This window comes from Atractosteus spatula, chromosome 7, assembly GCF_055471065.1.
Source record: "Atractosteus spatula isolate fAtrSpa1 chromosome 7, fAtrSpa1.hap1, whole genome shotgun sequence".
NCBI classification, from domain to species: Eukaryota; Metazoa; Chordata; class Actinopteri; order Semionotiformes; family Lepisosteidae; genus Atractosteus; species Atractosteus spatula.
In genome coordinates, this window is record NC_142712.1 from 39,208,631 (window position 1) to 39,271,253 (window position 62,623).

The 62,623-nt window shown below is 39.8% G+C and overlaps 5 protein-coding genes across 6 annotated transcripts; 4 read left to right on the forward strand and 1 right to left on the reverse strand.

Annotated features, from left to right (window-relative positions):
* Positions 1-735: 735 nt before the first annotated feature.
* Positions 736-4,586, reverse strand: LOC148830934 (transmembrane protein 263). The gene is made up of 3 exons (XM_088921107.1): positions 4,208-4,586; positions 2,076-2,154; positions 736-1,766 (listed from the first exon to the last, which is right to left on the reverse strand). Exons 1-3 carry the CDS (start codon positions 4,214-4,216, stop codon positions 1,480-1,482), a joined length of 375 nt encoding a protein of 124 aa, XP_088777233.1. The 5' UTR covers positions 4,217-4,586; the 3' UTR covers positions 736-1,479.
* A 1,019-nt stretch (positions 4,587-5,605) lies between these two features.
* LOC148830935 (26S proteasome non-ATPase regulatory subunit 13-like) lies at positions 5,606-14,998 on the forward strand. Its single transcript, XM_088921106.1, has 13 exons — positions 5,606-6,097; positions 6,716-6,794; positions 7,652-7,686; positions 7,822-7,877; positions 8,154-8,197; positions 10,023-10,109; positions 10,591-10,762; positions 11,261-11,340; positions 11,615-11,740; positions 13,234-13,296; positions 13,554-13,634; positions 13,968-14,084; positions 14,678-14,998. The coding sequence occupies exons 1-13, from the start codon at positions 5,994-5,996 to the stop codon at positions 14,771-14,773; spliced, it is 1,140 nt and encodes a 379-aa protein (XP_088777232.1). The 5' UTR covers positions 5,606-5,993; the 3' UTR covers positions 14,774-14,998.
* Positions 14,999-17,354: 2,356 nt separating this feature from the next.
* Positions 17,355-25,141, forward strand: lrif1 (ligand dependent nuclear receptor interacting factor 1). The gene is made up of 5 exons (XM_088921108.1): positions 17,355-17,436; positions 17,703-18,172; positions 20,075-21,563; positions 22,116-22,376; positions 22,954-25,141. Exons 2-5 carry the CDS (start codon positions 18,093-18,095, stop codon positions 23,836-23,838), a joined length of 2,715 nt encoding a protein of 904 aa, XP_088777234.1. The 5' UTR covers positions 17,355-17,436; positions 17,703-18,092; the 3' UTR covers positions 23,839-25,141.
* Positions 25,142-34,513: 9,372 nt separating this feature from the next.
* On the forward strand, positions 34,514-41,783 carry LOC148830937 (uncharacterized). Of its 2 annotated transcripts, XM_088921371.1 has the most exons (6): positions 34,532-34,601; positions 35,498-35,555; positions 36,532-37,503; positions 38,099-38,305; positions 39,684-40,122; positions 41,746-41,783. In XM_088921371.1, the coding sequence occupies exons 3-5, from the start codon at positions 36,763-36,765 to the stop codon at positions 40,083-40,085; spliced, it is 1,350 nt and encodes a 449-aa protein (XP_088777497.1). In that variant the 5' UTR covers positions 34,532-34,601; positions 35,498-35,555; positions 36,532-36,762; the 3' UTR covers positions 40,086-40,122; positions 41,746-41,783. The 2 variants fall into 2 exon arrangements, with proteins under 2 accessions (XP_088777496.1, XP_088777497.1); XM_088921370.1 differs by lacking the exon at positions 41,746-41,783 and having other exon boundaries at positions 34,514-34,601; positions 39,684-40,701.
* Positions 41,784-45,061: 3,278 nt separating this feature from the next.
* On the forward strand, positions 45,062-51,729 carry igf3 (insulin-like growth factor 3). Its single transcript, XM_088921109.1, has 4 exons — positions 45,062-45,178; positions 49,658-49,805; positions 50,794-50,993; positions 51,285-51,729. The coding sequence occupies exons 1-4, from the start codon at positions 45,107-45,109 to the stop codon at positions 51,483-51,485; spliced, it is 621 nt and encodes a 206-aa protein (XP_088777235.1). The 5' UTR covers positions 45,062-45,106; the 3' UTR covers positions 51,486-51,729.
* Positions 51,730-62,623: the final 10,894 nt, after the last annotated feature.

The following is a 62,623-nucleotide window of genomic DNA, read 5'->3' on the forward strand; positions in this document are numbered from 1 at the left end:
AACCTGATCCTAGAAGGCTGGTGTGTTTGCAGGCTTTCTAGCTCTTTTCAAAACGCCAACATGCGAAGAGCTGTGACAACTTCATGAGTCCCCACCGAGCCAATAAACGAGTTAATTTGGGTCAGTGGTCCCCAATTCGGGTACTGGGGACCCGCATAGCTGCTGATTTCCACTGCAGAGGAAGTCTGAAATGAATCCTTAATTGAACCAACAAATTGCTTGATGAGAACTTTTTATCCTCAAATGTTAAGTTAGCCTGCATGGACTTTGTATGTTCTCCCCATGTTTTCACAGGTGGGACAGCACCTTTACAATGAGCATCTCAAAGCACTTGCAGGTGAATTGGCATCAAGGAAAACTGGCCGTGCGTGCGTGCGTGTGTGCGTGCGTGCGTGCCTTTCTGCCATGTCGTCCAGGGAGTACCCTGCCTTGTGTCCGCTGCTTGCCGGGACAGGCTAGAAGAATTAATTAGAAAGAAGCGTTAAATTACATTAAGGCGTTAAATTAAGACGTGTTAAATTACTTACGAAGCACTCTAGTTAAAAAGCAAACTCCTTCATGTTTAGGAACTGAAAACAAAGAGATCAAATCAAACCTATTATGTCCATTAAGGGTTTAATTATTTGAGTGGTCAGGTGGGGGGAAAAAACCAACATATTCATTATATGCGGGATCTCAGAAATAACTGAAGTATGAATCTCAATCCCCTACCCAAAATAAAATCAACAAGCACAATTTTCTTCAAACATAATTCTTTATTATATCGACAGTAAACAAATGCTCACACTACTGTTTTAAACCTCCAGTATACACAATTGAAGATGGCTTGGCTTAAACAGTGTGCTCCTGCTGGAGACACGCAACATACAGTCTTTTCTGCATTCTGATAGTATATCAAAGGACACTTGCTACCAATGAAACCCGCGGACAACACATACTCAACAAAATGGCAGTCTGTAAGAAAATGAAGACTAAACAACTTAACACTGAGATGCAGTCTTTAAATAGAAAAAAATGCACAAAAAACAGAGACAACAGTAAAGTGTTAGCCCTTCACAACCTTCAAATATATATTTTTTTCTCTCTCAGAAATGTATTTTAAAACCCAATACATGTTTAGTACACCACTCATTGATGTGCAACCACTGGCACCAGGTGGTGATGAAGGTCCTTTGCCTAACTTAAAACCCACACATCTGTGATTGAGCCTCGTTCACATCTCTAGAGAGGATGATAAACAACTGGTGCATTGTTTGTGCTTCTGAATTCCCAGTGCATCCAAGCCTGGAGTGACTGTACCGCAAAACAATTTCAGTCTCATTCCCACAATCATCCTAACACTGGAAAAACACAAAAAAGAAAACTAAATGACACTATCCTATACATGCTCAAAAGAAACAGTTTACCTTCTATCTGTATTAATGTCGCAATGTCTTCAGTCTTTAAGGTAATGCTCTTTGGTGTCCAGATTTTTGTTCTTCACTCTGCTTTGTCTTTCCTCTTGCTTGTGAATGGTACTTTGCTGGCCACTGTCGAGCCCACTGTGGACACGCCCCCGGCCACAGCAGACACGCCCCCCTTCACAAGGCCAACGCCCACTGCAGGTGCGGAGGTGACTGCCGATTTGGTGATCTCCAGGCCCTTCCCCCCCAGCCATGCCACGCCTCCCACTGTGGCACCCACGACGCCCTTGGTGGCGCTAAAAAGCCCGCCGGTGACTCTCCATATCATCCCTGGCTGTGGGGCTTGGTGCCCCTTCTCATCATCTACACAGAAACAATCACACAATATGAGCCTACACATTTGACTTCCAGATCTTACATCTTCTCTTCGCTGATCTTACAATGAATAGGGATGTCTTTTTCCGCAAAGTCATTATACTAATATAACAAGGATATTAAAATATTTGATGTAAAAAACAGGAAAATCACGTTTTCACTGTACGTAAAGCTAGTAAGCACCAGAGGGCGCTCTTAATTACTACCTAATACCTAGGGATCATCTTGCATAACAGCATAACAGAAAATGTACCAACAAACAAGGTGAAATGAACAAATAAAGGCACATTTTCTTACCTCCCACAGGTTCATTAGCAATGTACTCTGTGATGCTATCCTCATAGCTGGGTCCCCGCTGGGTCTCTGAGCTCACAATCTAACAAAAAATAAAGAGCCACATTCACAATGAGGGACGATCCTGTTAAATTACAGACACAATGTCTTGGAGACAGGAAATTTCAGTTCGCATTTAATTAGACGACTGAAGAAAACAAGTGGAGGCCTTCCAGTTTATCTGGTCAAGAAGCAGCTTCCATGTCCACATCCCCAAACTGTCCGAATGAGCCACACACCATGCATAAGAAGAAGAATGAGTCAATGAAATCTACCTCTAGCCTTCAATACAATACAACAATGAAACAGCAGGTGCATTCATTCCTATTCCTGGAGAGCTACTGTGACTATAGGCTTTCAAGGTCTGTTTAGAATTCCAGCACCTGAAGACCCAAGGGGAGCTGTTAGATCAGTCCAATTAAGCCAACAACGAGCTGGTGCTGGTTTAGAATCCTAACCTTCAAGGAACAGGACTGGAGACCCCTGGACTACTGGAATTCTTTTCTTATGAGACAGCAGCCAGTATCCTGGACCTGGAAGGTGTCTCTCTACAGGTTTCCATTCCACCCAGAAGGGCTCTTAACATCCAAAATTAATTACTGATTTCACTGGACCAGTTTGCTAGCTTTCCCCAGCTCTCTGGGAGCTGTTGTTTTCAACAGACGCCAGCCCTCCAAGTCCAGAATAGGGGACCCCTGATCTGAGACCTTCAATGACTCCAGTGCAGGACTGTGTGCAAAATGTTGGCAGTGAGGAAGAAAGAGGGCAGTTGGTTTCAATCTTAAAACATTATCTTACATTTTCAGCAATTAATCCATGTGTTTGAGAACATTGTATTTTTAACATCAGTCTGACGGTCCTACATTCTCTTAAAATGATATTGCATTTTCTTTAAATACTGTAAACTCTTGTAGAGTGGCTGAAGTTATACGTATCTTCTGCTTTGTTCGTCGTTCACTGCTATTGAGGCTGTGCTTAACTGAGCTTCTGTCTCAGGCTATTTTTAACTGGTGTATTCTAACTGCTCTGCGCTGGTGCTCGGTCTCCATAGAAATAAGTTAAAGCGCAGCCCTCTTTCTGTTCATCCCAGGAGGCGCATTTCCGACGAGAAAAGATATCTGGGATGAAAATGGAGATTGTGTAAGGCAGACGTCAATTGCAGGCTGGCGTCGTTAATGCACTTGCAATGTTATGCTAAAAAGTTCACTTCTTGGCGCAAATTTTGCATTGCGATTGTGCAACCTACAGCGAGTGAAACTTGGTACTCTTAATTGAACTACTGTGCAATTTAAAAGTAATAATGTAATGTCGCACGTTTAATTAAACCATTGCTTCAGCTGCACTGCAAAATCCACGTCTACACGTTTTTTATTCGAATTTTTGGTTGCGTTTTTATGGTGTACCCTACAAGTCCCGTTTAGCACACGAAAACGCGAGGCTGCCCAGCCAATGTAGGTACGTTAATAAACAAGATACTCAACAAAAACTCTATACACTAAAATACAACATTGGGAATATTCGATATAGTGAACATATGTACTAACGTAAAGAGCATTTTATCAGTGCTGAAAATGCTTTGTCACAGAAATTTTATCTTCTTATCGATAAATTACTGCCGAGTGATTCGTGGCGGCGATGTACAAAAAATATCCTGGTTAAACCGGTTCAGAGCTGCCTTTATTTTAAGAGACAGCAAAACTTTGTCAGAGGGATACAGCTCATATTCATCATTAAGCAGAATATGAGCTGTGGCAAATGGCATTTAAACACTGCTGTCATTCTGGAATCTAGATTGTTCCTCGTAACTCCAGGAAGATCACCCTTTAATCCCGGTTAAAAAGAACTGCTGTAATTAGAATGCGAACGTCGTGCTCCCCTCTTGGTAAAAAGCTTCGAGATTTTATTGCTACTATGACTAAAATCAAAATGTACAATGGCTGTAAATCCAGCTCCTTGCAGAGCAATGCCTTACATGAGCAAACAAAGTAAACTACATAGATCTCGTTAAAAAAAAACCTGACCACGCGTCAAACCATTAACTTAGAGCAGTAGTGCTAACCATTTTTAAACGAAGTAGGTGATCAAGCAACCCCTACCTTTACCATTGTTCCCAGAAATTTCACGATGCCTTCTCTCCCAACTCCTTAGTATCGCTGGCAGATCCGCTAGGACCCTTCGCAGACAGATGTGTTACGTGCAGCAACAGTCCCAGGTGAATCCCGCTGGCAATTTAAACCCAGCAGGGCTCGGGTACAGACAAACGCGACAAAGTCCTTTATATATACTTAAGAAAACAGCAGTAAAACAAAAGCGTTCAATTCAGCGAAACAGTTCTAGTCATTCGCATTTGCGCTGGTATAAATGTGCCAGCGGACGCCTGCAACTCCGATTGCGCCTAAGTTTATAGTTTTTAGCCCCCTTTCTGCCAACGTGGCGCTGCTGCTCCGATTCTTCTCTCCGGATCTTGCGTCACCTGGAGCAGTTTTCTTGGCAGCGGCGAAGAGCACAGCTTCGCAGTTTTGTTTTTTACCAAAAATTGATCCCGTATTCCACCCCAACTCCGACATGCGTCATTCCAATTCATCCAAAAATAATTCTGTACCTAACCAACCAATGTTGCTACTGGCAACATGTTTTGATTATCTTTTAAACTAACACGCACAAGACGAGTTCTGATTAACGATCAATATTGTTAAACCAAGATATTTCCTTTCCAAGAAATCATCATGCACTAGAGCATATTAGTCCTTTCAAATGAATAACAATGGTAAGCTTTCAAAATGCAATAGCAGTTGAATCCCCTTGTATTTTGTTAACCGTGTTCCCCTTCATAACGCCTAAATTGTATTGCTGTCTTCCAAAACGGAGGTTTATTCAAATAATGACACGGGAATTTAAGGAACCTAAAACTATAAATGTATACAATGGCCAAATCTAAACCAGTTTTATAAAAACATGTCCGGTAATAGCAAATTTTAATAATTTGACAATTTTTCTAAAAAAAATTCTGTTAATACGAGCAAAAAATATTCTGCATTTTGAAGTTTTTCAGCCTTTACATCCTATTTAAACGAAGCCTCGCTCCCATGTGTCATCGCGGTAAAACAGCTAGGCGGGTAGTTCCACCGTTCAGCACCAGGGGGAGATTTCTTCGGGTGGAGCAACGTGTAGTGGTAAAGTATTTTTTTACTCTTAAAACACGTAAATGTATCGGTGTTTAGAAGTGATTATTTTGAGGAGTTGGCGTATGTTGCGAGATTTACCGCTTTGTTTTATAGAAACAAGAAAATAAATACCTAGGCTTGCTTATCCTGATTAGCTTCAGGGAGTTACAGTATATTTTAATTGTACGTGCACTTTTCAGACGATTTGTACTCACCGTAGAGAAAACCGGGCCGATGTTCCCGTCTGTACACTTGAGCTGTTGACTAGCCGTTAAACGCGAAAAACAGACAAAAATAACAGAATTACGATCACAATCAAAGACCGGAAGTAACCTAAAGTAAAAAATAAATAACTAATAATATGTAAAGACAACTTACGTATTTTACTGCGTACCTTTACCTCACGAGTTCAAATCAATTAGTTTTTTGTAACCGTTTCGTAGCCCGCAGCTCAGGTGAAATGCTGCCACCTACAGTATATATAGTACAGTACACAGTAAATACTAATACATTAAATTAGGCCTAAACTGCACTTTCACGGCATGTGCGATATTGTACAATTTTTTTTCAATGTCCAAGACATTCAGTCACAATTGTGTCTGAATCTCTATAATTCAGACACAAGCAGACAAGTAGAGGTCAAAGCTGAGTCAATATAGTAGTCATAAACACCATTTGTTTTCTCTTCTCTTTTTTGCAAGCTGTGTAGGCTGTGGCCATGTCTGGGAAGGATGTTACTGGTTACCTTCAGCAGCAGCAGGAGGAATTTGGAAATACTGAAGGCGAAAGATGGAAGAAACTGGAAACTATGTACAATAAGAAGTAAGAATCTCAACTGAAACAATTTCTTTGTGTTTTCTGGTTTGTAGTTAATTTCTGTTGCCTTGTACAAGGGCAGTCACTCACGTTGAAAGAAGTCATCAATACATCACCCAGTGCTGAATAAAATGGGGGAAAAAAATTCGCCAAGTATTTTCATGTATATCGATTTTCTCGTACAGCAAAGAATGCCAACAACTGTTTCTAAATGTGTACTAGCCCTTTGCAAATGAGCTATTCCAGTGACGCTTGTAGTTAGTATTTATGTTAATGTCTCCCACATCTCGTTGGTCTAGCAAGCACTGTTTGTCAGTCAATATATTTATCTGTCGACAGTAGCTTGCGTTAGTTTATTGCTCACCTTGTCTACATTAGCCGAAATGATCAAAGTGGACAGAAGCACGAAAAAGATGAAATGATGTCGGACCAATTGTTAATGTTGGACAGGGAAAGAAAAGAGAGGAAGTGAAAGAAGGAGAAAAATGACAGAATTTAAGAGTGCTAAACACTACACCATTGTGGGTAAGCTCTTGGGCTTTTAGGTATCAGTACAGCCAATACTGTTTCCAAGAACTTGTGTACAACAGTCCTATATTAAAAACTCTCATTTCTTTTTCACAGATTTTGGCATCAGCTCACTATGGAATTGCTAGATTTTGTACAGAGTCCAGCATTCGCCACTGGTGACAGGATCATCAAGGTATGAAAAAGTATTTTACATAATGGTAATCAGGTCACAGTCGAGCCCCAATCACTACCAATACTGGACAGCTAAGTCACACTTTGTTCCACTATAATACTAGGGTTGTTCTGACATGCTTGTCTGCCATGAAGCCCAAAGAGACACTTGACAAACATTTGGTGGTGGAGAGATATGAGAAATTGTGCCAGTTACTGGATATTAGATGTGAGATACCCACGTTGATCACTTTTCTCTTATTGTCCAACCACAACAGCCCAGTTACGAAGTCAGAGCTTGGACCATTGTGCAGACCTATTAATTTGTGTGCAAACCAAACCATGAGGAAGATATTCCTTGGACAAAGAGAACACCCCTCAGTACATATTTATGACTAATTTCCAGCATAGCGTCCACTGTGTTCCCAATGTATAAATAACTGCATTTTTGTCGCACTTTTCATTCCAATGGATGTCAAAGGTCTTCACGTATGGAAGGGGCACACCATCATCCACCACTGTAGTACAGCCCCCAACTGGCTAGTAACTTGATTAAGTTTTTTTTATAACGAATGGATATATTCATATGTACAGTTCTCGACAGAAATAGGCATTCTTTGTTTGAAGTGGTTATTCCCTAAATTATTTGCTAAAGCTTTGCAAATTAAATTATAGTCCAACACATTTATGCTTTTGAATGTTTTTTTTTAACTGGTTAGTAAATATTTCAGATGATTTGGTCTTAGCTAAGACATGCTGACAAATAAGTCTAATCTGTCTTGCCATTTATAATAGTTTACAATTGTGCTGTTCTGCCTTGAAACTGCATCCTTACAGTATTCATTTTCTAGTTTCTGAGTTTCCTTATTTCTCTTTCAGCTGTATGAGAATTTCGTTAGCGACTTTGAACACAGGTTAGAATTTTTATTCACTTAATCAGTTATGTTCAGACAGTTATGAACTTCCTTCCTCATTGATCATTGGTTTCCTAACAACAAAACCGCTTTTGTCTTCCTTCTTTTAATTTCCACTTCTTTGGTTTATTCTAGAATCAATCCGCTGTCACTGGTAGAGATCATTTTGCTGGTGGTGCGTCAGATTTCTGGTAAATTCTAGCATTGTGCAAAATCGGGCTTTATAGGCATTTCTTTTTTATTCTTCTGCTTAATTAATGATAGCACTACAGGCAACTAAAATTCAAACTTAAACGTGTTTTAATATCACCTGAAATTATTTTAATTTACTTATTCATTACTCTGTTAAGGAGCCCATCAGCCTCAAGTTTGGCCTTATATTAATAGACTGTGTGTTGAAATAATTATGAAACATGTTGTGGCTCTAAGTAAAAGAACCTTATATTTATCTTTCTTTTGTAAAATAGAATCTGAAAATGCATTGGTTCTACTGGAAAAAACCAAAGAGAAGGTAAGATTTAAAATAAAAATCTTAATACAAAATGTTAGTCTTCCTGTATTTTTGTCCAGCAGATGTACAGACTCTCCCTGAAAAACATTCCAATGCAACAATACCAGTGCCTGCTTCTAGTTTTATAACACAGTAATCACTAACACACTGCAGTAATTCAGACAAATTAACTCATTAGAAGTTTGGGGGAAACAAAAAAACAGAAACTGTGGCTCTCCAGGAACAGGTGTAAGTATGTCATAGTTCTAGTAACACAATCTTAGTGACATAATTTTAATAATACATCCTGATTCCTATGTAGAGCTTTTTCTGGACACAACGCTTTATAGGTAATGGGGACTTTCCTCTATCACCAACAATATGTATCACCCACCTTCATGATGAAATGGCAGCCACACATCAGCTATCAGTGGGGAGGAGAACAGAGTAATGAAGCCAATTCTTAGATGGGAATTATTAGGAGACCATGAGTGGTAAAGGCCAGGGGAAGATTTGTCTAGGACACTGGTGTTACACCTGTACTCTTTTTGAGAGACGCCCTGGGATTTTTAATTACCACGGGAGTCAGGACCTCGGTTTTATGTCTTAACTGAAGGACGGCACCTATATTACAATATAGTGTCCCCAACACTATACTGGAGCATTATGACCCACATACATGGTGGGGTGAGTGCTCCCTGCTGGTCCACTAACACCTCTTCCAGCAGCAACCTAGCTTTCCCAAGAGGTCTCCCATGCAAGTACTGGCCAGGCTTACATAGGCTTAGTGGGTTGTCAGTTTTGAGTTGCAGGGTGATATATTGATAGTATGTAGAATGTTGCATGCGAAGAGATTAAGCCAATAAAATGTATTTAACAGCCAAAGCCATCAATAAATTGTGATAATATAGAATGGATAAATAATTATAAATAAGTAAAGATATTGGAATTTAAGGCAGCAATATGATAAGCACGATTCAAGAATCTCTTGAAGTAAGTTAGTGACATCTAGTGGCCAATGTTGGAAAATCTTTTTTATGACGTATGTTGCTTGAAGGTAATTTTAGTCCTTGACAGTTGCATTATTTTAATTTGCAACAGCAAGTTAAACCTCTTTTTAACCTCTATATCTAACCCAGATGTTTGCATTTTCAGTAAAAGTTTAAAAAAGTCTATAGTCAAGCTTAGAGACTCATCTGTCCAACACTTATTCCAGTTTCGATGGTGTTAAGTGTACTGTCCTAGATGGCACAGTTGTTCACTGCTGAGTTATCCCCAAACCTGATACCCATTTGTCAACTGAGTATACTGGAGCAATAAAGGCAAAGTAACTTGCTCAAGGGTGTAACAGCAGTTTCTACAAGGGGTAGTGAGCCTTAACCACTACTACAATTCCCTTTAATATATACTTACGGACTGCACTGTATTTGGACAGTGATACAATTTTCATTGTTTTGGCTCTGTACTCCTGCACATTGGATCAGAAATTTGAAATTACTTTTGGTCCCCTAAAATAGGAGGACTATGTATAAAAAAGGCAGTGATTCCTATATGGTTCACCCAATATAGACATAAATACCCTCAAATTAAAGCTGACATTCTGCACTTTAACTTCATAATCATTGTTTCATTTCAAATCCAGTGTTCTGGAGTACAGAACCAAAACAGCACAAATTATGTCACTGGTCAAAACATTAAGGACTGCACTGTGTTTAATGGCACAATGTTATTAAATATTTCTAAAAGAATTATGTAAAGAAACATTTCTAATTTCCTTCCATGAGAATTAATCTCACTAAGAACCTATGACTGCAGTTTTTTTCACTAAAATCTCACTCTCTCATAGGTCAAAAATAACACTGAAGCTGTCATTCTGTGCTTCACGGCAATAGCAGCTATCAAGTTAAAAACCGGAGATCTGCCAGCAACCAAAGTAGGTTCAACAACTCCCATGTGTTATGTGTGACCCTGTCTTCTTGCTTCCTGTAGCATATACATCAGGATTCTGGGTTTTAGTTTAGTTTAGTCAAGCGATTAATTTACTTATGTCAGTGTTCAATGAAATGTTTGTGCAAATGCTACAAAAAGATTCATTTTCTTGATGAAAACATTGTACAGTAAATTTGTTGCAGTAATAAGTGATCGTTTTTTTATGCTCAGTGCTGTATATATGCAATAATGTATAACAGTGTTGTACGTTGGTTTAAGAAAATGTATATAAGTAATCATACATAAGGAAAGAATATTAATTTAATGATATGTTTGTGCTTCAATTTTTTTTTAATACCAATGCATGGTATTGCATTCAGACTTTGCTAAGTGCAGGTACCGTAGTAGTAGTAAGATCTGCTTTGATTGAAGGTGTGAAGGTAGTAGTAAGATCTGCTTTGATTAAACTGTTTTTTTTATATTAGAAAATCCTGAATGAAGTTGAGGAAATGTTGGATAAACTGCCTGGAGTCACCTCCCTTCACAGCCGTTTCTATGACACCTCCAGCAGTTACTACCAAGTCATGGGAGAACATGCTGCTTACTACAGAGAGGCCTTGCGCTACCTAGGCTGTATTGACCTACAGGAGCTTTCAGGTAAAATCTGTGAGCCTAGTTATTCATGGGCTGCAGGGCTATCTGGTTTTCTGCCCATCAAACAAGTACTTTCCAGTTGGACTTGTGACTTTCAGCTGTGTATATCTAATTTTTTTGTCAGATCAATTGAAGACAGTTTAAGTGGTATTTAAGGGATACCTGCAAGTGGTTTTGAGACCCCGCTGAGACAATATTTAATGTGTGACTTGATTGTGAAGTGTGTGACCTGGGAGCTCAACTGAGAATGGAAGTAAAATTAAAGTGCCGTGCACTGGGGGTATTTTCTATTCATGGTGAAATTTTGCTGCTCTTTTTCTACTTCCAAATTAAAACCAGATCTAATTATGAACCAAAAAAAAAATAAAACTGAATTTTAGCAAATGAGTAATAGAAGAAAAGTGTGAACATGGATGGCGGATCTTTACTACCTACTTTGCAATGTTATTCCATATTTAGGTGAAAAAAATCCTCTTTAATTTCCATGATCATGTTTTTCAGTGGATGCACAGCAACAGAAGGCCTTCACTCTTGGTCTGGCGGCACTTCTTGGTGATGGAGTATATAATTTTGGGGAACTGGTGAGGCTTGATTAGCTGCTTCAAGCTAGACACAGATACAGTTAATTACCAAGGTCTAAAATAGGGTAGAAAACAATAATTGATAACAGATAGTGCTGCTTTATGGCCACTGGAAGCTTTTTATAGACTGGGCACTTCATTAAATATTGCCTTGGTTGTTATTTTGAAAGAGTTTTGAAAATTGAGAACTTTAAGACAGCCGTAAAAAAGGCAGTCAGTAAGGCAAATATAAGATATGATCACATTCAAAGATAAAATTGTGCTGTTTTTTAAGCTGATGCACCCCATCTTGGAGTCACTGCGAAGCGGGGATAAAAAGTGGCTCATTGACACACTGTACGCATTCAACAGTGGGAATGTGGAGGACTTCTGTGACCTTAAAAGCTTTTGGGGCAATCAGGTAGGAGTTTATTTAAGTTAATAGCAAACATTGCGTAGCACTTAGAGCATCCTGATATGTTCAGTTGCCAACTCAAATTGTGTCTGAAAGACAGAAGCCGAGACAGATTTCAACTGTTTGGTAGGGACCTCTTTGTGGCATTTGTGTTGTAGATGCAAGTGAATGCCTTCGGCAAAGAGTGAAATGATGCTTGAACTCCTGTATATCGGTGGAAATAGTAGATATTTTGTGTAACATTCCGATTTTCCAGTAAAATTGACATGGTCTGCACAAAAGTGGTGAGACTGTCTGTCTGGCGAACTTAATTAAGCAGTTGCCTGTAAATCCTATAATCACCAATAATAAAAAGAAACATGCTGACCAATGTCTTAAAAGAACATAGGAAATCTTACCTTTAAGAAGAGGCCATTTGTTCCATATTGCTCATTTATCTGTTAGCAGCTTAAATATCCAAGAGTCCTGTCTTGCTATTTCTTGAATGATTTAAGGGAATCTGCTTCAACAGTGTAGTTGGGCATGTATACTGCTCCATTCCCTCACATACCTTTGTTTAAAGCCTCACCAAAATGTCTTGTGGGACAAACACAGGTTAATTCCACATAGAAAAGAAGAAAGATTGAAAAAGTATGTTTAAGGCAAAGAACTTTGTTCACTGTAAAAAAACTAACTGGTGTTAACCACTAGATGTCAGTAGGTTGCAATATCCATACATTTTCTTACATACATTTTCTTCATCCAATTCATGGTTGTGTCAGAGTCGGAGCCTATCCCAGCAACCAGTACGTGCAAGGCAGGGTACACCCTGGACAAGATGCCAGTCCATCACTGGACACATATACCGACATGCACATACTCATACCAGGGGCCAGTTAACCTTCCAGTGCGCCACCATGCCACCCAATTTTCAAATCTCACCATCATATTTGCCTTCATTAAATGCAGTAAGTTTTATTAACAAAAAATTTAGAAAAAGAAAAAATAACTATAATAATAAAAATAACTAAGTTCTTCACTGAAGTCAAGTTGTATTCTTTATCATACACCGGACAAAACTAGTAAAGTTCCACATAATATATTTATGAGTCTTCTTTATCAACTCCATCAATGAGACAATCCCATCTCCCTGCAGTTTCTATTTTCTCCTAGTCTTTTATCTGAAGTGCGTAAAGAGTGCTTTGAATTTGTTGAAAGTTTTGACTGACTTATTTAGGCTTTTTATATTTATAACCGTATTTGATCATTTCAGTGATTGTTTACTTCACTGTCTTCACAGGTAGGCAACTCCAGTCCTTAACTGATATGTTTAAATTTTTTTTTTCACATCTTCAACCTTAATGACTCAATTTCATCAGGTGGAAGTAATTTAACTAAATGTTTTCCAGGTATTAACTGGGTGTTAATTTAAAGGTACTGTATGTCTGAAACCTGCAGAACATGCCTATCCCTGTTCTACAGAATGATTACATTTCTCTGATGTGTTTTTCTTTTGGGAGACTGATCTGGCCTTGAATGAGAGCAAACTGATGGAAAAACTACAGCTGCTGTGCCTTATGGAGGTAATGGAAGACTTTTGTTTTTTGAAAGTTTTTGCATGGTGAAAGGATTTAATAATCCAAAGAAACAAGGTTATTAACAATATACTGTATAACTGTTTCATAATCTGTATGGTATTCAATAAATATTTTGGAGAAACGGCTTAATGGCTGTCTTAAATTTCAAGGTAGACAGCACTAAGTAAGATACAGAAGTGCTGTAGTGACGTATAGGATTGTAGTACGTCAATAGACAGTTAAAACACCTCTGTGCTCCCCAGATGGTATTTACCAGACCAGCTCATCACCGACAGATTACCTTCCAGGAAATTGCAAAGGAAACCAAGCTGCCCATCACTGAGGTGAGGCTGAAGAGACGGAGAGAGTCTTGAAAAAGGCCATGCTGTCATTTGCTGTTGTTGGTAACCTGTGAAAATCCATACACAGTCCGCAAAAATAATTCATTGGTATCATGTTTCAAAGAAATATATTCTGGATTTATAAATGTATCTCCTTCTGTGCCTAACTAAAAACTCAAGGAGAGTAGACCTTGGTGTAAGACATCACAAACATAGATATTACAGACAATATAATTAAGCCTATATACATGTCTCTTCAGGATATGCGGTTTCTTGAGTGTCATTTCCTTTTGTTGATTTGGTTATGATGCCCCCTTGAACCATATGCCTCTGCAGGTCGAGCTCCTTGTAATGAAAGCCCTGTCTAATGGTCTAGTCAAGGGGAGTATTGATGAAGTTGACAGGAAAGTGCACCTCACTTGGGTTCAGCCTAGAGTAATGGATTTAAAACAGGTAAGTTGCCTAAAGAGACCTTACAAAGAAGAAAAAAATACTCAATCATTAGAAGAATCATAATTTTCTGATTCAGAAGTTTTTACATTTTCATGTTTTAATTTTTCAATTACTAAACATTGTGGATAAGAAAGAAACACCTTGTGGCACCATAAAGAAAATAAAAATCTGGCACAAAAGTTATTTTTTCCTGTAGTGGAAAATATATCTTTTTGGTTTCCTCCTGTAAGTTTCTTTTGGGTTAGGGTTAGGGTCACTTGAAGCCATTTGAATTATTCATTTTGATACTAAGACAGTAGTTCCTATAGTTCCCATAGTAAGGTATATGCATTGAATCATTTACCTTGTTAAAACAGTTATGCATGGAGATATCCTGGCATGCTTCCATTAGTTTTTGTGAAGGATTTTGTTTGTTATTGCTCCCTGTTGTCTCATAAGCACATAAAAAAATTTGGGGTGCACTGGGTAATGTAGTATAAATTACACTCTCACGAACAATCTCATTGATGACATCACCACGGCACTTCAGATCTGAAATTAATTTCACAAATGTGTTTTGATCAAAGAGTGTTTTAAGGTGTTTCTGTCCTTAGATTTCTGAAATGAAGGACCGTCTAGAGAATTGGTGCGGGAGCATCAGGAAGACTTCTGTGCTGGTGGAGAACCATGCTCATGAAGTCCTTGGATAAGGGGTGATCGATCACAGATGTTTATGTTAGCAGTGTTTGGTGTTGCCAGGAAATAATTAAGGGCTTTTCAGACACCAGTTTATACAGCTGAAGCAGATTAATGTATGTCGTGCTTTTTATTCTTTCTGATTATTTGTTTGAAGGTGTGCACATTGTTCCCAGTGCTCCTTCTAAAGGTGTTTGAATTTAGAGTATGTTAAATAAAAACGGCAAGAAAATAACTGAATCTGGGGTGTTGGTTCTTCATTTCTACAGTGAATTTTTCGTGGCTTCAGAGTTTAAATACTAATTTATACATTGTTTGAATCCATTCGCTGCCCTGGGTTGTGCACTACATTCACATTTCCCATGGCCAAGATAATTGTCTGAGGCTGCAAGGTTCAACTTGAAGGTATGTTTTCAGATGTCGGTGTGAATCCCTAGTCTGACCATAAACACTAAAGATTTCAATCGCAAATATTTTTTTCTTTTTTTTATCTTATTTACTTTTACAGTTCCAAACATTATGACTGTCATAATCCTGGTCAATTTGAAAGGAAAACAGAGTCTTGTGTGGTGTACCCGTGACTTCCAGCTGGACATGATGGCCATTGAGATTTGATAGGGTTTTTGCTATAGTTATCACAATTCCACTTAATCTTTAAAGCTACATTAAGCTCTGGGTTGTGTTTGTATGTAATCATTATTAGAAATATGATTGTCACAGTCATGCCCGCATAACATGAAAATACAGTGAACTAATCTCTCTTTTTGTTATTGTGCCTTATCAGCAAAATTTTATTGTGACAGTGCCATGATAGTGTTACACTTTCACTATGACAAAACATGGTGCCAGACTGCCGCCTTCTTAGATCACCATCTTCTGTGTCGTATAACTTTTCCAACAGTGTAAAAAATGGCTTCTTGGAAAACTTATAAGTATAATTACACATGCTGACACAGGTACCTACTCAAACTTCTAAATATAGTTAGGATGAATGACGAGGAACAATATCAGTGTTTCACATTGTCTGCCTCGCTGAATCCTATGATTTTGTACTACATTGAAATGCTTCTTTTGTTACTTTTTCATTTGGTTAGAGAAGCTAGGCATTTGGAAACGTATAAGGGGAAAAATAGAGACTCTTGGAAGGCACGTATGAATAGAATAATTCAGAAATAATAAGCAAAATTCTTGAAGGCATGAGAATTTTTTTAAATTTCAGCAATTAAATAGTTGTGAAACTGACTTTGGTTCTGGCAGCCTATGAAGGTTACTGGCTAAACTAGCCTGTGCTGTAGAATTATAAGCAGCATCTTTGCTTTTGTTGTTTGTTCTTATAAATAAAATAAGTATATACAATAAACTCTTGGTTTTAAGGACTAATAGGGGGAAAAGGTGTCTGTTTAATCATGAATAAAGTTTTTCTGCTACACACAACACTAAGACGAGAAAAATATCTACATACAGTATATGCTCTCTGGATCTTTTTTTTTAACAATTGCAATCAACACAGTCAATGAAAATTGATTCTGTACCCTTTTTTACCATAAATTAACGTACTCTTTATTTCATGTGTTGGAAATATACTGTATAAAATTCACTAAAACACAAAACAAAACACCCATCGTAAGCAACTGACCCACCATCAATACTTCTGAATTTTAAACTTGTGTAGAATTATACTTTGTTTTATTGTATGTGCATTTTAGTGTATTTAAAAAAAATTGTTTATAAAAAATTTACTACAGCACGCAAAACACAAATAACATCCATCATGAGCAATTCACCTATCCCTATACCACCTGCTCTACCCATAGAGGGCACCATTGATATACATGCCTATTTAAAGGTGTGCTGTTCAAAAGGAGTTGTTTATTATTTTAGATATTTTTACTACTTAGATATATTTAAATACTTAGATTTATTACATAATAGTTTTTTTCAAAATGCATAAAGCATTGTATCATGTTATGTTCAGTCTTATTCTTTTATTCAAACAATGTCAAACCACAATGCAATCATTGTTCAGTGAATGTACTTTAACTGTGTTACAGATTAATGTATTTTACCACTCACTTATACTTCTATCTCTTCTTTTTTTGTCCCATTTATAGGAATAAACCAAGATTTTTGTTCAGACTATCTACCAGTCTGATTGTACAGACAGAATTTCTTTTAGCACATTTTGTCCTTTAAAGCAAAGTTCATTAAACAGTAATGTACAGTGTCATTATATCAATATTATTCAGCTTCCAAGAAATAAATTGTAAACTATCGACTGTCATATATAAAAAAAACTGTAGTAAAGTGTTTACTAGATGAGTAAATAATCACCTTCTTTGAAACGACTACTTTGTTATCTATCATATAAAATAAAAGTCGACGTTTTCTCGTTTGGTTTCCTGTACTAACGTCTAAAAATATGGAAGTTTTGCTGGTGGTCTATAGATGTCGCTGTTTCTGCCATGAAGAAATCTACTTGGGGATCTATTTTGCCACAGGAAGTTAATGTTTTTGATCCCGGAAGAAATAATATAATTTCGATATAACATCCAGGTTAACCGGAAGTATAAATCAGTTGAAGAAATCTGGTCTTTTTTTTAGAGACTGGTTCGTATACGGCTGTCCAATTAGAGAAGAGCATATAGTATTTACAGTCTGACAAGCGTAATATTGGGAGGTAAGTTAAGCTTCAGATATGATGAAGTACATAAGCAAAAATATTACAAACTTAATCAGATCATCTGGAACCCCAGTATTCTATGCTTTAACCCAGCACCTCAATTTAGCTGAAGAGATATAATTAAATATGGCGTCTCAGTGGTTATGCTGATTTACAGCACTGGGCAAATAGTCCGTTTTTAATCTGTATTATACTTGTATATTATGTATTTATGGAGGATTTGGTTTTTATTGTAATTGGTTAAAATATATTTTATTTTTCAGGGATTCAATAGAAGTGGATCGAGTGAAACGGGGCGGGCGTTGCTCTCAGGTCCGCCATTTTGTTCCGAGAAATTTCTTCCTGCGCTTCACTGGTGGAGGTTTGCGGTACTGCAGTAGGAGTGGTGAAAGGTGGTCTGGAGAGGAAAGGACAGGAGGGGAAGGGTTGCTTAATAGTGAATTCAGTATGTCCCAAAAGAAAGCCATTTATTCTCCCAAAAGTTAACGCAGTTAATGGTACAGACATCCCTGGTGTTATTTTGTGATATAATTCCAAGACGGTAAACACTGATCTTAACTACTCAGTTCACCCTTCTAGCTGTGTGAGAAACGGAAAACAGCGCTTCTACTGACAAAAGGTTCACTCTCCCTTAACTTCAACGTAAATCCTACATGATCATGAATAATAACTTTGTGAGGTTTTCAGTACCGCTTAAACCTAGCGATAATCTACCGGCATCTTCAAACCAAAGGTAAGACGTGTTTATTTGATCGATATTTTAAATGTATTCGAATCATAATGTTCCTTAGCACTGTTTCAGATGAGCAAACGAATATTATTTCGAATATTAATTAGCAAGAATACTTGGAACTGCGGGAAATAATGTCCAGATCGTGTGTGGAAACTGAAGAATAAAAATATGTGATCAGTGTGTATGTGACTGTCATCGCAATTATGGTGTGAAACGTACTTCTACAAATATCTAGAGCAACCGCAAAGGTTTTATCGGTAGAGAATTTTCATGTAATTGAAACAAAATACTAAACATAACACTTAATTTCAATCACATATTCAAGAGTTACTAAATACCGTTCGTGTATAGACAATTTATCTCCACATTTTTCTGTGTAAAATGTTTTTTAAAGGCACTACAGTAACATGTTTGCTTTCGTATTCGATGTTCAAGGACCTACTATTCTCAAAATGATCGTGTTTAGCTGTACGGCCCTGGACACTGATGATAAGGATGGATAGATCGCAATTTTTTTCTGCTCATTTAAATTCCGTTTTTTAAATTCCGTGTTAGTATGACATAAATAAATGATTTATTTTAAAATGCGCTTGAATAAGCCTAAGAGTCACAATTATTTACTTTTTCTTATTTTAAGTAAAGCATAACTTTAAGATCAAACTCGAGGGTTTTATTTATGAGTGGATTGTATATCAAGTTACATATAAAAAACAGTGCAACCGAGTTTCTACTGGCTTTATGTAGCTCTTGTGTTTACACTGCAAAACCTTGACTGTACAGTGTTGTACATTGATTTTGCAAAGTAGGATTTTAGAAAATTACCGTTAAGCCTTTTTTCATAGGGTTTCCTAAAACGCCTTTCATGTGTTACTGATATTTGTCCTGAAAATGAAAAAAGTCAGAGGGCATTACCATTTTTCAGAGCTGTGAAAGACTTTTGCAACATGTGAGAACTGCAGCAGTGATGCAGAGCTTGGGTTTTAAAACTCTGTGAATCATGCCATCTTTGACCTAAGCAGAATGTTTTTGGCCATACTTTCTGTTGACTTATTCTTTTATACTGCAGTATAGTTTTAACAGTTTTGTATATAACACTAGCAGTGAAGACAAATCAGAACTGTTTGGCAAAAATGACTATCAGACACTATATTTTTCTATTATGTTGCCAGGTTGTGTACTTTTACACTAATTACAGCTGAAATTAGGTGCAAATGCTAGATGATAAATGCTTCATCTGGAGCATATTGTCCAATCCATATTGGACACCTATGTAAAAGAAATACAAACTGGCCAATTTTTCTATTTTATTTAAATTTTTATAGTCAGGGTGTGCCCTGCTGTCTGTACAATTGAAATCTTAAAAGTCTTTAAATAAATTAAAATATCAGTAAGATCGGACTGATTTTTAAGCAGGCCATCATTTAAGTCAAGTTTTGGCTTTTAATACAGTGTAGTCCTAAATAGTTTATTTATGAAGACGTATGCCATGTAATTTTCTACATTTTTAAATTAATTTTTATTGTTATTTTTTTATTGTAGTTCATCATTTTGATGGCATTTGCATTGGATTAATATCCACAGTTTCTGAATTATATTAAAAGTAGCAAATGAATAAAATTCTCTAGAAGTGGCACAAATTGGAGTACATTGTTTTGTGGTACATACAAAGTGTGCTCACTATAATACAATCTAATATTTGGTTTTATGTCTTTGTATCGCACAAATGACTATAATGAAATGGGGGGGAGGGTTCATATTTCCATAATTTGTAAATAGTTCTCTGCTATTAATATACATTTATTTTAATGTATTGTATGATTGACTTTTGCAAGAGAAGTTTAGCTTGTGTACATGGGCTTTCTTGTGGTTTCATCTATTGATATTTATCTTTTTTTATTTCAGTGTGTCACATGGATATTATCAAGTAATGCCTACAATATGTACCAATGGGCAAAATATTTTAAAACTGATTCCAGTTCAGAAAGTTGGTGGGCAGTTTCTTCAGATGCAAGCAAAAATTAATTTGTCAAGCACTTATAAAAACAGTGATGCTGAAGCACTTGTGACTACCAACCAACCAGCCATCCGCTTCACCCCTGCTACAGTTTCCCCTGGACCAATTGCTATTTTACAACAGACTAGCCCTGGCAAATTCATTCTGAAAAGACAGTCAGATGGGAATGTTTTAGTAAATCCAATTCACGGAATGGGACAAGTTCAGGAGAAAGTTACTTTTGCCACAACATGTTCTCCAGTTCATATTCAGGTTCCAGTAACACCACACAAGCCACAGCAAACCTCTGCTCCAGTGGAAGTGCTTGCTCTAAATTCTACTAAAACACCTTCTGTTTTAAATCTGAAACAGCTTCCTGTCACTGTAAAATCACCAGTACTCCCTAATGGCCATTGTCTCCAAATCCCTGCTAATGCAGAAGTTAAATCATTTCCAGCCTCTGCTCTTCCCCAGGCAATCAAAAAGAAAATATTACCTCCAACTATTAACTGTAGTGTAGAGGCTTCCGATCCTAGCAAAAATGCTCAGACAGTAATTTATGTGTCACCAGTCAATACTATTAAAACTATGAGTCCAGTCCAGACTATCCCAGTGTCCTCCGCTACAGAAGCACTTACACATTTATTGAAAGTTGCTAAGCACTCGGTTGGTAGTGATCCTGTAACAACCACAGCTAAATCTGCTCTGCCGAAAAGTAGTCAAAATACGGCTTCTCCAATCAAATGGGTTGTTCAGGAAAATCCAGATGCCCCTGCACCATGTCTTGTTCCTGTAACCAACAAAGACATAACTACTGATATTTTGAAAACACTGACACGGATTGAGAAGCAAGGAAAGGATGAACAGAACGTAGCATCAAAATCAACTGTTTCCCAGGATATCCAGCCCAAAGTCACTGCAGGAAAAGATAATGCCTTAGTCATGTGCAATGGAAAACTGTATTTTGTAGCTAAGAAAACATCTGAGTTCAGTAATATCTCCTCTCAATCACAGAAAGTGAGTGAAAACATTGGTAAGGATTCTTCTGTAGCAAGCCATCAAAATCCACCCTCATCGCAGAACCTACCTGCTGCTTCAAGTAGGTTGCGAACATCAGATTTGCATTGCCAACATATGGAGCCAATTTTGATTAATGATGGTCCAGATGATATTGTTGACTTATGCAATGAAGGATCTCAGGATGAACCTACACGTCGGAAGAATGTAGAAAGTAACAAGGTGCAGTCCCCTGTGAACCAATCTTCTAGAAATGATGATGACGATGACTCAAATGTGATATTTGTGTCCTACATACCACCAAAAACAACTGTGGAATCAAATAAGGACAGAGACAGTGTTCCTAGAACTTCACCAAGTGCCTGCAGTAGACCTGAGAAGGTATTTGTATTCTAGTGTCCCATTTGTCTTAGAAAAAATTGTGTACTTTTACACAGTGTGCACCTTAAAGTTTTTTTGTGCTAGTTAATTCTTTGAAAGCTAAAATAATTTATGTTCAGTTCTCATATTGCATATTACTAATGAGGGGGCTTTCAAATCCAGTCATTAGTTCCGTGTTGTTACAGTCCCATAACACTTTGAGATGATCTGGCAGATTAGAGATCCCACAGCTGACACCAAATGCCAGACTTAATTGGTTTATTGCCACATATTTCAACAAGTTAGCTCGGCAACTATATCTAAAAAGTTCTGTGGGATGTACTCTTATCGTAGTTTTTAAAATGGCATAAATTCACTAAAGTGATCAGTTGTAATTTGTTTTGTGGGGATGTATTAACTGCATCTCCCTTCAAAATTTTTACATCATAGAAGCTGATTTTAAAATGGGGTTTGTGAATTGACGTGTTTTATTATTGATACTTGTATTGTAAGTGCAAAAGACCATGTTAGCTCCCTTGGTTTTCTTACAGTCTTTTTTTGTTGTTTTTACAGAGCACTGTGGATTCAGGTCACCAGCAAAGCATAGGCAATTTCTCAGGAAAACGTAAATGTGAAAGTGATAGCCAACTGAGAAAGCAGTTTGGGATCACATCAGAAATTAAAATCTGTTTGCAAAGAGCTCCTTTGCATGACTCTAAGTTAGTTCGAGATAAGAGTCAACGAAGTCCTTCCACTAGTAAGTGCACATTGGAGGGTATCCGGAAGTTAATCCAGGGATCAAGGATGGAGATGAAAACAAAGAAACATGTAGAGGTAAAGACCAAAAACTTTTTGAAGACTGAAGAGTAAATTCAAGGGGCTAATCATTTTAGTTTTACTTTTGTATAATAAATGTACATGGAGGTTTTGAAGTTATTGATCTGTTCAGGCTGCTGCATGGAGCAGGTTTTTCACAAAACAGTAACATCTATAGAATTCAATTGCTCCTTGAGAGAATATGCCATAGAATACAATTGTTTGTATAGGCTTAGTGGTATTTATCATAACCGGTTAGAAAATGTACCTCGGTAAATTATCGTTAAAATTTAAATTCCATATTCAACCTGTAAGGTAGAAATAAAAGATGATTACAAAAATGTACACCAAAATTGATTGATGCAATTTATATCATCCAAAACCCCCGTGCTTAGGGGATTTTCTGGTCAGTCAATGAATCTTGAACCAGTGATATCTAGACTATATGACTGAAAATGCACAGCAAATAAGGATTTTATAGATTAAGCCGCTAAGGGATCATATCTGTTTTCTGATGATATACGTTTATCACAAAATCGTTGTCATTGTAGTATGTTTGAATAAGCACTGATAATAAATTCCAAGTATTTTACAGGTTGCAGTGGTACCTGACCTTGATGCAACCCCAAAAAGGGAGCTTGAAAGCAGCCCTTGTGAGACCAAGAAAAGGAAACTGGAATTACCTGAAAATATTTCAGGAACTGCCTCTACTTCAGGAGCAAAAGCAATAGCTGCTTCAGAAGAAAACTTTGCATCATCAACGAGCACATCTTCTGGTGTACAAAGGCTGGAAGAGAAAGAGGTTCAATTCAGCAAAGAATCAAACACTTTGAGATCAAGTGAGAGATCAGTACTAAATGTAACTAGCTCAGATTCTGAAGTGATATCCAGAGGCATGGCATGTGCAGTAACAAAATGTGACACCTTTTCTCCAGTGAAGGCGATATTGCCTGCAATGGCAAATTCTGTGATGGACGAAATCAAAGAGACTGAAGAGCTTGGTCCAGCCTCGAGCAACAGTGTTACAGAGGTCGCTGGGGTCCAGAATGCAGTGAAGTGTAATAAGCCTCAGGAGTCATACACTAACAGTAGTGTAAGAAAGGAAATTCATGCACCGAGTAAGACAGACCCTGTCATGGAAAAAGGAATGCCTAATCTATCATTGTCAAGTGCTATTAGAACGGAGTCGAATCGCATTGAGGCCCTGGTCAACATCAGTTTAGAAGCAGCAGCAGCAAAGAAAAATGTAGCTAAATCATGTGAAAGTTCAGACTGTTCTGAACCGATGGAAACTTGCAGCTTGTCGACCTCTTTTGAAACAACAGTTGAACACTGCACAAGTGATGACCTCTATACCGTAACGCCCATGGACGCAGAGGAAATTGTACGAGATGAGAAAATCAAAAGGCTAAGAGAACTTTTAAAACAGAAGGAAGCCGCTCTGGAAGTGCTGAGGAAGGACATCATAAAACAGCCATAAATGAGATCAATGTGGATCCTTTTTTACATAATTTCTCAGAACAGTTTCTCTTTATATTAAATGAAAATACGTTTTTTAACTTATTTTTTTGGTGGACGTTCTTTTAAGACTTGTTTCTCTTCATATATTGTGAAAGATGTTATTTATTCATTTTACCAGAAGATAAATATGATTTATTTGTTATAGTACTTATTAGAAAATATGTACTTTAAAAGCAAGTTATTCGTTAAATGGTCACTAAAGCTCCATCAGCTTCCTTTACTCTCAGTATGGTAAAAGTTGTTACCATATATTTTTTATTCTTATTTTAACATGACCGTATTGATTTTCAATTGTCTGGATCTTTGTGCATGTAAAAACTCTTTGAGAATGGTAATTTTTCCAAGGATATTTTTTTTTAACTGGCAAATTCAAGTGGTCATATATGCAGGCTGTTTGCAGAAATACCGAACAGAGACTCAGCAGGTGGAATGCAAGGAATCCAATGAGCAGAGGATTAAAAATGTTTTTTCTCTACCCTTGTGCAGAAGATTGGAAAACTGTGAAATGTGTTCCGTTCGATATTTGTCACATCTTTAGTTTTTTCCAGAGATCTTGTACGAATCTGCATTAACACAATATAACTTGGCAGTTATATTGCCTCAATCCAGTGTGTTTTATAGATAACTCCAAATTAACAACAAAGATACCACCTTCCAGTCTGATCTGATCTTCTCTGATGTCAGAAGCCAGACACTGCAGTGTAAGGAGTGGAATGGGAGACCCTAAGGAAAAGCAGATTGCTTATTTAGGTGGTGCTGATTGGCCACTAGGTGGCACACTTACATCTGGATCAGAATTTCTAAACCAATGGTACCATGTTAATGGTCACTAGGGACATTGTGATATATGAGGTGCTAGTCCTTTGAATGAGATGTTAAATCATGACATCCTTTGCAGGACTTTGAACCCCCCAGTGTAATAATTGACTCGATTCTTAAATTGTTCTATTAACCAAGGTGCTTAAGATGAACTGTGTTGCTTATTATTTGGCCAGTAAAGATTCCAGGACACTATTTGTAGTTAACTAGAAGGGGTTAACTGTAGTGTCATGGTCAGATATGATCTTTGGCTTGCACAATGTGGCTCACTTAAGGTTGCTTCATAGTTGAAGGTAGCAATATCTCACTTCTCTATGCATTTCTCTGGGTGGTGGGAAAGCAGGCACTTCAGTGGTGGATAAATTGGGACCCCTTAATGTAAAATGGTTTGAGATCCTTTGGGATAAAAAAACACAAATAATTTAATAAATTTTTGAATAACACTTCCATGTTGTTTTTTTAAATGTTATTTGTAAAATTATACATTACGTTTTGCATAGGCAATTTTTGCTGTTTTATTTTAACTCATTGGAGACATGCAGTTTCTTCAGTTAGATGGTCTTACTGCTGCAACCAGTATCCAGCAGAAAGAGAACATCACACAGCTCCACACAGGAGAATTAGGCACAATTCTTATGGAAAATGTTGAATGTTCACTGGCACTTGCAAAGTGCCAAGACTGACTTTTTTGCGGAAAACTGAAGGTACCTTAGCCAAACATAAATACACACAACCCAGATTCCAAGTTCTGTGATGCTGCTTGTACTGCTTGCAATGTCTAAACTGAGCAGCTGAACCTTGCATTTTGAGCAAGTATCTTTACAAGACAGGGTAAAGTAAAAGAAAAATTGTAAAAACATAAACTTGTACTGTTGACCAATTCCAGTTAGTTTACAGCGCAATTGCCTACAATTGGGTTGGGTGACAATTCAAAATCGTCAAGGAAAAATGTACTTTCTGAATTCAATATTCATTTTGTTCTTTGGAATCTACAACTCCACTTTTGTGATTAAACAGAAGATCTTTGTAGGCTGAGACATCACTTTGTCAATTGCAAGTATGCAATCAAGTCTGTATCATGGGTATAACTTGTAGAGGTAAAGACCATGGTGGAATTTCTTTTGTGGGTGCAAGTTTTTTACTATCTGCTTGTGTTTAACAAGAGGTAGAAGGATAGTGCAATATTTTTCTCTTAGGTACTGCTAGAGGGTGCTATTTTACCAAAAAGAAATTCATCACGTCACTACATCATATTCAGTAATAAACCTGTATATAGAGTGAAGATGTGTTACATATACCAATACGCCTTGAACTTTCATCCTATAAGAAAGTGTTTCTTATCCTACATCCTCTTTGTAGTAAGTATAAATAAGTATTGGAGTGTTATTTAAAAATAGGGCATTGTGAGTATACACAGGATGTGTCGGTATCGGGGCGGAGCTGTCACTAGAGAGTGACATGCTGCCCTGGCAACTACAGCTGTGAGTGTGAGTGGTGTAAGACCACACTGAACACTTGCCCGAGAGAGAAGCAGGATTCGGTCCCGAATTGACTGCAGATGTGAGAGGATGTGGGTGATGTCTCTAATATGCGGACGTTCTGTAGTGAGAGAGTCAGGCTGGAGCAGCACAGCATGTCTGCCTTATGAGATCGAGATACAGGACAGTGCACAGGCAGGTACAGGTTCAGGCACAGAGAAGGTGCACCAGCACCTGCAATGTGAAAAAGCAGAGCTGTCTGGGACAGGGTTCGAGGTGCACCAGCAGCTGCGAGTACACAACCTGGCATGTTAGAGTGAAATGTCAGTGAGGGGACAGTGTGTTGAGTCTCAGCATGAGAATCAGTTGTCAGAAGAGACTTGGAATGTAGTTCAAGACTCTGGGCCTGGAAATCCACAAGTGAAGGACAGAGTTCTCAGTGTATGTATGCCACATGGCCGAGCTACCCCGATAATGGGGCCGATGTCAGCACCACTCTCAGCACTTAGGCAAAGGGGGCATGTCTGGAGTGTCCATACCAAGTCCATCCCAAGAGGTGACACCTACCTCCAGGGTATCACGGTATATAAAGGCAGAACTTTCCAAAGGCAAATAAGGGCTCTGAGGTATATTATAGCAATGGTCCATCTAAATCCCGATTTGTACACAAAACTAAACATCCAAAACATATGTATTATGAAAAATAAAAGATAACCCAGAATATGACTCAACAATTAAATCAAGAGTTCCCAACTTGGAAGAGGAGTTAAATTGACCAAATTAAGGCATATCTGGACTGATTTATTCCTTCTCCACACACCCTCAGATGTTGTTGATTTAAAGAGACATACTGTAGTTAACCTGCTGGATCTGGACCCAGAGTTAGGAACTTTTGGTATGAACTTTTAAGGAAATACTGTTGAGTCATTAGCAGAGAAGCAATGCTATGGCAGATTAAACATTAATTTGGCTTTCAAATTTGGGTTAACATCTCTGCCACTGCAGATCTTTGTTGTATCATCTTTGACATCCGTCATTTACACTACCTGCTTTCCATCTCTTTTTGTGCTGCAAGACTGGGTATGAACAAGCAACAGACTGGTGAAAAAATCAACTTCATAAGCTAAAATTGAACCATGAAATAAGCACAACCCAGAATGTCCAAAGAATTCTGCATTTTGATTATTCAAGGACTGTACTAGATGTGGTGTACCAGAGTCCCTGTTCATCACAGTCATGTGCATCAGCTACACAATTTTTTATGAGGCACTTCAGCTGACCTGTGACTAGATTTGTGTTCTAGACTATTGCTTTTTCAATACTTAGACCCATGCCACCTCCATGACTGAAATCCAGTCTCTGTTGGCCACCTGAATAGGCATCATAGGGTGTTAGGGGAAGTTTCAGTCCTCGTATAAGTATAACCATAAACCGTTTTCTCTTTTCAAGAATCTTCTCTGGGATTATTGTGAACCTTGCTAGGAACTTTTTTGTGTACTTGCACTGAGACAGGGTTTTTCTTTCCACAGGCTGCCTTCCCCCCGTGCCTGGGAATTTTCCCTGGCTATCTCCTATAACCAAGCCATTTATTACAGGCACATTCTCCTTTCTTCTGGCCAGTAACAGGGCTTCGAATCCCCAGAACCCAAACTCAACATTTGCAAAACCATAACCTTCCCTTTCCCATTGAGATAAAACTCTACCCTAGTCTCTTCTGTCCCTTAAGTCTTATTTTACCAGTAATATAATCTTCACCTATATCTTCTAACTTGCTCAGATAATCGTGTTTGGTCAGTGACACCCCTCTATCCTGGAATCCCTGACAGTAGCAGTTGGTTTGGCTGTTGCACCTACAGAGGACCAGTTTCTTCAGCCTTCTGGAACATACTAACTAACTCCCCACCATAGAATATTTTTTAAATAAAACATATAATTATTTACAAGTCAAAGTGTGTGTTTTACGTGACAATAGTTTGGGCCTGTGAAGGAGTGAAAAACAGTCCACCCCTCCAATACTCTGATGCATTTGCAATTGTATTTGCATTTGTACAGTCTTCAGTTTGGGAATCCTGAATGCCCCCTGATGTGTCCATTTTCATCCTGTTTTGCCTCTGAAACTGAATGTCTCATCGTTCACAGGACCCAATTTCACCAGGACGGCTTATTGTCCTTTCTCCCTAGCCTTTGTATAAGATCATTGGTCCTTTTTCCATTTTCTTTAGCAGTAGCAAATCCCCACTTGCAAACATCCCTTTTCATCCTTTCCCTTAGGTCTGCAAGGATTATCCCCCCTTCAACTCCTTGATTTCTCCATCCATGTTGTTAAGTATGGAGGTATTCTTTCCACTCCAAAGTCCCTTTTTTGTAATGAACATCAGTACCCAAAGCAGATACTGTGTCCTTTTGTCCCCTACTGTCAGTGCCATTCCCATCATTATACTGTGCTAAGTCAGCACTGTCTACTCTTTGAGAAGCTGGTTTATGATATCCAGTCTCCCACTCTGCACTCTGCTATGGCATAAGGTCCTGTGTTTCCTCAGCTCAGCACAGGCTCTGAGGGAAGTGCGGGTTTCTGGTTAGTGATTGCCTGTAGAGGATCTTTCTCACTGCAAGTCTTTTGTGAATTTCCATCAGTTGAGGTACTTTCGTTTATTGTCCACTTCCTTTGGTTGTGTTCTTTACCAGATTTCTCTGGGAATGCTTTATCTCCCTGAGACCAAATCCTCTCTCGTATCTTTATAAAGAGATTTATGGTTGTTCCACAACTCTGCTTTTCTGCTGGCCTGATGTTTCTGGCACCACTTGTCAGCTTGAGTCTCTGGTTACAGTCATTTCTCAGTCTGTGGTCCAGTGTTTGACTGTTGAATCAAATGTCTCATCAGTATGGAGAACCACAGCCTGTTAAAGTATGGGAACATATGCATGAATGGGCTTTGTAATGCCTGGCATAGGTTACAGAATAAGATGCAGTCCAGATTCAGGGGGAAGTTGGGTATATCTCTCCCTCTGTTTTCTAATGCTTGGCACGTCTACTTCCTTGTGATACACTCTTACCTTCCCAAACGAAAATGACAACCATTCCCTGTAACACTCATCTGAGTCTAGGTTATATAAAGTATACCACTGCCAGGTATACCAATGCTAGTAGGATGTCTGCTTTTAACACCATCATTTTTCCTGTGATGGATAATGACCATGTATTCTGGAGACCCAGCTTAGATTTCACCTTGGCTATTGTCCCCATCCAGTTTGGTGATTTGTTGTCTTGCCTCTAAATCAAAATCCCCAGAATCTCAAGGAGCTCTGTCACGTGCCTCTGACCTTCTGAGTCTGTGTTCTTGTCTCTCCTAACCATGGAGTATGCCTTAAGAGATAGCTATCCATGCCTCCTCCCATCAGCTTTCCTTCAAACAACCAATCCCTTGTAGGCTCCAGGAAATTACTGTTACTCCAAAACAAACATTGTAGTATTTCCTTGGAGAGCAAACTGTGGTTCCCTGCATATGATTTCCCTACTAAAAACCATAAACTCACATAACCTGAGACTCCTTTGATGAAGAGATTAACCTAACCAAGAAAGAGACTGTTCTATCTGCTCTGTTAGAGGCGGTACACCTCAGATGATACATTTATATAACACTTCTACCAAGGGATACGTTTTCATTTAAAACTGAAGTCTACATAGTTAATGCATACAGGAGATCCCCACCTGAAGATCTCAAAAGCAACTGATTTCAAAACATGATCACATAGAAAGAAGATAAGTTCACATCCAAATTGTTGGCTGTCACCAGTGTTTCCAAGTTTATTGTTGCGTTGCTATTTGAGGAGTAATGCCATGAGCTCCTTCTGCTGGGCCGAGGTGAGTCCTTCACTGGATGCAATGTAAAGGAGTGATGCTTGACTGTTCATCCAGCTTCAATATTTCAAAGAAATTAGGATGACTTCCAACAGAATCTACAATATTATTAACTGGTACATTTTTTATGTGATCAGATATATGTAAGATGACATGATGATGACAACTGGCAACTTCACACTTCATACTTCTTTCACAGTTTTTGATGTGACTGATGTACCATTGCTGACCAGTCCCTGGACCAAGAGCACTCATACCTGTACTGTCCTTCCACAGTGGTTGCAAACTCTCTTCATTGGCAAGGATCGGCAAGTGGACTTGGTTTGCTCTGATTTGGTTTGGGGAGTTGCTGTATGATGTTTCTCGACTTGTTCATTCGTGGTGAAAAGCTGAAGGATCTGTCTTACCGACTATGGAGCAGTGTGTGAGCAGGCAGTCTACTTCTGTTGATGACACTAAGGATACCGAAAGTGGTATGCATCTCCACAGTGTTGGTGGAGTTGTGTTCACATCTGTGTTCTGCCTGTGAGCTGGCCCAACTTCCATCTTCAGGATCCTTGCCACCTGTTGCGTGGTAATTGCTATACCTCTACCACTTTATTCATGAATTTGTAAACTGCACTCTGGGTACAGCACCTCTTTAAGAAAATATTGATAGACTAACTTTTGGGAGGTCTGTCTGGCCAAAGTGTTGTGTCAGCTGTTCCGTTACATGGAAATAGTAATCTCTGACGTGCTCCCAGAGTGAACATGAGTAGTGGAGCTGGTCGTCTGACCACTTATATAGCCAATTCATTCTTTCTGCACCAGTCCAGGAGTGTCTGTCCTCTTGAATGGGATGAAAACAGAGTCGGGTCCTCTTTGTCATTGAAAATGAGCAACTTCCCATTTACGCAACATGTATCTTCGGAATGGTTTACAGATCAAGTTGTAGACTGTAGCTGTAGGAGTTACTCTGCAGTATTCTGTTTTTTCTTAACTCACAAAGAATGGGCAGATGGGATCATGTTGGAGTGAGTTTCTTTGGCATATCGACAGTCGAGGATAATGAGCAGTGGAGTTCTTCCTGCTCAGGTTGCAGTGTCACACACACCAGGCTCTGTGACAGGGTTGTCTGTTCCAGTTTTGCATGCTGGGGTCTGAGCTGTGGGACCACTGGCACATGTTTGCAGCACCAGAGTGAAATATTGCTCTGGCTTCATAGGTACAGCCTTGGGTGTAACACCATACATGGATAGGGTCAGAGCAGTCAGAGTACTCAGATACCAGCACAGAATGAAGCATTATCTCTCCATGCAAAGGAACCAACTTGTATGTATGACAATGACATGTCACAAACAGCCTTATGTGCCTTCTAACTGGCCTGTATTTACACAGTACAATACACAATACAAACACCATAAGATGGAAGTAGCATTCCCTACAGTATTAAGTCACAAAGCAATCTTTGAAGCCAATTTCTACCACATCAAACAAAGGAAACTAAAACAACTAATCTTTGCATTTTGTTAGTGAGACGCACTATCTTCTTCTGCTTTTACTGCCAATAGGGTAAATAACGAATGGCAAATCACATTTTAGCTTCATAGTTTTATTTATATGGAATACCTTTGGTGAACATATTATGTGGAATTTTCTGTTAACAAATATAATTACAGCACAACATGGGCTGACAGCTTTAGGGATTGTTCAATGCCTAACCATACAAATTCCAGTCAGATCCCCATAATCAGAGCAACCTACACATTAAGTGAGACATACTTGGTTGTCTAGAGCAATGGTTCCCAGCCCAAGTCCTGAGTGACCCCTGTGTCTGCTGGTGTTTAATCCAACTGGGCCCTTAATCACTAGTGCGAAGTGATGGAATTGAAGTGCTTGTCTGTGCTTTTTTTTCTGCACTCGCATCTTGCTTCCAAAATACCCTAAGAAAAATTATGTCCAGCAACATCTGCTTACAGATCTTCATGCAAATCGTTATTCCTATTAACAATTTTCTGCCTTACTTCTGACTTAAACACTTTTCATAAGAGGTTAATTTAGTTTGCATAGACACCCTCGGCCTAAATATGAGGACCACTGTTATCACTTCTCTATTGGCTGCTCCAGTGCAGAACTTGCTATGACATGAATCCTTAACCTGGTGACATTTCTCTGCTTTGGTCACCCAGACAGCAGAGGCAGGTTTTGTGCAGGATCTGCTGAAGTGGCTGCAGGAAAGTGGCTGGGTGGCGCTTATGACCAAAATACTGTAATGCAGAGACCTGGAGTGGTAGCACTGCCCATCAGTGGGCTGTTTTTCTTATACGCCTGTATAGTATAGCAATACGTTGTTGACCTTGGCATAGTGAAAATAGATTTTTTAATAGTGTTTTTATTCAATTAAAACGTGATCTCCAACTGCCCAAAGCAGAGATTAAGAATATATTACTCGATAGGCTTTAATTTGTCACATGTGTTGAATGGACACACAGTATACATCAAAAAACATTCACAGTATTATTGGCATTAGTCAATACACGTTGGTTTCTGAGGGGTAAAATTGCTAAATCAAACTACCAAAAATATAAATCCATTTTAAACACTTTATCCAATCATAAGGAATCATAAGGTACTGTTGTTAAAAATTTGCTACTTACCCTCTCCTTTATACTATGCATTTCACCCCCTCTCCCCCCCCTTCCCTCAATGACCAGATATTCCTTAACTGGCACCGAAATGGGGTTGTGACTAGTCAGGATCTGTTTGAAAATAGCATTTTTATGTAATTTCAACAACTAAGAAATGTAATCTATCCCAATTTCACTTTTTCAATATTTACAACTAAGGCATGTTATACAGTATGTGCCCAGTTTACCCAGTACCCACTCTGCATTCATTATTTCTTTCATTACGTTGTCTATCCTTGTCCTTAGTTAGAACTTTGTGGGAACAAGACCTGGACACAGTTAGTCAAAAGGGCCAGTGGGTGCTCCATTTTAGGACATGTTCACTCTTCCTCCATCTAAGCCAGGCAAGGTCTCATACAGTTTAAAATGATACCCACTTACATACTGTTTGTCTAGACTAAAGTGGGCATAACATGACAGATGTGGGCAAGCTCCTGCCACTCGCATACATTTGTTTTGGTCTTGTCCTAAGTTAATTCAATTCTGGTCCTCCATTTTTTAAACTTCCTCTCAAATTATCCATTTTGAAATTGAACCCACTTCTTTTATTGCTGTTTTTGGTGTACCAACCTCACCCTCTCAAAACTACAATTTGACAGCTTGGATTTTGCAATTATGCTCTTTTTTGCGTTCTCTGTCTCTTTCTCCTTTGTTTGACTTCTTTTTGTAAGGGAAGATGTGGGAAGAGATTTGGAAATGCTGTACTTTTTCTTTTCATAAATTATTCTCAGTTTAACATACTATAATATGTGATTTCTGCATCATGTATTTTTTGGTTTAAGAAACAATAAACATACTTGTAAAACATTACTACTTGTTTCAGTCATGGAAAGGAAACTGTAAGATAAGATTACTGTATTGACCATATACAATTTCTCGTATTAGGAATTTGTCCTTTCGCATGCCCCAACTTGCTCATACATCAGGACATAAGGCAGGACCTCTCCCAGGACTGGAAACCAGTCCATCACAGAGCACTCATGTGCAAGCACACGGGATGAAATAAAACAACACCTAAGCTACTGTAGTCTGAGTATCTTTGTTAGGTGTGAAGAACGAGAAGCATTGAGAGGAATCCCACCTGAACAGGGCATGCATACTCCACATGGAGTGAGCATCAGGCCAGACGTGAACCCCAGACCCAAGAATTGTAGGGAAACAAGGCAACAACTCTAACCCCACACCACTAAAATGTGTTAGCACTTCTTTGTTGTATTTCCATGATTGTATAATTGCTTTTAATTAACTGCCTATTTTGTTATTTACATATCATATCATATTATATTATACATATTTTATATACACGTATGTACATTTTAAACAGAACAATGTGGACATCAAAAATTTTTTCTAGCCTTTCCATCCAGCTTATAAACAATCTTAAACATACTCACAAAACCAATATTCAGCGCTTTTTGTTTTAAGAAATTTCTTTTAATCAAGCGAGGCCCCTTTAAACGTATTCTGTGCTGATCTTCGAAAATTAAAACCTCACAATTTCTTGATTAGGATAAAACTATAGAGTTTGTATATCAATCACGTACTGTATTTTATTTTACTTAAATATTGTCTGCGTTTTCCTGTATAGACGTTTTATTAATATTTACCGGGCGAAACATTCTAACATTGATACAATCTGAGAGAAAGAAGGTCATTAACTGAGAGAATGAGACATCTTCCACCTACTAATACAGTATATTGTTCTTTATGTCTATGATCCAAAGATTTTTCAAACATCTGTTTGAAAATTACCCCCGCAGAGACCAATCAAAATGCAGCTATTTGACACGTGTTCTTCCTGGGTCAAAGTTTACTTTAGCTTCAACCAATGAGGTTACGGCATACTCGCCATTGCTGATTTCCTATTATTTCTGATTACAAGATTAACAAAGCCTCTTCAGTGAGTATAATTACTATAGTTTTTTTTAAAAAAAAGGTTAACCGGTATTAATCTGAAGCGTAAGCGAAGAAGTTAACTTAGGCTAGTTTGTTTGAAAAAACACAAAGTTTCAAAACGGGTGGTTCGGACCAAACTCATTTATATACAGTAGCCCTTCAATTGACTGTTTTAAAATAATCTTTCAGATTTTATCAAGTAGCGACTTAAAAAAACCTTTACGACAGAAAACAAAATCGTGTTATTTTAATATTAGTTATTTTAATAAATTGTTTTAAATTACACAATAGTAAAATATTTTTCTTGGGTTGTAATCAAGCTATAACACAGCGGTGCCACGCTGTTTCTTCAGTAATCGTCTTTTTACGTTACGGTTACAAGTAATATTTGCTTCACATTTTGTTCTACAGCAACAAGCTTTTTGAAGTTGAAGCGATGCTTGTGTATCTCCATCCTCCATATTTTTCTTCGTTTTCTTCCGTACGACAGGTGGCGCAGTCGGACTGTTATAAAGCTACATTATTTTTGTTGGAAGTAGGAAACGGTCATGTTTTGGTCAGAAGCAGAGTCTCGTAAAGTATTTTAGGTGATGCTATTCTTTGAAACTCGGAATAAATAACTGTATAGTAATGCATTTATATGTGCCGCTGATATTTATGTTTTTTTTTTCAGTTTAAAAGTCAGATGGGGATGTAATCCAGAGTGTAATCAATTTAAAACATTTAATTTTAAATAATTTATTTATGCGTGTGCGCGCTAACACTGAAAAAAGATGTTTGTTAGCAATACAAATTAACAATTGACCCCTATACTTTAGATCAGAAAGCACTGCTTAACTGGCAAATGCATCTTGTAATGGCGACGTTTTTTTAAAATAAAATATTTTTTTATTTCTGTAGCGGAGCCAAGAGGTAACCTCCAGTTTGCCTTGAATGAACGGGTGAGCGGAAGAGAAAGGTGAGAGCATTGTATAGTCTAAGTTAGAACGGTTGAATTGGGTAGATGAGCCTGGGTGATCTTCTGGATCACTACAGTTGATCAGTGTGCAGGAGCAGTCAGGGGTCTGGTGAGTGGTTTAGGGTTCATATCCTGGGTGCTGGACTGTTTTATTCAGTGATGTGTACAGAGACACTGGAAGTATCTCTGAAGAGAATCTCCCTTAATACAACACCTTTGGTGTGAATTGTCTATGGTTACCAGATTGAAGGTAACCTTATTGCTCAGCAATGCATCAGTCAAGTCCCTGCACTGAAAGCTTTGCACTTTCTGCAGACCAGTCCAGAAGCATCATTGTTTCACGGACTCAATCCAACAGGTATCTTTGTCTTAAATCATTTGCAGCTTGAGTCCAGTAGTTCAGGTGGGTAGCTGCGTCAGCATGTGTAGGCTCCAAAAGAACAAGTAAAGGTTTATTCCATGCTGAAGAGACTTTTCTTCTGTTTTCAGCATGGAATAAACCGTTACTTCGTAATTTGATCCAGTTGTGCAACAAAAACAGAACTTTGCTGCTGAAGTGCAAAGCACACCGTGGGTCTAAATAAGTATAATTAATGGATCTTGTTACATTACTGCCCATGTTATGGAATTTATTTGTACCTGAGCCCAATAATTAGGCAGAGAAGCAGCTATTTCATTCATTAGGATCCCACATGTCATGTGGGTCTGTAGACTCTACAGCCTCACAGGACCAGCGCTGAGCCTCACTGGTTTGTCTAAATCCAGTTTACCTGTTTACTTTTTCTCAGGTAAATCACTTTCCTATTTATGTATAGGATGATCATTAAGCAAGGCATAGCTTTGCTTAATTTACTCAACAGTTTACTCAACAGTGTTGAGTAAATGATTTCACTCAAAATGGCATTACTTCTCTTGAAACACCCTATAAGCCAAAAAAACAATCTTATTGACTTGTTTTTTTCTATATTTTTTTCAGCTTTAGAAAAATGTGAGCACTGCTCAGTAAAAAGATAATTCCTCTTGGATTTGGGGGGAGGAGGGACCCCCGACTCGTAATCTGACCACACCCCTTGAGATTTTTCATTTGCATTAAAGGAGAGTCTGTCCCACCCATCCAAGCACCCCCACCCTCCACGGAAAAGGATTGGCTGTGAATTTAACACCTGCAGCCTGGCATCTGGGATAGTTGATTAGAAAACCAGTTAAGATGTGTTCCAGCCCTGCAGACGTTCCCAAGCACGGTGGCAGTGGATGTCCTTCCAGTGATGTAATAGATGTAGGGGACAGGAGGCTCTTCATTGACAGAATGCAGATCCAGATCTCGGTAGAAGCAGAGGTGAAAACCATTCCTCTTAAAGCCCTGCCTCCTTCCTTCATTAAGAGGATGGGTCTGTCCTTCAGAAGTGTCCAGGACCAGATGGGAGATCCAGACCCGATAGTGCTGTGCATTTCTCCAGTTCGCGCCATGGAAGCAGAGGAATTTGGCAAACAGTCTCAAGCTGTCGACAAGAACGCAGCTGCCTGTGGACTTGAGGGTGACTGTAAGCGGAGCACGTGCCTGCTTCCAGTTAAAACCTCCAATCTGATGGCTTTTAAAGTCTTGAAGAACCTCTATGACAACCAGAGCTCTGACGCCATTGACCCGCTTAAGGAGATTCTGAAATCGTGCGGCGCTGCCTGTGTCCCCCAGGGCAAAACGTTCCGGTTCAAGCAGGATGCGCTGATCATCCACAACAGAAAGGTGTACCTGTTCATTAACAAGGCAAAGGGGGTGCAGGAGAAACTGCAACTCAGGAACCCTTCGCAGGCAGGGCCCACGCCAAGCTGTGCTCCAGAATCCACCCATCCTATTACTGCCCAGAAGAGTCTCTCTGTTTCCCCCACTAGTGGGACACAGCCTGGTCCAGTGTGCACCACCCCTCAAAGTTGCTCTGGATCACCGAAGCAGGTGATCTTGAGCTACATGTCTTCCTTTCTGTATTCATGTGTTTTGAATTCTGTAGTCATTTTAGTTAAGTAGGCTGGCGAGTCAGTCCCATAATCTCATTCAGATGCTACTCAGGGCTGCTTTGAAAAAGGCACTTCTTAATCTTGCAGTGGTTTACCTGCAGTCCAAACATGTCACAGTCTGCTTCTTTTTTAAGTTTGTCACTGCTTTGTGCATTTTACAAAAGTACATCTGTTAAAAAAGTTTCAATTGCAGATTGACACTAAAAATCAAGTACTGTCTTGACAAACATTTCAGTGTCGAAGTATACTCTGCAATTTTTCCTACCTGCAGCTTTAAACCCAGCATACAGAGTAATCAAATAAGTGTTTGCAACCACTCTCACCTTAAAGTGAGTGAATAAGATATTGAAGAAAATTTGTGTTTGAAATCCCATGATTTTAAAATCAAGTGACAGACTTTTACATTTTATGTTTGGTGAGACAACTGACACGCTGTAAGTTTCTGTTTGTGTAATCTGTGTAAATCTTTAATGCTGTTTGTCACTGCTGAAGCTCTAAAATGATATTGATTATATGGGACTGTCGTGTTGCAGGGCTTGTCCAGTGTAAAAGAGCACACCAAGCCCTTTGACATCAGGGTTTTGAAGAAGAGGTTTGGAGTTTCCCAGGAACTGCAGGTTACAGTCGCCAGGCTTCCTAATAAGAACTTGCGGGGCCCAATAAAAGAACAGAGCACCTCCTCTGACACAGGAAAGGGTGGTGTGCAACAATGTGAGCTACTGGAGCCGTGCCATGTAGAGGTAGGTGTGATAGCTTTGTGTTTAAACCCCTCTCACCCCCAGCCCCAAATTTCAGATCACTAAGTATCCAAGCCATCTGACATTCTGTAGCTGTGTGAGCCCTGGAAAACTTTATGGCAGATTTATCTTCAGTAGGAGTAGTTTATTTCTTAGTGTCATTACAGATTATCTGTGACCTGGCGAATCTAAGAGGTTTCAAAACAGGGTATGTCACACGGTCATTACTCCATATCTTCACAGTTTCTTTAATCATCTTAGCACCAACAGTGCCTACATCAGGACCTCACTAGACTAGGACGTGTTTTTTATTTTAAATCTCACTGGTTGTAATCACTTGATAACCTGAGGGATCCTGGTGCTGATTCTCCTGGCATCCCACTCAGATTGGCCGGGGTGAGAGGGCTGGACATTCCACTCCAAAAGAGTGCTTTTCCAGGCTCACCCCCCTGGGAGCCTGACCTCCTTCATCCGAGAAAGAATCAGAAGGCTTCTCCTTTTTTTACATCAGGTTGTGTTGTGTTATAGTCAGCATAAGATAAATTAAGACAGAGAGGGTGAATATGTTAAATAAACTTGGTCTTGGTTGCTCGGGAATATTTGGACAGTTTCTTATGGAGAATTAAGCTGTTACTTTCTAGACTATAATTACTGTATTTCGAAGGTGAGTGGATTTCCACTTCTGGCAGTTTATTGTATTCTAGCAGTTTTAATTAAAAAAATCTTGTTTATATATCCCAGTGATCCCACTCTGAACCAGTTGTTTAATTGTGCTTTTGAGCTGGCTTTGTGCACAAATCTAATACTGTTAATTGTAATAGAGCTCTTTCCTAGTTAATAATTTGTCAGTAGCACAACAGAGCAAAATTCAGGTATGATGATAAGTATTTTGCAGTAAAAATGCAGGGCTGAACACTGCACTGGGCCAAAGACATAAAATATGCTGTCTCCTGTTTCCCATTAGTGCTTATTAAGATCAGAGTATCTGTTATTAGTTAACAGTGGAGCATATAACCATGTTGGGGAAATGGAACTGGTTATCACTGAGCATGAAATTCAGACAACGGTAATATACACAGTTGCACCTAATTGTGTTGTTGAACAGCTAAACTTGCTTTGAACTGAAAACATGTCATTAAAGAAAGACAAAACAAAAAACTGGTCTGTACACCCCTAGTACATGCTGTAGTGTGGATGGCTATTTTGTGTGTTGAAAAATCCTGATTTATGTCAAGTTTACTGTATAAGCACGCCTGTTATTAAATGCCAGTGCCCTGTAAGAATTTACGATCAGGAGAAATGTCTTGCTTGAAAGTCTGTTGTCTTGATATTAAAAGGGGAAGAGTTTAAGCAAAGCCTCAGATTCCGTTCTCTTTACCAGAGCCAGAGCCCGGATGCTGAAGAACCTACTGCAACCGAGGAGCTGGAGGCTGACGAAGTGGAGCCGAGCGCAGTGGAGGCTGCTGTGCAACAGGCCAGCAGTGAGGATTTGGACGATGAGCCTCCTGCCAAAAAATCCAAACTGGACTCGGACGGCCAGGAGACCTGCTTCCCTGACCCTGAGCCCCAGGAGGTGGGGGCCCTTTTGGCTGAGCAGGCAGGGGGAGACGGGACGCAGGAAAGCGAAGTGGGGCTGGACTTCTCCTTGTCCGACCTGGGATTCACCACGGTGTTTGATTTTGACCAGTCCGTGCGGGATGAGAAAATCAGTCGCATCAAAGCCCTGCTGAAAGAGAAGGAGGCCGCGCTGAACAGACTGAAGAAGCCAGATTCTTTGCCATGATCTGACCTGTGTGCAGCCTAGGAGACTTTTCTTATGTGTATGTAATCGCAGAGAAACTATTGAGATCCTAACTTATTTTTGTCTTTTTAATCTCTGCGTGAATTTAACATACAGTTCAGAATCCTTTGTTAACCTAAGGACTGAATACAAAATGGACAACTTTGAAAAACATATAGGTTTAGGACAGAAGGCTAGCTGACGAAGCTATAGTTTGTTCTGATATTAAGAAGCAATGTTTTTTTTTCTTTCTAAGTTTTATTTTCTCTTCAAAGAATGTACAGTAAATGAACATAGTTAAACAGCACAGCTCAGACAGTATCTGCATCGTTGGGGTTTTTTAACCATATTGTCAACAGCATTCTTTTGTAAATACTTAAAAACTGGGGTTTAAGACGTGGCATATTTGTCTGCGGCTGCAAGCCCAGATCGGATGCTGTATTCACTGAGCTTTAAGTCTGTTTTCAGTTCTTTATTTTGGTGTTAAAACAGTCAGTTTTGTTTAAAATCAAAATTTCAGTGGAAAAAAATTGTTCCAAACTTTTTTCTCACTTTTGAAATTAAAAAGAACCACTTCTTCACAGGCAGTTAATAAAATTAAACAACTATTTCATGAAAACTATTTTTCCTCAGATACACATTTTTGAAGCATTATGTGATGTGAATGTGAACAGATGTAAAAACCCTTGTTCTAAAAAAAAAAATTGTATCTAACTTGGTTCTTAAATGCCCTAAGTCAACTCATTTTTGATCTAATTGGACCAATTTAAGATTGAGATCAACTTCAGAAGCAGCAGCCCTTCAAGGACCAGGACTAGACACCCCTGTAATTTGTCATCATAGAGAAATTCCTATAATTTATACTGTTTCTGGTTTGGTTTTTTTCATCGATCACTTCAGTATCAGTAAGCTGTTTACCATGGTGAAGGTCACGACAAAGCCAGAGCCCATCCCAGAAGATTAGTGCTCAAGGCAGGCCTCAGAGTACACAACTGCTTTCCCCTGGATGTGTGCCAGTCCATCGCAAGGCCACGGAGAAAGACAATAGCAAATGAAACCTAGGAAACAGGAGCACCTGGTGAAAACCCACATTCCTGCTAATTGAGGCACCTATCTGGCACTTATGTGTGGTGTTGTTCACTAAAGAAGTTTGCGAAATCTCCTTAAACACTGGACATTTGTGTCCTATTTCCAGACCTGTTCAATTGTTAACTGTGTTTCCCCCTGTGCTCAGTCTTGTTCCTTGAACATATACCAAAGTATATGCAATGACCACTTTAATCTCTCCGTCTGTGTTCTCAAAGACGGTTATCCGAACTCATACGTCGGAAAGACTACAGAAACCAAAATTATCCTGCAGCTAGGATCACACCTTCCCCCTTCTCTTAACGACCGACTACTTTTCTTCTAAATTTTCTGCATTCATTGGAGGTTTCATTTCACACCTCTCTACTCCTATTCTGACTTCACACCTCTTGATTGGCCTCTCTTTCTGTCCCCTGCTCCCGCCTCTCGCTCCTCCTCCCTCCCAGCCTTTGTTCTCCCGCTACATTACCTTTGCCTACTGCCCTGTCTTTCTCACACCTGAAGAAGGCTCCACGGCCGAAACGTTGTGATTTCTTTCTTTTTTTCAGCGTGGAATAAACCTATTGTTCCTTTGCAGCCTACGCATGCTGACGCAGCTACCCACCTGAACTGCCAAAGTATGTCCATATGCCTTGACATTTCTAGCTGGAACAGAACTAGAGTTTCTCAGTTTTTAACTGTGGTGTAACTGGTGGCTTTGAAAAGAGCTTCAGTGAGAGCAAGGACTGTTGTTCCAAAATTCTGTAGCTACACACTAGCCAGACGTGCTCAGGACTCCGAAGCTGTATCTTTGCCATTGCCTGCTGCTTCTGCAATATCTGACGGGCTCCTGTGAGAGTGGATTTTTACAGTGCCCTTTTGTTATGTGCGTGGTTTGGTCGCTATAATAATGTTATCATTAAACTAGGTGGTGATGTTCCATTAATCCGTTCTCAGGTCAAACACATTACCTTGAAAGTCTTGCCAGAAATTTTAGAATGTATTTTTTGTGAGGAATATCATGTATTCTCTGTGGCTTGTTCAAAGAACTCTTTCACTAATTAGGCAAAAATGGACTTTTCCTAAATTCACCTTGTCTATCCCCTAGACTCCTAGAAGTCAAAACCGATGATCAGTAAGCTGTATTGGTTAGTAAGTATCTGGTTTCATGTCTGTTTGTTTTATTCTGAAAAGGCCCTGCAGTGTAAACTACACAACATTAATTCTCCTGCAGCAATCAGCAAAAAAAAAAAATGAAATGACCTCCTCTTTATTTTCTCATGAAATGAGCTAAACCAGGGGTTCCCAGTCATGGTCCCGAGGACCCACACATTTTCTGGCTTTTATTCCTGCCAAAACATTTAACTGTATCCTTATTGAAACTGCCAGCATGCTTGATTGGAAGGCACTTTTGTACTTGAGTTAGTTTTAAACACTGCAGTTTAAAGGTCCTATGTTTAGGAACTGAAAAATCAAAATAAATTCAAAACGCCTCTAATATTAGGTCAGTTTGAGGTTAAATTATGTAACGGGGAGCTCAGCTGGAAGAAAAACCAGGTGTAATTTCGGCTCCAGGGCTGGGAATCCCTGTGTTAGACAAACCTTTTTCAAATGGTAATGAGACATTTTTGTGTTGGTCACTCAATGGGCAATAACAGAAGATTGGTTATTGGTAAGTTTCAAGAAGTTGTTAAATGTGTTGTCTTTTAGATGCAGAGGAGTCAGCAGCTTGAAGCATTGTATTCCAGTCTTCTCTAATATCGTGGTAATGATGAAGGTAATGTCGTTTTATTTCTCTAGGTGTGATCACCCGGTGTCTGTTCTTATCTTCGGTTCCCCACAGAGAGCTGCCGTTTGTCTGCGGCCCTGACTGATTGTCGTCCGAAGATGAAAGCAGCGCTGTATTGAATCATCCACATCTCGTTGTTATCTGGTGTTTTCTGTACCCTGCCTTACAATGACCTTGTTATGTAGTCAATCAATCAAGGAACATCTAAATGATGGCTACCTTTTGTAAGAAAATGATAGTCGTTGCAGAGCTCATCACTGTTAGCTTTGACTTAATCTCTACAGATTTGCGTCCTAAACTGTGCATTCAAACATTCAAACTGCTAATCTTTCCAGGGTTAAAGTTCAGTACCTCCATTCAATTCCACCGACCCCCCCCTGCTTTTCAGTTTGAAACAGGCCTTAGTTTCTTTTGTGCATCTGAGTGGGGCAGCAGTTTATTTTTCAACCAACCAGAAATTTCAAAACAACATGCCTCTGCAGCTGTATGTTTTATGAAGTACTGAACACTGAGCAGATGTTTCACTGTATCTCTTTACAGATGATATCGGTGGTGTTATTTGCATCAAATAAATCCACAGGTACCAAGTAGCAAAATTAATGATCACATTCCTAATCCTAAAGATGTTTCTATTGTGATTCAGAGGGACCACTTCATTGTCTGAATTGATGTGTCACAACATAAGAAAGCATACCAACAAGAGGGGGCATTTGATCCATTTTTCTCATGTGGTCACTAGCTCATTCATCTAATGCTGTTGTTCAGCCATTTCTTGAAGGAATTCAGGAGTCTGCTTCAACAACATGACTGAGTAGTTTGCACCAGATTTCTCCAATCTTTTGTTTTAAAATGTTTCCGCGTTTCAGCCCTAAATGTGCCTCATCTAAGTGGTTGCAAGTCAAGATAAATAAAGTTGTCTTACAGCTTCCTCTAAAGAGATTCAGTTCCTTTAACCTGTCCATACAAAGCATGTAAATAACCTTGTTGCCTTTCTATGGACTAAATCCAGAGCAGTAATGTCCTTTTTATAGCCACAATAACTGTTCTAAAAGAGGCTTACCAATGTTCTGTTCTGACTGCAGTAACTTGAATCTGTACTGTTCACAGTTAATGTTATCATTAATATCTTTCTCCATTACATTTAATTTGCCAGGTACATTCAGGAATGCCTTTGTTGCTTTTTAAGGTGTTTGCTGTTTTGCTTGTTTTAGTGTCAGTTGACAATTTGTGGACTGTGGCAGAATATCAGTGTAAATCAGAAATGTTTAACCTCTCAGGAGAAGATGTAAAGGGCTTTTGAGAGGCAAATGTCTGTAAGAGCCTTACGTCTCGAACTTGTGTTCCATGTTTAAACCAGGTTTAAAAAAATAATTTTCTTTGTTTAACATCCCTCCACCACCCCCATTGTTCTGGTCACTGCAGCAGCCTGTTATCACACATCGCAGGGACAGGGGGCTGGTAAACTGCCTTTTCCTCATACCCAGACTCTTTCTGTGGAAAATAAACCCCTCACAACACGCAAGCATCGTGGGGTGTTGTCTGTGCCTCCTCTGGTCCCATATTTTCTGTAACCCAAGTGAAAGAACACAATTGTTCTTTTTCAGTGTTGCAGGCCAGGCTGCCTAAATTCAGTCCAGACAAGGGGTAATTCCTCCATAATAACATTAACAGCAAGCAAAGGGAAGCTTACTTTACGAAAAGCAAACACACACAACACATAAATGCCACAAGGCCTGTATCACTGGAGTTTACAGCTCCTTGGGTTAGTCATCTCTCAGAAAGCACTGCCAAGACATGCTTGACCCCATGCAGGTTGGAAGCAAATGGGCACCAAGCTGCAGATGAAGGAGATGAGTTAAACCACAACCCGGAGGCCGAGCTCAGTTTAATACAGACATTCTGACATGGAGATAGATTGAGAGTTGGAATGCAAAACAAACAGAAATGGGAAAAAAAATGTAAAAAAAAAAGTCATCTCTTTGTGTACATAGAAATGATTGGTTGTTACATTGTCTTTTTTTTATTCTTGTGAACAAGCGAAATAACCCTGCTGGGAGGGTACAGTTTGCTCAGGCCCTTCCCCTTCTGCTTAAAAGCTCCAGGACAGCCTGAGTGCTCTCAGCTCTCAGTGTCCTGATCTTCTGCTGGGGAGGAGACAGGAGTGAACAGAATGAGGTCTTCAGGGCATGCCTCCAAACCAGTCTGCATGGCATACTCCTCCACAGGGCAACGTGCACTGAAGGTAGATCTCTTTTGCTGTTTGCCTTTTTCCTCCCCCCTCCTCTTTCTATCTTTCTATCAGCCATTGCTGGCAAATGGCATTTGGTCAGGTTCCTGTCAGCTTTTTGATGGGCTGCAGTGTTTATTTATTGTCCTGCAGTGGTGTGGTTTGCAAGTGAAGCCACATCCTGTGGTCACAGTCAGCTTTTTGAGGTTACCCAAGCCTCTGTGGGTTTGAGTGCGTGTGGCTGATGGAATTCTTTTTAGTGCACAACAGTTCTGTTTCTAAATTGCAAGAACTCCTGTAGAGAATAAGATGGCAGCATACCAGGACACTTCTAAGTCTTGTCCATGCCTAAAAAATGTATGCATTAAGAAAATATTCATTGGGGTAAATATATAGGGATAGAGCTCATGCTTTGCATAGCATCAATATTTGGTTAATGTGCACAGTTCAACACATGACATCTTGAGCAGCTTATGACTTTAGCTTTCCAGTACTTAAAATCACAGACAAATTTATAAAAAAACTGATGTGCTTGTAAGTCTAACACACAGGTCTTAAAACACAGTTCTAAAACTTGTCTTGTACAGTTTTATAACAGTGATAATTATTTACATGTGTTTATTTCTTACATTTGGAGGAAAAAAAAACATTACAAGTCTTCCAGCTGAATTCCTTGTCAACAGTGTTCAAATTGCTTGGCAGTTCTACACTGCAAGGCTGAGCTGGTAGAAAAATGTTCATATTCACAATCTGTTTCTTACAACCGATGAAGATGAGCCAAAACATGTTGCCAACAAAGTCAATTTGACAATTGCTTGCAAAAGACTCATACGAACAATATATGCTTCAAAGATGCAGCGCTCTCTTGATGATAAGAGAATGAAGTCTGACACACAGTGAAGAATGATGTACTGTATGTCATATGAACTACAGATGTGCTGTGACCTGCATGCACTCTCAGCAGAGGACAGAAATTTGCATGTGCTTTCAAAGAAATAAGAAAAGGCAAGATTCTGGCAACTTAGAATCCGCTTTTCTCCAAAAAGTAATTCATGTATATTGTATGTGTATATATTTGTATGTGTATGTTTTTGAACTTAAAGAAAAAGGGGCATTGTTCAGTTTTTTTTGGTGATAAGGACAGATGATTAGCACATTTCATGCTCTACAAGAATGTAGAGTTGCTTACCTAGGACTGTTTGAATACATAGAATGCCTGTTTTTTGGATAAAACCGTAGTGAAAGCAGTTGGGACACGTCTCTGTCCACTCAGCGCAGTCACTGGTTTTGTCTGGAAGAAGAATGTTGGAAACTGAATTCTGATTCGTTCTTTTACCTGTGCAAGTATGGCCCTGGTTAACTCAGTCAATTTCCATGCTTCTCATTTTCTTGTCTGCCACATTTATAATGAAATACCTTGAGTGATCTTCAAAAAATAAGATATTTATATTGCAGCTTGCTATTCCTGCCTGTTTTTCTCTGGTTAACCAACTTTTCTCCCTCTACCATGCATTTCATAAACACCTAGTTCAACATGGGCTATGAGCATGCTGAAATAACTAGGCATATTGAGAGGAGTTTTTATTGACAACTACAACTGAAAGTTAATTGTTGGAAAAATAAGTCTTGCAAAAACCTTCTTTTTGTCTTCTGATCACTTTTGCAATGTGGAGATCACCCATGTTTAAAACTACAAGACCCTGTTCTCAACATGTTCTAAGAATATAAGAATGGTTACAAATCCGAGGAGGCCATCTGCTCCATTAACACCCTTTGGGTACTCAGTAGTTCACTGATCCAAGGATCTCCTCCCATCATTTCTTAAAAGAATCCAGGCTATGGACTTCTGTAGCTTGTTCCATACCCCCTCAACTCTTTGTGTAAAGTGCTTCTTGTTCTCAGTTTTAGGTCAAGGTCTCAGGTCTGGGTTTTAGGTCACTTATATTTCTTACCTAAGTGAATTTCTTGTCAGGTCCTGCAGTATGATGTTACTCTGTCAGATTATGGAATGATATTAGTGTTATAACAACTGGTAGGTGAAAAATTAGATTTTGTAAGCAGGGAGACATTTTTAACAAGCTCTTTCCATGCAACGAAGATCTGGGGCTTGGGAGCTTCTGTTGTTCAGTAACCTGCCACAAGGCATCCACTCAACAGTGTTCAGGAGCGATGCACTGTGCACTGATGCTGTCAGGTTATGCAGGGAACTGAGACTTGGTAGTCAATGAGTGGTGAGTGCATGGGTTTTGAATTGCTCTGCGTTTGTCCTCATATTCAGCAAACATCTCTGCAAGCATTTGAATTTTCCTTAGCCCAGGCCCACCAACAATATGGACCTATGTTTCAATATCCATTACTTATCTTTATTTCCCTTCTTAATGAATTACACCAGACAGATAATTGCACAGGCAAGTCTAAGACATAGGGTATCCAGACCAAGAATAACATACCATTCTCATAGACTCAGAAGGTGCTGCATCTTGATTTAGAGGGATTATTCAGTGTTGTTTGTTGTATGGAAACAGGCAGTGTAATGGCTGTAAGTGAAAAGCTTCTATAGGCTGCTGGTGATTTTAAGCCCTTCACCTTCACCAAGGTTTTGTAGACCAATATGTACATGTCATATATTTATAATTGATATATATTGCATTTGTTGTTTATCCTGTGACTTGATATTTTCATTTCGGTCAATGGAGCATGATAAGTTTGTAGGTAAAAGTAACCAAACACATGTGGCAAATGTGTAGATATGTATCTGTGTACATACTTATTTAGTAGACCTATCAAATATTTTGTTTGTGTGAAAGTGTTTGATTTCTGGCATTACTCACGCAATACTAAATAATCATTAGGTAAAGCTGTACTTTAGCCTGTAATTATAAATGGTCAGGAAAATCCCTCAGATGGAGCCAAAAGCTTTTCTCCTTGGTTTGCTAATGACCACAACTGGTTTCATTTTATTTTGCTCTGACTAGTACTCCAATTTCTTCAAGGGCCACATAATTCCCAGCCTCGTTAGCTGTGAGTCCCTGGTGAAATTCAGGGGCAGCCGTGCAGTTTAATAAGGTTTATAAACTCTGCTGAACCTTATTATTCACAGAGCTGGAAAGGACTATAGTCTGTCTTGGGTGTCAGATATTTTAATGGTCTACTTAACTTCACTGGGGGGTTTGAGAGAGAGCGAGTCAAAGCCAAGGAGAGTGAGCAATTGTTCGGTCATTAACGATTTAATTAGTTTTGATTCCTGAATGCGATAGTTACGTCTACCTCTCTCTTTCTTCCCCACTATTACAGGAAAATGTGCTAATTAAATTGATATGACCGATTTCGCACAGGAACAGAATCTCTAGAAACTTTTTTTTTCCACCTCATATGAATTTTGAAATGAGATAACAGATAACATTCAGTCTCCGCAGACATTGTTTATAATGCTGTGGAATTAATTTAGTTTGTTTTTAGATTATATGTGTTTGTAAATATTCCATTTTGTTTAGTATGTGTTTAATCAGCACAATGTGTGTTGCTGCCTTTGCATCTGTGTAGCAGCATTCAAACAGCCTCGCTGTCCATGATTTCACAGTCCCTTGGAAGGCAACATTTAAAGCACCAGACACAACAACAAAGTAATCTTGTACACAAAGAAATGTGGTACAAGTGTTGAACTGCACAAGGGAACTGTAATTCAAGCCAGTGTTCATCAGTCTTTCTCTTTGTACTTGATAGCAATTCCGACCAGGCAAGTTTGTCCAGAGTTAATTAAATGTGTTGGGGTACCTCTGACCTCTAACCTTTCTTTTAACATGCTGCACCATATCGGTGTGATTACTAAAGGCATATTCATATAGGGCACTCTAAAAACATGCAGTATACTAATACTATACAGTTAATACTAAAACTACATTATGTTTGCTGCTTAATACAAACAGTAGGTGCAATGTATATGTTGAAATAGAGCTGGCACGGCATGGGAGTTTTCTCGGGTCTTTTTAATCACTTTTCCAAAGTGGTTCAGTCAGTCAAAGGTGCTCTCTTGGGCGTTAAGATTGAACTGTCGGGGAGTGAACACATCAGCAGCTTGCTTCCAACTGCAGTTAGGGGATAATTTTTATTTGCATGTTTTTTTTTCTTAAAGGTTTTGAAGGCCTTGATCTTGCTGACAGTTATGCATGTAGAACCCTATAGAGTAGATTCTGAATGCATTTATTGTACTGTATGAAACTGTACTGTAACCTTTTGGGGGGATGGGGATTGTGACTTAGAGGCATTCAGTTTTCATCCCACACAGGGGAGCTTCTCACCATTGGCTCCTCTGACACCAAATGTCTGAACCAGTGGTTGTTCTCGTAGTGAGCAGGATTACCACTGAGCCACCTCAGTATTTCAAACAGACACTGTCACTCTCAAGTTGGGGCACCTCTCATGAGAGGTGAGGGCTGTCCCAGCATCATGTGGCCAGTTGTGTCACGTGCTCCTCTTCTCTGTGTTGTCCCCCAGGTGTCCTGGATCCGGAGGCTGTGGGTGACCTATGCTGTTCTGTGCTTCCTAGCGCTGCCACAGAGGGGCGCAGCCACAAAGTCCCGCTGCGGCCGGGAGCTGCTGGCCGACCTGGAGTTCGTGTGTGGGGACAGAGGCTACTACAGAGGTATAGTCACTGCTGCTCTTCAACAAAAAACAAAAATGCTTAGAAGCACAAGACGGGAAAGATTGGCATCTCAATTAGTAAAGGCCAGGGCGCAGGCTGAGGCCATGATCTTGGCTTTGTTGTTTGAACCCAGCTTTGAGCCTAGGTCATGACACAAGCTGACCAGGATAGGGATCCACAAGCGATGACTCATGACTGCCCCCTGGAGTTATGGTTGGGAAAAATCAGATGGGGCTGTTGACATAGTGAGTCCCACAACTTCCCAGACACTACTGCTGCTGTGTGCGAAGGACCTCTTCCTCAATCAACCTCAATCAAGTTTCCATTACACGGAAACTTGAGCAGCTCGCAGGCTTGCCCACACTTCCTTATTCTCCCCTGTGTGCGGGGGCGGGGTTCATAGCAGTGAGCCAACCTGGCGATTCTAAATCAAGTTCAGAAAACTAATTGGGGTGCAGAATTGAAAAAATAACAGCCCTGACGTTTACTGTAGCACTAGGATTTTGTCCTGTAAGTTCTTGTGGTCTGGCTCCACCATTTCTTAGGTTCTTAAATGCAGCTTCAGTCTCAATGGCTAAGAATTCCTAGTATAAATAAATCAATGACTGGATGTGTGGAGCAATTAGAGTTTAGATTTAAGGCTACAAGTTTCCTAGAACAGGCCTTAATCGAAAGCCAAAATTTAATCTGCACCACATTACTCAAGGCACGGACAAAAGGGATGAACATTGTTAAATAAGTAAAATGACAATAATAAATTAATTATTCAACAATCACAGTAACCTTTCATTAGCTAGATTATACAATCTGTGAATACTTTGAGGTCTTTCTTGAAGTGTTTCTGAATTTGAGTAAACCGAACCCAACAAGAGCAACTGATGATAAAAAAACTTGTTCTTCTTAATCAACCATGTTGACCATTGACAGGTCATGGCTACTTGACTTGCACAGGGCATCTGATGCATCTGAGAATCATATATGCCCATAGGAAGCAAACCGCTGGACAGACAGGTGCTCAGCCTGCCTGTCATTGCAGGGAATGCACAAGGCTACGGCAGGAGGCTGCGAGGGAAGGGCATCGTGGAGCAGTGCTGCCTGCGCGGCTGTGACCTCCAGCACCTGGAGTCCTACTGCGCCAAGCCCCAACGCTCAATGAGATCGGCACCCAGCATGGAGCCGTACAGCCAGGTGAGCATCTGAAGGGCAGAGCAATGAGGGGCCCTTTCCTCGTGGGGAATCATTCGCTGGGAGGTGCCTTGAAGAGCTTACAAACGAGAGGAGGCCATGCAGCCCATCTAGTCCTTTTCCGTCACTAGGATCGAATCGATCTGATCCTAGTAACCAAGCCCCCAGGATAAACCGTGTGGGGCTCCTCTCAGACTATGAGTTTGAAAAGCTGTAGAAATTTACATTCGCTGTCACTGCCTATTCCACTATTCTGAGAGACCCTATTAATGAAAAGGCTGTTGTCATTTTCAGGAGGGAAAACTGCGGGAAATCTTCAGAAGGCATGTCCTGGCTCCCTCCAGGACTTTGGAATCCATCAGGCTGAAGAAGGTTGTGGCATTGGGGAATCGGAACCTACCAGAGCCCGGGGCCGCTACTTCTGTGCCTAGGATCTCCAGGCACTCCTTCCTGCTGAAGGAGATATCCAGAAAGGATGTGGAAAGACAGCCTTGAGAGTGAACCCCTGAGTGAAGAGGAAGAAGGAACGTAGGAAGAGATTGTTTTCTCAGAGCCGGTAGACTTTTACAGAGACAGTGTTCTATGCTGCTTGCTGTTTACGGGATTGTGAAGCTTATCTTTGATGACCATATTAAATTGGCATTTTACTGGATTTACTTTTAATACCCTGAGTGTTTTTCCCATTATTTTGCAAAAACAAATCTATTGAGGATGTTAGATGGGCGCTTTTTAGTATCTGCCAGGGAGGGAGGAGATCCAGCAAGGAAGACAGGAGACACAGTGTGTTCTTCCAGCTCGTTAACTTCCATGTTCTTCAGATGCCAACCTTAAATAACCAACATGTTGCTCATTTAAAAAGAAGAAGCCTGTTTACTGAATAGCACTGTATCACATGCAAGAGCTTTTCATCTTCAGTAGTTGATGGACTAGGTTGCCCACACCACAGATGCCATACTTCAGCTGTAACTCTGGGCTGACTGGTGTGCCTGGTATGAGATGTTTTATCCAGACGTCACTGCTTTGCTTCTTTCGCTCCACTGGCTAAGAAAGAGTAAAACCACTTACATACAGTACATTTGTCAAGGTAAAATGTAGCATATCTCTCTTTGGCAATGTAGAAAAGTGGCAGGTCTGTAGTTTTTTGTGACTCCAGTGTACAGTTTATAAGTATCCTGACATATTTTAGCTTTGTTTTCCTGTAAAGGAAGCTGAATGATGTGCACTAAAACAGAGTGAATGTTTTATTGTCTTTGGTTATTTTCCACATTTTGGATGTATTTTTTGAGCTTGTATGTTAAGTTTTTATAGACACAGATTTTAAAAAATGGTAAAACTTGAAAAGTCCTTGAAGAAAGCACGTGCACTTCAGCAGTTTGTCTTGACATGTATTCTCTTGTTTTTGAAATGCATACTACGTCATATAATATTTATACCGCATATTTAAATTTAGGTTGCACGGGGAACTGTGACTTTGGGTATGCTGTGTAAAAACAATTGTTGCCAAAAAATTGTTTTTTTTTGTCTTGTTATTGGCGAGCGTGCCTTTGAGAAGCTGACATGAATTAAACTTTTTTTTTTCAAACCACGGGTTTGGAGGTTTTTTTTTTCTTTCTTCCTTGCATGTGAAGAATGGAATAAGCTAATTTTGTCCTGGTTTTAACTCAAAGCTTTGGTGTACCTGCCAACCCCGAATTCCTAACCTGGCTCTTCAGGGCAAGTTCTCATTGGATAAAGACGAGCGAACCCTGGCAAACAGATCCCCATCAGGCCTGGGTTTGAAATCCGTCGCTGACTGGAGGGTCGAGTTTCAGATAAATAATCATTTCTCAATGACTAAGGTCTAAGAAGTAATGCAATACAGTTACAAGTTACATGTGGAAAATATTACTTCTTGAATTAATAAGTTGTGGGAAATTGCTTTTAAAGGTGTTTTGCTAATTTATGTTGATTCTTCAACACTTCACTGTAACTGAAGTAATCCCTTACACCAGTAAGTGGTTACTGTAATGTAAGAAATGTTCGACAACTGTTTCCATTAACACTGAGGATCTGATCTTCAACGTTTTTTTCTCCTCCTATAAGATTCCTATAGCATACCTATATATGGATTTGACACCCAAATGATGCAAAACAGAGAAAAAGTTAATATACTTATCTTTCCCTAATGTTATGGAATTGCCTCTGAATTGTAGCACATTGATTCAGTGCTACAATTTATCTCAGTTTGGTCAGGCTTGTCAGATCTTCACTTACTGAGGTGTAACAGTAAAGGGTGCTTGAAACATCTGTTTTAGATTGCTCAGAACAATGCAACATCACACACAGCTCCTGGAAAAGGAAGGACTGGGGAAACAGAGGTGGGCTGATGGGGGGGTTCGTCTGAACTCTGCATACTGTCACATACTGATGAAATTGCACAAAACCACAGTAAATATCTCACGATAGAAGTATGCACTACGCACTACACACACAGACAGTGCTGGCCGAAAGCCAATCGATCACAGCTCAACCTGTATAGGGTTAATGCAAACCATGTCTCCTGGCCGCTGTGAAGTCAAGCTCTTGTGTGAGCTGTGGGGCAGATGAATAGCACTGGGGTTAGCACAGTGAGCACAACACCCAGCTACAGGTTTATGGACCCAGGCCATAGTCGCATGTTGTTTTAGTAAAGGAGCACAGAGGATTAGGAATTCCAGCCAACCATCTGGGCAAGAGCCCTGAAGAGCCTGCTGTACAGCAAAATCTTATAATGTCCACAACCACAGCCCCAGCCTTTACATGCATGTTCACAGCAGGGACATGCGATCCTTTAGTTAATATGCACGTGGTTTTCGTCTCTGTCTTTTCAGCCCTGTCCTCTGCATAAACCCAGTCTAGCAGAGAAGAACTGCGCAGTTTGTTTTGGGCCTCGTTTTATCCCAGAGCTCCTCGATACATGAAACCCCACACAGCTGTTTAATGAACGCGTTCGAGCCAACATGCTGCTTTCGCGTTCGAGCTCTGGCGCGCTGCGGCTTTCGTGAAAGAAGAGCAAACCCCCAAGGTAAACAGCTTCCAGCGCTGAGGTGTTGCCATGACACTAAGGCGAGGGAGGGGGGTGGAGAACCGGGGAGGATGGTGGGGGGGTGATGGCTGTGGTTCTGTGGTTTTGGAGCCCCGCCACTCGATCACCTCGAAAGGGCAGGGTGGCTGCAGCCCCAGCGAAGAGGTTCTGCCCCGCAGTGTGAGGCAGTCTCCAGCAGAGACTTGTTAAAGAAATACAAGCAGGCTGGGGAATCACAAATTGGCCCCCCTGTAGTCACCAGACTAGTTAGATGTCTGAAACAAACTAAATTATACATATTTATTCTTTGTGATATGTCCAGTCCTGACATTAAGTTTTAAGAAACAAGTTATATCTCAATTTCCTTTCGGAATATACATTCCACTGTCTGCATGGAGTGTGGGACAGCCAACAGGATGCTAGACAACTAATCCCAACCCCATCAAGGCGGTGCTCAGTTTGGTAAATCCCAGTCGCATTTGGCTGACGATGCCTCCCGGGCTTGAACCCACATCGTCTTGATTATAGAGCTCAGCCAGCGCTCCGCGGCAGTACCTTTAGTGATTGAGCCCCCTGAAGCAGCAGAGAATGGTTTCGGCTGAGGGAAAGGCAGAAATCGGCGATGAATAAATAGAAAAGTGAGAAAACTTTTTGGTTTGGTTATTATTTGAATCAAATAAGTAACGCCTTAAATCTTTCCCTCACAGGCTCCAGACTTACACTGCTCCGAATTGCTTCACTAAACTCATCATTTGCTTAATCATCTTAATTAACACCTGAAGATTGCATTTAACTGCAAATATTTAAGAATCCTGTCATGTCCTATGGACACTGTTCTTGCTTACAAAGGCTCAATGTGGTATTTGGTGAGGCTGCCTAATATTTTGGCCAGTGGCTATATTAGTTCAATGCAGTGTTATTCACTCACTTGGAAAGCCACTTGGTCTTGTTCCCACTCTAATCTACAAATCAGCTGATTGAAGGAATGACTGGCTCAACTGACTTGCAGTTGGTCATTCTCAAGTCTTTAACCAGGATCGGGAGTGAGTCTTGCTGCCTTAATGCAACAATACTCAGGGGCTGTTGAGTTTATTGGTGGACGGTGATAGGGCACAGTGGCTACATCAATGTTAATAATTCTATTCTCTGGAGGGGAATGCGGTCGTGTGCCAAGCAGTTCCAACCCGGCTGGGATCAATGTAGTGGCAGTTCAGTGAAGCACTGGCCGGGTCATGGTAGTTTACAAGCGTGTACTGCCCACTGCCCTTGAAAAGAAATACTAGTGCTCTGATAAGGCAGCTCACAGAAATAGCAGCTATCTTGTCTACTGCAGGTGAACAGCCTTCAACGCATGGCAAATATTGAGTGTTTCAGATGGTACCCCCAGAGGGAGATAACATAGTAAGAGAACTAAAAGTTTCCTTGTTGTACAGATACTGAGGGATTTAGAATTTTTTTTCTCGCGTGCAGCCATTTCCCTTTGCAAAAAGAAAGGAGAAACCTGGAAGACCAGGAAATGATACACTGCTTTGATGGCTATGGATATTTTCTTACTTTTTTAGAAGTTGGAAAGGCTATAACAGACCCCTCAAATAAACAGAGACTGTTTCAAATCTGAACGGCACTTGTATGATCTGCTAACGTTAAGTATCAGAAATTGGGGCTCTGTCCAAAATTGAACACCATTTCCTGGCAGGTCACACATACAGGGGTTCAGAGAAAACCATGATTTTTTTTCATTTAAATCCTAAAATTGACAGTTTTCCTTAAGAACATGAGAAAAGTTAGCAATGAGAAGAAGCCATTTTGCCCACTTAGCTCAATTGGTAGGTATTAATTAGATGACTCAAGGATCTCATTCAGTTGTTTCTTGAAAGCCAGGGTACAGGCTTGAATAACATGGCTGGAAAGCTTTTTCCATATTAAAACATCCCTTTGGGTAAAGAAGTGCTTTTTTTGCTCTGTTTTAAATGCAAGTCCACACAGTTTCCATTAGTGCATTCTGTATCATATTTCGTTATTGATTCTGAAGACACTCATTAGGTTGACCTTATCAATGACTTTGAATGATTCTGACTACAGTACGTGTATCATGTTCCTGTAATGTTTGTTCAGGCCCAAAAAAGGCTCAGTTTCTTCAGCCTGCCAGTGTCGCCTGTTCTCAAGTTAAGATCTAATTAAAATGCATTTTGACTCCACTTACACATCATCGACTACCTGAATTCCATTAATATGGATTTTGGATAGAACCACTGTTAAAAAAAATCAAATGGTGAATGGATTAAATCGAGGAACAACTCCCTTTTCTATTATCCCCTCCAGGGACCCCTTTCTTACATGACAACCTACTTCTAAATGTAATTCTTCTACCATAGAGCACAGTACCTATGTTCTGACAAATTTTACATCCAATCCAATACCTGCTATTGTCATTCACCGTCCTCCTTCTCCTCATCCACCGGTTTAGCCAAGAAAGAAATGGAAAAATTACTACCTTCAACCCTGAACTCACTAATCTGGGGCCCAGGGGCAGCATGTAAGCAGCACAGATAAGGATGAGCACAACAGGCAGATACAGAGCTCAGACTCTGCTGGGCCTGCCCAGTGTTTTGCCTTCAGTCAGCCTGGAAAAGATAACAGGCTTGGAGGCCCTAATTCAGGAGAGAGGTTATCAGAGAGTGGTAACAGCAGAGAGAGAGAGGAGGAGGCATTTGAGGGAGGAACACAGCTCTGGAAATATGGAGTTGGCCAGGATGTGGAGCCACCTGTCACAGCTTTTCCTAACTGCCCAGGAAAAGGTGGTTAAGACACTGAACCCTAGAACTGTGATGGTCCCTGGACAACCCCTACAAATATATTCTCCAGTCCTATGACTTTTAAAGAGCTCTTTAATAAGCTCAGTTGTTGGAGATTTGGAATCAAAGGCCAGTTTATTAAATAACATCAGGTCTACAGTTGGTCACCACAGGCATGAATGAGCCCTGTCTAGCCAACCCTAAAGAGCTACAGGGCCCTCTCGTCTTTCACCTCACCTGTGCTCCCAGAGCTCATAATTGGAATGATCTGATCAATGAGCTGCGCTTGTCTTCAAACCTTTAACTAAATAAGGGTCTGACGAAACCTGGAGAAAAGGGCCAAGACCATTTTCCTGCAAGACCTATCAGACACCACTGCCCTGTAACAAGGAGGTCATGGACTCCAGTTCTCCGGGGGGATGCGACGGAATCTACTGTAGGCGCCATTTCTACTCCCCAGGACTCCCAGAGCAGCCGAGACCCGTTCACACTAAGGCTCTAGCCTTTTGACACAGGGGTTGTATGCAGTGCTTGTGTGTACTATGCGGGTTGGTTGGCGCCCGAGAGAAGCCAGCTCAAATCCAGGGTCCAGCAACACATGGTATATCAGCATCCATGACTGCTTATGCTTCAAGCTTGCCTTGCTTTCGAATCTTTGACTACATAGCCAGACAGAAAGACAAGACTGTGAGAAAAGGAGTATCATTCTGAGATAGAAACAGGGTTAGACGCAGGATTAACATATTTAGGCCTATGTTTTTGTGTGTGGCAGAACAACACCTAATGTCTTAAATGGCCATAGCCTCTGATCATTGATCTCTAAGGTTACTTTTACAGTGAGCAAACTGCAGGCATTCTGCCTGATTTGCAGTACATTAGGAAAACAGTTGTGCTCTAGTTTGTCCATTACAAAAAAACCTTACGCCCTGTGTGTCCTTCTTCTCTCTGTGCACCTTGGCATCTGTAGCGTCGGCCACAAAGACAAGTGGGGAGCACGAAAAAGACAGTGAGAGAGAGTGAAGAAAAAAGGTAACAGCTGGGATTTCTAGCTCAAGGGCTCCTTGGTTTAATTTCCCTCTATCAGAAAAGAAAGGGAAAACTGTTTATTGCCTTTTTTAATAACATGCTGACAGCTGGTCCGGCAATAGATTGCAATTCTTCTAAAAGGTCATTTTTTTTCCCTTTCTCTTGTGCGTCATTCATCCGGCTATCAGTTCCACTCCTCTGTTTCACTTTAGCTCTCTGGAGATAAGTCTTTGTGGTTACATTCATTTAGAAGGCCTGAAATAAGGTTCCATCTCCACTCCAGCCAGAAAAAGAGAAACTGAAATGACCCTTTTATCAGTCCAGTGAGGGGGTTAGGGGCACACTGTGAATATCCCAGAGTAACATTAACTCTGCAACATTGCTTAAAGGTTGTTGTTCTTTTCCCCATTTTAAATTCTGCTGTGCCGTACAGATTTCACATTGTAACAAAGACTTCTGCCTCGTTATGTTTCAGAGTTAAAAAAGGGGAACCTACCCACATTCCACACCCACCCATTAAATCATAAATCTAAGCTATCCTATATTCTGACAATTTTCATTTCACTGTGTCAACTCACTGGGCCAGGATTATTTCTATTGTGGGAGCATTGGAACTGATTATTCAATATAAATCAAAGCATGCATTTTATGTTCTGTGGTCTGTCACTCAGCTAAGCACCAAAGGAAGTGAGGGAGAGACCCCCCAGAACCCACAGAGAAAAATAGTCACTTTGCTTTCAGAGATTTTTTTAGGACTCAAAATTGAAAACAATAAAATATGCTCAGTAAAAGTGATACCCAGCCAAAATCTAGCAAGATACGGTACTGGAATTCTTTTGGAAAACAAATGGCTTTTTGTGAACATTTGGTTCGAGTTATGTGTTGGCTCAATCGATTATTAATCTAATTTTACTTGGCAATTCAGTCTCTTGCCCTTTTCCGTAACACGTCTCCACCACAAACCCAACAACCTGGTCAGACCTCTGTCACATAACTAAGCAAACTAAACAATTTAGTTGTAGGGTAAGGGAACTAGTTTCCCTACTGGTTAGTTGTTGCATTTAGTTCTTTTACAGCATTTCATGTCTCATGGCGTAAACTCCTATCCCACTCCAGCTAAGAAATGACCGGACTATCTTGGCTAAAGCCAAAACCAAACAAACAACCACAAAAAATGAATGTATTCAAACACAAACTGAGCACACCGACTGACAAAGAGTAGTTGGCCTTTCCTGTTGTTTTTTTATTATGTTCAAGGTGATGTAGACCCTATTATGTCTTTTAAGGTATCGAGATCTACCCAATAAGCAATAAGTAGAGAATTGAAAGCTTCACTGATTGCAGAGTCCCTGAACACAAACTAATATGCCACTCGTGTGGCATTGTGGTGGTAGACCAAGCCCCAATAAAGATGTGCCTTCTAACAGTCCTCAGTCTCCCCTGGGTTCACGTTTCAAACCGCATGGAACACCATCAGTCTGCTGTATGGCTTATTTCATTTAGAAGTTAGCCCAAAAAAACAAAAGAAGAATAGATGAAAAACCTTTTTTCAGCTACTTAAAACATCATTAGTCCTTTTGAGGTTTGCATGCTGCCCCTCCCATGTAGGTAAACAATGCTTTGTGATTCACACACGCTCTACAACAATTATTGCATTTTAAGCGGGTACCACTGCAATTTCATGTCAACAGGGATACAGTGACACACATAAATAAACTTTGCGGGAAATCCGAGAGAATAAAGTAAAGAGCTGTTTAACTGAAAGATTTGCCTAGAATTCCAATTAAATTCCGAAATGACTGTCAATCACGCATTCCTCTTGTCATTAAAAAAAAGCATTGTGGAGCAAAAACATCTGGTTTTCTGACGCAACTTAACATTGCATAAACACACAGAAGAACAGCTTCAAATGGCCCTTTCTGCTAATTTTGTTTGCTACTAGCTTATTGATCCCAGCATCTCATTCAGATGTTTCCCAAAGGATCTCTACACTGTCATTTTTCCAGCATGGTCACCACAGCTGCACTCGGCCTTTCTTAAATTAGGTCTTTCCAAATCATGGCATCCACGGGTGGCCACTAATGTTGTCTTCAAAAGCAACTCAAGACAAGACAAATTCTATGAAGTACTTAAACCGTTTCTACCCGTAGATTTTCTGTGCCTCCTTAAATTATAGTTGCAAGTATTTAACTCCAGTCTTCAAGGTGTCTTTAGGTTCCTAAGTCATAAGAACATTTAGAAAGGTGAGAAACTTAAGGAGGCCAGTTGTTCCATCAGGCCCGTTTAGTAGTTAGTAGCTAATTAAACCAAGGATCTCCTCCAGCTGTTTCTTGAAACAAGCCAGGGTGTCAGCTTAAACAACATGGTTCAACAATTATAGAACTAAACAAATTAGCAGTAATGGGCTGCTTGTTCCATATTGGACCAATTTAGCTTTTCAAAGGCCTTCAGCCAATGACAATTTCAAGAGACTTATAAAAGCAGCTGGAATGTGACCTTCAAGGAGTTTTCTTCATTTCCTCAGGTTTTAAGATGCTGATGATTCAAAGAGAGAGAAAAAAACAGGACTAAGGCTGGGAAACCCTGTTTTAAACAGCGCTATTAGAATAAAGCTGAATTTAAAAAAAATACCATTACACTTATATCAGTTGTCTTGCTGCTTAATTCCTCCACAAATAACATTTCACTTATTTTTTTCAATTTTGTTTCACAAACCTAAGAAGGATGGGGAAACTTCACTGTAAATGATTATAGAACATACTACTAATTTTGAATTTGACCATTATGTCATGTAGGATATCCATCCATTTTCTAACCACTTTATCTAATACAGGGTCACGGTGGAGCCGGAGCCTATTCTGGTAAGTGGGCACCAGGCAGGGTACACCCTGGATAGGATGCCAGTCCATCACAGGGCACACACTCACACCTAGGGCACACAATTTTCCCCAAAGCCAATTAACAAACCTCTATGTCTTCGGGCTGTTGAAGGAAACCAGAGCACCTGGAGGAAAACCACATGAACACAGGGAGGACATACAGACTCCACGCAGGTAGCACCCCAAGAACTGACCCCAGGGCCCTTGTCCTGTGAGGCTGTAACACTGACTGCGCCACTGTGCCACCCATTTAGAACATCCACACTACCAGTTTGGTTACCGGACTAATTCAAGTTGCATTTATGAATCAGATAGACTGATACAAACCACAAGGTGGTATTTTGCCATTCTTAAATTCACAAAATATTTCTACATGTGTCTGTGTAGATTAGCAAGGTGTCTGCACAGTTCATGGAGCAGAAACAAGCTGTCCTATACAGTCATCTTTCAGGTATCTATCTATTGTAGGTGCTGTTTTATACCTTCATTAGGAACCAACTGGCTAAAACAGCTGCTGCAAAATGCACATTTTCACTTTTCAGAAACTGCTTGGTATTATGATAATGATTGCAACAGTGTTTTGTTGGTCCAGACTTCCATCGGCAGGTTCCAGGCTCAGCCTGTGGCGCATCTCTAGTGTGCTCTCTTCCGTCTTGCGTAGTTTCCAGCCTTGCGACGGGGAACGGCAAGTGACTGACGCGCACGACTGTGTCTCAGCTGTGCTTGTTTTCATTCAGGAGTTTCTCAGTGAACTTAAACAGCCTGTTGCTCGTTCTGTGTGAAGGACAAAGTAAATAGATTAGCACTGTCACTCATAAACGGCCGACAAACGCTGTCTTCCCAGGGGGCCTCTATGCTACTACAGGAGGTGTTCATTACAGGAGGCATGGCGCTGTTTTCTGAGGCCATCCATGTTCTCTAATGAGTACACGTTGTCAACGCATATGACTAGGCTGGGAAACAAAATGATTAATTTTACTAGAGCTAAACTTAATATACAGTCTACTCCCTTTTTGTGCCATCTCAAACACAGTTTAAGTGTTGGATGTGGAAAGATACAACACATGTCTTTAGGTGTAACTGTGTAACAGAGAAATTCATCATCCCCCCGAAGTGCATTGCCAATAACAGATTAATTTGATTTTCAGCAGAAGTCCCTTATCACAATGGTGACTGGTGCAATCATAAAATAAACACCCTGTTGTAACCAAGTAATACAACAGTTGTTGAAAAAACAGAACACCAAGATATTACTGCCCAGTATTGTAATTCCATCTGATTCATAAACTGCTTTATCCAGTACAGGGTCGCAGGGAGTATTGTAATTATTGAACTAAACTAAAGTGAAAGGCACAACTCTGCTGTAAAACACTGTCAGACCTAAGTGAATTTCTCACTGTCCAAAACTCTACATTATTTGTTTTCGATTTGGCATGGATGTCACCTACTTCATGACTGACTGCCTGGCCTTCGTGCTGGAGTGAATCGATAGAGGCTAAGCGATGGATATCTGTCTTGTGCTTCCTAAGCTAAGCATGCACTGTCATTGATACTTTACAGTTCAGTAGGTAACCTCATTTTACCCTGTCTGGCAGCACCCAGGAGAAAAGCTTTGCATATTACTTTCACATTCGAGAGCTGCTACTCTTTAGTGTTTGTCTCTGTCACAGACACTGAATAATGGGACACAATGTCAGAAACCAGTGAATAAATACTATTTTACTGCTTGTACTATGCTTGCAGATGAAGCCTGCATCAGCTCCTGTGAAGCAGATGGGCTTTACAAGTCTCAGAAGCAATGATCTAAAAAGACAAAAAGAACATCGAACATCCTGAAAGCATTGCATGTAACAGTTTAAAAAGGATTTTAGTTGGTTGAATTCCTGAGTG

What these genes read in the sequence shown, in the direction of transcription:
- LOC148830937 (XM_088921370.1), top strand. Translation starts at nt 36,763, where the DNA reads ATGTGTTCCAGCCCTGCAGACGTTCCCAAGCACGGTGGCAGTGGATGT. An exon ending in GCTCTGGATCACCGAAGCAG is followed by an intron (nt 37,504 to 38,098) that starts GTGATCTTGAGC and finishes GTCGTGTTGCAG; the next exon opens with GGCTTGTCCAGTGTAAAAGA. An exon ending in TGGAGCCGTGCCATGTAGAG is followed by an intron (nt 38,306 to 39,683) that starts GTAGGTGTGATA and finishes TCTCTTTACCAG; the next exon opens with AGCCAGAGCCCGGATGCTGA.
- lrif1 (XM_088921108.1), top strand. Translation starts at nt 18,093, where the DNA reads ATGATCATGAATAATAACTTTGTGAGGTTTTCAGTACCGCTTAAACCT. An exon ending in CCGGCATCTTCAAACCAAAG is followed by an intron (nt 18,173 to 20,074) that starts GTAAGACGTGTT and finishes TTTTTATTTCAG; the next exon opens with TGTGTCACATGGATATTATC. An exon ending in AAACAAAGAAACATGTAGAG is followed by an intron (nt 22,377 to 22,953) that starts GTAAAGACCAAA and finishes AGTATTTTACAG; the next exon opens with GTTGCAGTGGTACCTGACCT.
- LOC148830935 (XM_088921106.1), top strand. Translation starts at nt 5,994, where the DNA reads ATGTCTGGGAAGGATGTTACTGGTTACCTTCAGCAGCAGCAGGAGGAA. An exon ending in GTTAGCGACTTTGAACACAG is followed by an intron (nt 7,687 to 7,821) that starts GTTAGAATTTTT and finishes GGTTTATTCTAG; the next exon opens with AATCAATCCGCTGTCACTGG. An exon ending in AGCTGCTGTGCCTTATGGAG is followed by an intron (nt 13,297 to 13,553) that starts GTAATGGAAGAC and finishes TGTGCTCCCCAG; the next exon opens with ATGGTATTTACCAGACCAGC.
- LOC148830934 (XM_088921107.1), bottom strand. An exon ending in TGCTAATGAACCTGTGGGAG is followed by an intron (nt 1,767 to 2,075) that starts GTAAGAAAATGT and finishes GTTTCTGTGTAG; the next exon opens with ATGATGAGAAGGGGCACCAA.
- igf3 (XM_088921109.1), top strand. Translation starts at nt 45,107, where the DNA reads ATGAGGTCTTCAGGGCATGCCTCCAAACCAGTCTGCATGGCATACTCC. An exon ending in CAGGGCAACGTGCACTGAAG is followed by an intron (nt 45,179 to 49,657) that starts GTAGATCTCTTT and finishes GTTGTCCCCCAG; the next exon opens with GTGTCCTGGATCCGGAGGCT. An exon ending in GCATGGAGCCGTACAGCCAG is followed by an intron (nt 50,994 to 51,284) that starts GTGAGCATCTGA and finishes TGTCATTTTCAG; the next exon opens with GAGGGAAAACTGCGGGAAAT.